A 72,089-nucleotide genomic window follows, 5' to 3' on the forward strand; every position below is an offset into this window, starting at 1 on the left:
AGTGTCTTCGGAAAGTATTCAGACCCCTTGATTTTTTTCCACATTTTGTTAGGTTACAGCCTTATTATAAAATGTATTAAATCGTTTTTTTCACCTCACCAATATACACACACTACCCCATAATGACAAAGCAAAAACAGTTTTTTAGAATATTTGCTAATTTATAAAAAAAATTAAAAATGAAATATCACATTTACATAAGTATTCAGACCCTTTACTCAGTACTTTGTTGAAGCACCTTTGGCAGCGATTACAGCCTCGAGACTTCTTGGGTATGACGCTACAAGCTTGGCACGCCTGTATTTGGGGAGTTTCTCCCATTGTTCTCTGTAGATCATCTCAAGCTCTGTCAGGTTGGCTGCACAGCTATTTTCAGATCTCTCCAGAGATGTTAGATCGGGTTCAAGTCCGGGCTCTGGCTGGGCCACTCAAGGACATTCAGAGACTTGTCCCGAAGCCACTCCTGTGTTGTCTTGGCTGTGTGCTTAGGGTCGTTGTCCTGTTGGAAGATGAACCTTCGCCCCAGTTTGAGGTCCTGAGCACTCTGGAGCAGGTTTTCATCAAGGGTCTCTCTATACTTTGCTCCGTTCATCTTTTCCTCGATCCTGACTAGTCTCCTAGTCCCTGCTGCTGAAAAACATCCCCACAGCATGATGCTGCCACCACCATGCTTCACCGTAGGGATGGTACCAGTTTTTCTCCAGACGTGACGCTTGGCATTCAGGCCAAAGAGTTCAATCTTGGTTTCATCAGATCAGAGAATCTTGTTTCTCATGGTCTGAGAGTCTTTAGGTGCCTTTTGGCAAACTCCAAGTTGGCTGTCATGTGCCTCTTACTGAGGAGTAGCTTCTGTCTGACCCCACTTCTGTCTGACCATAAACGCCTGATTAGTGGAGTGCTCTATTACGATTTCTTCAACAAATCTTATCTTTATCTTATCTTAAACAAAATATATTAACATTTCTTTAACACCTTTTTGGTTACTACATGATTCCATATATGTTATTTCATAGTTTTGATATCTTCACTATTATTCTACAATGTACAAAATAAACTAAAAAAAAAAAAACTTGAATGTGCATCCAAACTTTTGACTGGTACTGTACATTTTCAAAGGATGCCTACAAAAGCTTAGAATGAAACTAACACAGGATACTTACGTTTTTAAGTGCTTATGGTTGCGTGCAAAGAAATGAATAAGACAGGGATCGATTACAACCACCATAGATAGCAATGCTAATGCAGAATCTTTATATTCAAACAACCGTATACACTCTAGGGGTTCCCAAACTGTTTTGGCCTGCAACCTCATTTTGAGGTTGCACTTCCCAAACTGTTTTGACCCCTCCATGTAAAAAAAAAAAAAGGGTGATGTAATCAACGGCCAATGTTTAAAAAAAAAAAATTGGGGCTATGACAATCTGTTACAAATCAGTCTGACAGTACTTCAATATAAAGGAAGTATTGTTAGAAGTGACTGAAATGCATCAGAAATGTATTTGGAAATTCAAAAGATCATTAGTCAATAATTTAATCTTCTGTGTAGAAAAGAACATAGTCACTAATCAGGTTTCCATCCAACCTTTTTAAGCCAGTAAAGTACATGTTGGATAAAAAATGTAATGACAGGCTTGATGGAGAAAAAACTATTTGTTGGTAAACTTTCTATATGTGGACAAAACAAAATACGCTAGACAAGGTGGGATCTTTTTGTCGGTAAAATTAATTGTGCAAGAAATGTCGGTGGCAACTCTTTTATGGGCAAATATTGATTTAATAACCATCATATCGAAGTAAATTTGGAGTCAGGCGATGACATGTTGTGTGGTCCTCCGACAACAACTCGTCAGGAAAGCATGCAGTTTACTAGCCTACAGATTAAATAAATTATCATGAACTTCACAGGGTGGTGAAAGTGCAAGGTGATGAGCTTGATGCTCCTTTCCAAAAAATATTGAGGGTCTTATTCTGGTGACATGCTCATCAATGCTAGGCTGCCGTTATCACTACGTCATCACCCACAACCTTTTATAACAACAAGTCAATTTGATGGAAAAACATCTCTGGTGAGAAAATGCACATAGTTTTCATGCAGATCTTTGAATATTCACATGAAAATCTGTCGCCAATTGGATGGAAACCTAGCTAATGATTGTTATTTTTCTTCCCAGTCTGATTTAGTGCCTGGTCTTGTCCACTCAGTTCTAATGAGTCCTGCGTGGCTTGTGGGTATTACTGAGATTTATCTTTTAGTGAAGGGGTGCAATTGTTGTTGTTGCTTAAACCATTCAAAAGATAAACATTTGTAGGAAGAAAACAGAAACCGCTCAGTTTATTACAACCGCATCTAGCGGCTACCAGAGGTTACTGATGTAACCCCGGTTATATTAACCGAGAGCAAAGTTTTTTAATTTTTATTTGAGTGTTTCTCGTTACCCCATTTTCTAATCAGATGAAAGGTGAAAGCTGGACCATGGTACCTTGATGAAGTTCTCCAAGAGATAGTTGACAGTGACCCAGCCATATGCTCCCTCCTCCTGGCCACTTAAGATGGCTGCCCCCTGGTAGTTAAATGGATAGGACTGGATTTTATGACCCACTTCCTGTAAAACCTGGGCTGACTGGATAGGGCTGGAGATACTGTTGACAAAGTGAAATGTACTACTTCAGATATAGTAGATTCAGGATCAACATGGGGAATGGAATGAAAAACATTACTCAGCATGACAACAATACCCTATCTAGCAGACAAATGCAAAATTTCTCAAGCTTGTTGTGGACTCATTTCCTATTAGATATCTCAGAACCACAACGACTCACATTTTACCCTGATAACACAAAGATGCAGAAATGTCCATATTTGCATGGGTTAGAAACTCTTATTGTGCCATTTGTGTGTATGTTTTTCTTTGACCTAAATTCTGTTAACATTGCATGTGTCTGAAACAGGTGTGAACAAGAGCATGACACATGTCTATGTGTACGTCTGCATGGGTATGGGGGTCTTAGTATAACTTAGTGTGAACATGTGTCTTTAAAACAGATTGTAGGAATATGACCGTGTGTCTGAAACAGGTGTGATCGTGTTTCTAGGAGCTTGGCAGCTCCTGGGGGCCTGTTCTTGCCTGTCTGCCCTGGAGCGGGAAATCCTTACCAGTGGTGGAAAAAGTACCCAATTGTGATACACAAGTAAAAGTATAGATACCTTAATAGAAAGTTATTCAAGTAAAAGTTAGTCACCCAGTAAAATACTACTTGAGTAAAATTATTTGGTTCTAAATATACTTAAGTATCAAAAGTAAATGTAATTTCTAAAATATACATTAGTATCAAAGTATAAATAATTTCAAATTCCTTATATTAAGCAAAGCAGACGGTATAAGGGCACAAGGCAAGAACCAAATGCAGACACAGGAGGCAGATGGTTGAGCTCCTGTCAGGATGGTGTATTGGAGGCAAAGTCAAGTGCAGGAGAGCAGATTATAATGAACAGGCGCACTTTTATTATAGTTCCAAAAAACGAGAGCACTACATGAATCAAACGCGCTCAAAAACCGGAACATAAAAGTAGAGCGCGTAAACTAACACCACCGAACAAGAAAACAATTACACACAAAACATGATGGGAAACAGAGGGTTAAATACAAGTAGCTTAATTGGGGAAATGAAAACCAGGTGTGTATGGAAACAAGACAAGACAAATGGATATACGAAAAATGGAGCGGCGATGGCTAGAAAGCCGGTGACGTCGATCGCCGAACGCCGCCCGAACAAGGAGAGGGGCCGACTTCGGCAGAAGTCGTGACAGCTCCGATATTTATTATGCCAAAAGGGGTAGGCAAAAAGCAGGTCGGGTACAGGCGAGAGTTCATAAACCAGGTCAGAGTCCTAATGGTACAAGACGATAGGCAGGCTCGAGGTCAGGCAGGCTCGAGGTCAGGCAGGCAGGCTCAGTCAGGACAGGCAAGGGTCAAAACCAGGAGGAGCTGAGAAACAAAAACGCTGGTTGACTTGACAAACAAGATGAACTGGCACAGAGAGACAGGAAACACAGGGATAAATAAACCGGGGAAAATAAGCGACACCTGGAGGGGGTGGAGACAAGCGAAACAGATCAGGGTCTGACAGTACCCCCACCCTCTAGGTGCGCCACATGGCGTCCTACCTGGGCGCATACCTGGTTGATCCAGGATGTCTCTAGCGGGAACCCAGCACCTCTCCTCCGGGCCGCAACCTTCCCAGTCAACCAGGTACTGGAAACCCCTGCCCCGTGGTCGAACACCCAGGAGGCGTTTTACCGTGTATGCCGGATGGCCATCAATGACATGGGGAGGAGGGGTGGTGACAAAGTCCAGAGATATATGAGACCATGGACGATGAGGAACCGGTAGTGGCTGCAGGAGGCCAGCCGTGGGGTCTTGTTCTGAGCGGTGACGAAGGCAGAAACGTCAGGAACCATTGTGGGCCACCAGAAACATAGTCGGAGGAAGGCTAGGGTTCGACGGGAACCTGGATGACAGGTCAGCCTGGAGGAATGAGCCCATTCCAGGATTGGACTGAGTTTGGGACAAACAACCGGTCAGCAAGGTCCCCTTCAGGTCAGGCTGGGAACGTTATGCCTTGCGAACCAGGGTTTCAATACCCCAACCCACTAAAGCCGCAAGGCATGGTTTTGGAGACCAAGGGTCTGGCAGAGGAACTGTATAGGCGGGAGAGGGCATCAGGATTCACATTGTTTTGGACCCTGGGCGGTAGGAAATGGTGAAGTTGAATCTTGTAAATAACAAAGCCCACCACCTGCCTGGAGTTAAGGCGCTAGGCTGTATGGAGATATTCCACATTTTTATGGTCGGTCAAAACCAAAAATGGCTGTTCTGCTCCTTCCAGCCTGTGCCTCCACTCTTCCAGCGTCATCTTGACCGCCAGAAGTTCTCGGTTGCCTACGTCATAGTTCCTTTCTGCTGGATTGTAACGATTGGACAGGAAGGCACAGGGATGGTCCTGGGCAGATCGCTGGGACAGGATGGCCCCCACTCCAACATCAGAAGCATCAACCTACCACAAATTTACGAGACGGATCCGGATGGATGAGGATGGGTGCTGTGGTGAACTGATGCTTCAGGTGCACAATGGCTCTGTCAAGAGCTGGAGACCATGTGAACGGTACTTTGGGAGAGGTGAGTGCAGAGAGGGAGGCCGCCAGGGTGCTGTAGCCCCGAATGAAACGGCGGTAGAAGTTAGCGAACCCTAGGAAACGTTGTAACTGCACCCTGGACGTAGATTGAGGTCAATCTACCACTGCTTTCACCTTTTCAGGATCTATTTGGACATTTCCATCAGCGATGACATATCCCAGAAAGGAGAATGTAGAGCGGTGGAACTCACACTTCTTGGCTTTCACAAACAACTGGTTCTCCAGGAGCCTCCGGCTCGATACTCATATTGTCTCCACCCCCTCCAGGTGTCACTTATTTTCCCCAGTGTATTTATCCCTGTGTTTCCTGTCTCTCTGTGCCAGTTCGTCTTGTATGTTTCCAAGTCAACCAGCGGTTTTCCCGTTCTCCTGCTTTTTGCATTCTCCTTTTTCTAGTCCTCCTGGTTTTGACCCTTGCCTGTTTCTGGACTTGCCTGTTTCTGGACCCGCCTGCCTGACCATTCTGCCTGCCTTGACCACGAGCCTTTCTGCCACTTTGTACCTCCTGGACTCTGATCTGGTTCTGACCTTTTAGCCTGTCCACGACCATTCTCTTGTCTACCACTTTGGAATAATAAACATTGTAAGACTCTGCCTCCTGTGTCTGCATCTGGGTCTCACCTTGTGCCTTGATACAGCCACATGCTTGTGCACTCACACTCATTAACACACTATAACTCACTTGAGGAGCCTCATGCCAGCGGTGGCTCCGAGGTAGACAGGTGTGAGGTGGTGCCTGGCTCTGGGGATATCTTGCATGGCCTGGTCCAGACAAATTTGGAGGCTTCTCCCTGCTGCTCCCTGCTGTCCCACGTAGCTAGAGATTCCTCCACCTGCATGGCGGGAACATGATACATTACTGTATGTAATATGTAATATAGTCAGACCACACATTATCACAATTTCACTAATTCCATCCACTTATTTGGTGGTCTAGTCATCTGAGTTTATGAAAATAACTCCTCTCCCTAGACAAACCTGTAGAAGTATATTTGTAACTATATTTCATTTAACATTAACATTGATCAAATCGACTAGTAATAGAAAACGATGGTAGGGAGACATGCACACATGCAGTAGCTACTGTACATAAAAAAAGAGCACTTGGAGATTATTGAGTCTTACTACCTGGAAAGTGTTGTTTACATGAACATCAGGAAAGCTGGTGTATTTGCAAATACTTCACATTAATGAAAGCAGCCAACAACTGTGATCTATATGAACACGCAAGTCATGTATGCAGGACAGGACTGGAAAAGCACACAGCACACTGAGTCACTGCAGAACTACTGACAAATCCACCATTGCTAGGCATCCATGTTTTTCTGCTTCTTTATGTCTAGCCTTGTGTGATGAGTTAGCCGAAAGGCCCGCACACAGCACACAATGGGAACTGTTCTTTGCCAACTGGAGTGCCAAAAAACTTCCACACCATTTAACTAAAACAATGTTTCTTTCCTACTCAGAGTACCCAACAAAAGTAGAATTGAGATTTTAGGGTTTAAGGCTTTGGGTAACACACAATTTTACTATAATTTTGTATCTGCCTGCAATTTACAATTTTTAAAAATGTAAATCTGTACTTTCTGGTGATTACTTCAAATAATTGGTTACTAACAAATGGTAATATTGCTTGTTTTAATAAGTTTAAAGTAATTTATATGTAAACACTAGGTAAATAGCAGACAAACACCTGGAAGAATCCTTCTATTGGGACACTCTTACCCTTTGGATGGCATTCACTGTGCTGAGTGACCACACCCGTGCCGTTCTGCTTGTCTGCTGGCCACTTGTAGATGTACATAGCTGTGTGGGAGGAGCCTGCGTCCAAGACTATCCCATACTGGGGAGAGGGTTGGAGAGAACAGAGGAGAGGGAGGTTAAAGACAGAGGGAAAAATATTGACAAAAATTGCTGATTCAGAATAATCTCAAAGGAAAGACAACCTAATTGGGTCTACTCTACTCCAAACAATAAAAGGCTACAAATGTTCAGGTGTTTGAAATCCATCTACGCAAAGACATTTAATAGGGATAGAGGCACAGGAAGACATTTAACTTGATTGACTATAAACCTCTTCTTTCAAATGGTGGCCTCTGGCTTTCATGACATGTGTATATATTTTGGTAGCAAGAATGTTGGTTGCATGTTTACTTCAAGATGTTACGAACGATGAGGAAAATGGGTGAGGAGTCAGGCGCAGAGAGCAAAGATACGGGGAAAAACCACACTTTAATGTCCAACCAGAAATACAACTGGTAACGTCAAAACATTGGCGTAAAATCCACTCCAATACAGTACACACTGGAAAAATAATCCGGACAGTGGAAAACCCCAAAAAACACGAAAGCACCTCATACAAAAACAGAAGGACAAGCCCGCACAAACAGAAGCGGGCTAAACGAACTTAAATAACACCACCCTAACAACCAAACAATGAACAGGTGAAAACAATTAGACAAAACCAAACGAAAAGGGAAAAAGGGATCGGTGGCAGCTAGTAGACCGGCGACGACGACCGCCGAGCGCCACCCGAACAGGAAAGGGAGCCACCTTCGGTAATGCTCGTTACACAAGATAAGATAGATGGAAAGTTGTGGAGCAAGTGAGAGAGGATGAGAACAACCCATGTTTGCAGATCATGAACTGTTTGTAGTGTGTAAACTCCAATCCTGATTGTGCTATGAATCATCAACTCTAAACATCCACTTTTGGACAACATAATTACATTTGAATTGCTCTCTTTTTCTGACAAGGCTGTTGGAACTTGTTTAATTCGCTGACTGTGTTTGGCAAGTTATTGTTGCCTTTCTCATTTGAACATTTACACACAATTCACCATGTTTAGAGTTGATGATTCATAGCACAATCAGGATTGGAGTTTACACACTCCAAACAGCTCCTTCATGATCTGCAAACATGGGTTGTTCTCAGACCAGACAAACATGGGTTGCTTTCAGACCAGAAGCCTCCTGTTTTTGTGACAGCGTGCACACACACACACACTACCCATATGACTAGAATAATCTAACTTAATCTACATTCTTTCCACTTCAATCCCCCCTTCAATTGACCTTTCCCGTCTCTGTATGTTTTGCCTCATGCTAAATGTGCATGTGTGTTTACATGGTAATATACAGTCATTACCATAATTATTGGCACCCTTGATAAAGCCGAATAAAAAAGACTGTATGAAATAAAACATACAATACTGAGCTACAGTGAGGTCCAAAAGTAGTGACAGATTTGTGTTGTTTTGGCTCTGTACTCCGGCACTTTAATGTGAGGGTATTTTCATCCATATCGGGTGAACGGTTTAGAAATCACAGCACTTGTTGTACATAGTCCCCCCATTTTAGGGAACCAAAAGTATTTGAACATATTCACTTATATGTGTATTAAAGTAGTCAAAACTTTAGTATTTGGTCCCATATTCCTAGCACCCAATGATTACATCAAGCTTGTGACTCCACAAACTTCTTGAATGCATTTGCAGTTTATTTTGGTTGCGTTTCAGATTATTTTGTACCAAATAAAAATGAATGATAAATAATGTAGTGCGTCATTTTAGGGTCACTTTTATTGAAAATAAGAATATAATATTTCTAAACACTATTTTTTCGTCATCCAACAAATGTAAACGCCTGGAGTTTGCTAAACGTCATTGACACTTGGATTGGAACTGTTGCTATGGTCAGATTACATGAAAATAGAGCTCTTTGGCCACACACACCAGTCGTAGGTTTTGCATCAAAAGAAAGATGCATTTGCAGAAAAGAACCCCATACCTACTTTAATAAACATTGGAGACTAAATATAGTTTACATGTTGTCAACAATCTAAACCAACCCTGTCTGTTTTGCTCCATAGTTGCGCACGTGTCGGTTTTGTTGCTATGTGGCTATTTGGTTCTGTTAAGTATCATGAACTTTACCCAGTACCAGGACATTTTAGTCAAAAACCTGGTTGCTTTTGCCATGCGGCTGAAACTTGGCTGCAAATGGATCCCCAAGACAATAACCTCAAGCAGACATCAGCATCCACAAAGAAATTGTTAGTTGACCACAAAATCAACATTTTGCAATGGCCATCTCCGTCTCCAGGCTGTGTTTTAATTAAAGAGGGGGGTCCATAAGCACAGACGAAGGATGTCAAGGATCTGGAAAGACTCTACATGGAGGATTGGTCTAGAAGAATGGTCTAAGATTACTCCCAATGTGTTCTCCAATCACATATATATATATTTTTTTTAAAGGCTCAGTGCCGTTATCCTCGCAAGGTGAGGTATTGAAAGGTAGTGAAAACAGGGGTACCAATAATTTTAAACCCTATCTTTTTGAGAAAAAAGTATTACTTGTTACTCTAAATCTCTTTCTCTGAGAAATTGTATTAGTATAAAATAATATAATTTCCCCATTGTTTTGGTCATACAATATAGCTCAGTATTTTTATTATTTATTTTATAGTCTTTTTTGCACATTTTTATCAAGGGTGCCAATCATTTTGGACCTAACTGTATATGTCTCTCACAGCATGCATGTGTGAAACTGCACACAGGAAATAGGATAATACTACAGAAATGAGTAGCATACGGTGTACAGTAAGTAAGTATCCTGGAACGAGCCTTGTGGAAGCTGGAACAGCTCATAGGAGCTGTATCTCCTGTTTCTGTAGATTGAGGCAGCTTGATGTAAGCTTACAAGTACAGGAGACGAGTCTATTGCATGGCCTTTAACCCCTATCTATCTAAAAAGGTCCAATGCAGTAATTTTTTATCTCTATATCAAATCATTTCTAGGCAACAATTAAGTACCTTACTGTGATTGTTATCAGTGCAGTGAAACACATGCTTTTCCTATGTTTTATATATATTTACACAGTATGAGATTGGAATAATATTGTGAAATTGTGAAAATCCCCTGTTATTGTAAAAGCTGTTTGAAAAGACAGTCTGAAATGTCAGCCTGTTTTTGTGGGATGGAGTTTTGGCCTTCCATGGTGACACCATGCTCTAAATTATTTATTAGACCAAGAAGCTTTATTTATTTATTTTTTGGACCATTTTAATTGAAAACAATCATAGTAAGGTATTTAACTGTTATCAAGAAATTATTTGATATCGAGTTAAAAACGACTGCATTGGACCTTTAAAATGGTAATAAAATAAAATAAAAATAGCTTAATAGCAAAGAGAAATTTCTCAAGCAAGAATTTAGCTAGGACTGTCTTGGAGTGGTATGAGTGGGAAGGGGAAAATAGAAAATTTGCTGTTATTGTCAGAGAAGTTTGGAAGTCTTTTTTATTGGTCTATTAACTAATTTACAGAAGTCACCATGGAAAGGCCAAAACTCCCACCAAAACAGGCTGAAATTTCAGGCGGTGTTTTCAAACAGCTCTTACACTAAAAGTGCATTATCATAATATTCACAATTTCACAATATTATTCCAACCTCATAGTGTCGACATATATATAAAACACAGGAAATCCCAGTTTTGACTGCACTGGGCCTTTTGCTGTGTTCAAAACAACTGGGAACTCTGAAAGATTATGACGGAGGGATCTTCAGGTCAGAGCTCTAGAAAGAGGCCAGTTTTTTTTCTGAGTTCCCAGTTGTTTCAAACGCACAGAAGTCTGAGATTTCCGAGCTCCCAGATGTTTTGAACGCTGAATTTAATACGGAATTCCAAGCATACCCGATCATCGGGTATAACTCTGCTGGGGATTGAATTCCCAACTTCCCAATATCAGGGTGGACACTCTAACCACAAGGCCACTGAGTTTGTCTACACAGCTGACATTAATAACTCAAGTGCGGTGACAATTTATCTGGCATTAAGTATAACTATCTGTATCTACTAAATGGCGAAACAGCTGATTGGCATGGCCTGTATGTTTCACCCGAGGAATACATCTTCCTGTTTCGACCTCCCAATAACCCCCGCAAAAACTCTTCTGCTGAAAACGAGCTCATCCACTGACATGATTGATGGGGCAGAGGGGTGGAAACAGGATGAGACCTTCAAACTTTTTCTAAACAGACTGACTGTTAACAATTTCACCAGCTAACAGGGAGGTGTGGTTGACGGCTTTGGTATGGGAAAATAATAAGAGAGAGGCAATAGGGGCTACACAAAGACGACCTGTAGTAATCCCCAGCTGTGATGATATAGGGGACTTCACATTTTTTTATTCGGTACATGAAAACTTGAGTGAAAAAGTACATTTTGTGTGCACTACGACATCACGCACTGATTTTTATCTGCAACAAGTCCGTATGGTGGAAACACACCACTGGTGGGAAAATGTGCACATTTTCTTTATGCAGATTTTAGAACATTTGCATGAAAATCTTTCACCAATTGGATGGAAACCTAGCTAATGGGAGGTTAGAGGGAGAGTCTTCCAAAAACAGAACAACATGGATATGCACCAAAAAGAAACATAATGGATATACACCACTGACAAAATATGCACTAGTAGTCATTCCCACGGTTCTAGGTTGTTAACGGACAGAACATCTGCAGGCCAGTCCTCCACAAAGAGCTGCTTCCGTTTTTTTTTTTTTTTTAACACAATGTATGGTATTCATACAACTTGAAGGGTATTCATAAGATTTATATGAAAACCAGTAGAGGTTTGATTCATATGCTTTACATAAACAGACTGTCAGTAACACATGTAAGAAGTACTAGTTATCATCTTTTATGGTTCAAGCTGCATTAAACTACTCTTTTCTTTGAGATTTTTGAATTCACCCAAACATACAGGGGGTTGAGCCATTGGCAATGTCTATTCAAGCGAGTGGAGGCTTCTTTCTACATAGCACAAAGACCCAGGCATGCATGAGGGTATGTGACATCACACCAGACTACACCAGAACCAACACACATACACACCAAGTTGCCCACAATTGTGTTGTTAGTTTACATGCCATCCATGTAAAAAGCATTCTGAAGAAGTCCAGGGGGCTGCTCCATGAGCAGTGAAGAGAGCGTGCGCACGCACGCACGCACGCGCGCACACACACACACACACACACACACACACAGAGAGAGACACAGAGACACAGTGAGAGAGACACACACACAGAGAGCAAAAGACAGAAAGAGGTGTGGGGGAAGGGGGGAGTTCCAAGGACCCTGTCTGCAATGTAATGCAGGTGTCAGGAGAAGCCCCTCGCCAACAATGCCTCATGGACTTGATGCTCTCGAACATGGTCATTGTCAGCAGGTTGCTTTGGACACCACAATGTAGTGTCACAGATAGAACAATGAGCCAGACATTTCACAGGATGTACAAATGTAAAGCCTTCAGTTGGCATATCCACTCACTACCAAATATGGTGATGAGAGGATGCCCAGTGGCCCGCAGTGGGAGAAGGTGGATTTTGGCCGACATCCTGCAAATTTTGTCATGATGAAACATTTGATCTCCATACAGTTTTCTGTTTTCAAAACTAGACTTTAGCCGTTGCCAAAGTTTAAAAAATATTGCGTTGTTTAGAAAGAGTGCAAGGGAAAAGTGAGTTATAGCACAAGCGCACTTCAGAGTAGGCATTCCCTAACGTAAATCTGCAAATAAATGCTAGAACGCGCCAATAGGATCTCATTAGCTAGTGCTTGGCTCTGCCCAAATCCTCGCCTGTTCTGCCCACTATGATTAATTTGCTCCCATTGGAAACGACAGGCTCTGGTCTATCTTGCATTAGTTATACAAATCTTTGGTAGTGTCACTAGGTTGTCAGCAGCTCACACCCATGTTGGAACAGTTCTCCGGGTGAATGGTGCTTTCAAGACAGCTGGGAACTAAAAGAAAACGAGGTCAAATCACGACGTCAGTGGTATTCAGGTCAGAAAGTTGGAGCTCTAGAAAGATACCGGAGTTTCCAATTTGGAATTCCGAGTTGGATGACCGTTCAAATGTATTTTTCCCAATCGGAGCTCGTTTTGTGGTTCCGAGTTCACAGTTGTCCTGAATGCACTGAAAACAAAAGTGCGGCAGAAAATAAGGCTATAATGACAATGGGACAGGCACATTTATGGCTAAACAGGTTTTATTACCTTTCAGTGACTGTCCTCTCATAACTGGTGTATTGTTTGATAGAAGCTAAGAAAGGTTGGCCATCAACCTTATTCAAGTGTATGGAAAGAGCATTTTAAGCCTATAAACCTAAGATGGTACTGTAGGCTAACTGAATTGCTACACGTTTCTTGTATTATTTTACGTATCAGGTGTATAGACTTACTCAATTGTTGACTGCTTGTCAACATAATTTTCTTATCAACAGTGTTATAGTGGACTTAAACTATGCAATTTATATTATGAATGCGTAGCAGTGTCGCAAGAGGACCGGACACCGCACTGCACTCTCCATTTCACCGTTGGAAATGGGTTCATCTTACATTTCACGACACCGCATAAAAGCTGTGAACACAGAAATAACCCAACGAATCTTACCATACATTCCGGAGGTTCGGTCAAGTCCTTGGTGGGAATAGTTAGAAGGAAAATGGCTACTATTCCAAACAGTACAAGCGCAACTTGGGCGAAAACATAACGGCGTTGCTTGGCCATGTGTTGAAACTGTAGTTATTCTTCTTGCAGATGAAATCTCCAGTGCGATGCCTGGCTTGGCAGTGAAGGCAAAGGAGAAGAGATAACAGCTTGAGTGAGGTAACTTCACAATGGGTTTGGCTTCATACAACTCACATCATTGCTACATCAATAAATTCATTATATGTAGCCATATCATTTATAAATGCCTCATGAGCTTAGTTCTGTCGTACCCCATCAGAACCCAAAATATAATCTTGTTTTACTCCAATGTTTGTTAACAAAGTAAATTACTGAACAACATTTTTAAACCCACATTTTTTCATAATTATTAAAAAAAGATCTGTCAGAAGTATTTTGCTGAGGGGGCACACTGACTGGACCTGGTAAAGCGTAGCCTATCTACTGAATGCCTGACTGGATCAGGCAACGGTTCTTTCCAAGGTGCATGGAGCAAAGAGATGACTAGCCAGAATATATTTATTTTATTTAACTAGGCAAGTTAGTTAAGAACAAATTCTTATTTACAATGATGGCCTACCCCGGGCTAAACCCTAACCTGGACAATGCTGGGCCAATTGTGCGCTGCCCTATGGGACTCCCAATCACGGCCGGTTGTAATAAAGCCTGGAACCGAACTGAGATGCAGTGCCTTAGACCGCTGTGCCACTCGGGAGCCCAAGGCTAGACACTCTAGTGTGTGCATTATCATCAGTGGAGGAGGAGAGCGAGTGTAGAGTGACAAACACAGCGTTTGATTGGATTTTAGCTGCCAGTGATGGGCAGTAGGAATGTTTATAAATGAATTTGATCAATCTATGTGATGAATAAATAAAACTGACATGTTTTGTTGTTTTTCTGTAATACTAGCCTGTTCTTGCCATAATATGGACTTGGTCTTTTACCAAATAGGGCTATCTTCTGTATACCACCCCTACCTTGTCACAACACAACTGATTGTCATTAAGGAAAGAAATTCCTTAACGCATTAAGGAAAGAAATTCCACAAATTAACTTTGTGGAATTAACAAGGCACACTTGTTAATTGAAATGCATTCCAGGTGACTACCTCATGAAGCTGGTTGAGAGAATGCCAAGAGTGTGCAAAGCACTCAAGTTGAAGGGTGGCTACATTGAAGAATCTCAAATATAAAATATATTTTGATTTGTTTAACACTTTTTTTTGATTACTACATGATAACACTATGTGTTATTTCATAGTGTGATGTCTTCACTATTATTCTACAATGTAGATAATAGTAAAAATTAAGAAAAACATTGGAATGAGTAGGTGTCCAAACTTTTGAATGGTACTGTATATTGTATCTTTTTTTGGTGTACAGTTTTTGTCATTGTTGTTCTGAACCCACTGCCCGCAAGTCATTGTGACGTCTTTTTAAGTAACTATCAGATTTACATCAATCATGAACATCAATGATCAGCTGATATCCCACCCTCTTTTCCTGATGCCAATCATGTCTTTAGGAAGCATTGTAGCTAGCTTGCTTACAATATGTGATGAGTGTGTTGTTGCAGAAATGAATAGGCCTATGCTCAAGAATGTATTTTTTTTCCCGCTACATACAAAGTATTTTATGACTTTTGAGATATACATTTTTTAAGTTGTTTCACCCTTTTTTCATTTCACCTGCCCCCTGAAAGGTCCGTGCACAGCCCTACTAACCAGTCTAAATGGTGACATCTGTTATTGTCAGCTGCCTGTGAGCAAGGTTTCCATTTTATATTTGCATTTCAATGCTGTAAAAACATGACTTGCAGATTGTGCCCTTATTTGACTATACTAGCCTGTACAGAGCAACAACGCGAACATGAAACTAAACCATCTATTTGGGTAAGGTCCCCATGGTGGATTGAGTTATTGTATATTATGGTTGTCATTATAAACTAAGCCTACATGGCAACTTTATTCCACAACAAGTGCAATAATGACAATGTTTTCCTACTACACCAGCTCCGACGCTCATCAGATGTGTCAGGGCTTGCAAACTATTACGGACTACAAAGGTGACACAAGCCCACTAGATGAGCTAAATGACTTCTATGCGCGCTTCGAGGCAAGCAACATTGAAACATGCATGAGAGCACCAGCTGTTCCAGAAGACTGTGTGATCACGCTCGCCATAGCCGATGAGAGTAAGACCTTTAAACAGGTCAACATTCACAAGGCCGCAGGGCCAGACAGATTACCAGGACGTGTACTCCGAGCATGCGCTGACCAACTGGCAAGCGTCTTCACTGACATTTTCAACCTCTCCCTGGCCGTGTCTGTAATACCTACATGTTTCAAGCAGATCTCCCTGTGCCCAAAAACACCAAGGTAACCTGCCAAAATGGCTACCGACCCGTAGCACTCACGTTCTGTAGCCATGAAGTGCTATGAAAGGCTGGTCATGGCTCACATCAACACCTTGATCCCATAAACCCTAGACCCACTCCAATGTAGCATTATAAACTAAGCCTACATGGAAAGTTTATTCCACAACAATTGCGATAATGACCATGTTTTGATTTGCCCTCACCTTGTTGATGGACAATAAGACACCATACAAGACAGTATGATAGTAGTCAAACAATCTTAATGACCTAAACAGGGATTGTCCTGTTTTGCCCATGATTTTAACATGATGTCATCTCTCATAATGTTCTTTACGAGCCGTCTGATGTGTTTACATCCCCTCCATCCCTTGGGCTCATGCCTCCATGGGAACATCAGTGATTAATCCCCTGAAGAATGGCACAAGTACCGGTACTTAACAAGGTTCAGTAAGGTTGCTTCAGTAAGGTTGGTTTCTTAGCCGTGGTTATCAACTGTACCGCAGAAATGGAATGTAAATCACAGAAAATAGATGTTGTGGTGGCAGCTGCAGAGAAGTACTTGGGTGTATGAAAGTAAAGTAAAACTTCTTACCTTACAAACTCCAGAATTCAGGTGATGAGGTTCACCTGCAAACAGGTGTGGACGGTGGAATCTGGTGGTATCACATGTATTCGCTCTAAAATTGTGCCATATGCCTAACTAGAAACACAATTCATGACCCCTGTCTCTTCTGGGAAAAAAACAGGCACAAAACTTAAGCTACACCCACTCAAATATTCTACCTGAGCAGGCACGTCAGCCTTCTTCTGTCCTAGGCCCCAACTGCGGCCACTGAAAATGAGCTTGCCTGATTTAGCTTGCCCGCGCTCCGTTTGGATCGGGTTCACACTAAATTAACAGAACATAACATACTGTATCATGCCTCTACGCTCATCCGACGTGACAAGCGAACTAACCCAAGTGCACCCTTTGAGTGTCGGCAGACAATATAGATTGCAATGTGTGTAGTAGGCTACGCTGCATAAACAAAAGCATCTCTGATTGCATTTGGCAATAGGTACATTTTATTTACAAGTGCATCTATACAAACACGATCATTTAATTGAAAATCTTTTTATATCATCTTCGTAATTGAGGAGGTAAAACTTCAAAATGTATACAGTGTTTGAGTGTGTGTTTGTGTGTGCGTGACATTGTATTGCACTTGTGGTACTAGAATGTCAATCTCCTCATCCTCATCAATAACAAACCAAATTCTATTTACATTGTACTCAAAGTATGCATTTCAGAAAACTAAACATAATCTGTATGGTCAATATCAATAAGCATTCAAGAACCAAAAAACAACACTGATAAAAACACTTAAGCATGCATTGGCCAGAATGAGAAAATGACTAGAAGCAACTATTTAAATGATAAAATTTCACATTCATAAACTAAATGCTGTTTTAGTGCTATACATTTGTTAATATGTTAACTGTTTCTCCTGTGAAGTACTACAATCTATGTGTTTCATCAAAAACTTTGTCACCAAACAAATTCATACAATTATTAATGACTTTTTTTCTGTTTGTATGAGACACTCCCCACTGGGGGCACCACGTCATTTCAACGTGAACATTTGGGTAATATTTGGTTGAGAGCCACTCAAAAAGACAGCCAGAAATGTGTTGAATTCCCAACGTGTTATTACTATGCTTTCAACCATCTAAAAGCCCAACCAAATTTGAATGGAAAAACAATGTCAGATCATCTGTATTTATACAACAATATAATGTGTTATCACTGTGCTTCATGTAATAGCACAACCAAATGACCTGGATTGCAGTTGAGAATACATAAAAAATGGTGGAACTGATCAATGCTGTTCGAGATTCTGCACGTTATTAAAGCAATTGTGAAGATCTCCACAGACCTGCGACCTTTGCATGCTATCATCTTGAACATGCACACTTTCTATGATTACATAAGACATTTAAAGTACAGTAACCTCAAAATGTGACCATTGGTGTGTTACTAATTTTAACATTGAATAAATACTGTTATATTAGTTTGTAAGATTGCGTTAACTTTAGGCTATTTGCTGTATTGCTAAAGGGATATTGAATTGTGTTTGGTCAACACAACCAAATATCAACATTTGAAAAATATGTATCTTTTGTGCCAGTAGTCTGGCTTTAATTCCAGTTTGTCTCCATATAAAACAAAAATTGAATCTAAAGAACGGGACTAAATCAAATCAAACTTTATTTAAAGTTTGATTTGATTTAGTCTTATTCTTTAACTTAGATTTTTGGTTGAGAAGGGGACATGAATCCAACAAATGCTTTTTTTTATTTGTAGGCAAACTGGAATTCAAGCCAAACTATGTCAGTGGCACAGATGGAAATACCAAAGCAGAAGCTACATCTCCTTCAAATGTTGATATTTGGTTGTGTTGACAACTAAACACAATTCAATATCCAGTTTCTCTAGTTTTCCGTTAACACTATCAACGTTTCCTTTTACTGTGGCAATTGTGGTCGAATCAACGCAATATTAGCCACTTTTAATGCAACACCCTGAAACAAAACAAACTATGCAAGAGATTTTGTTGAAGGCAGACCTCATCGGAGTAGGATTCTATTGCACACGACTCAGCCCGTACACTACACAGACCCATGCGGCATAACCAATCAGAGCTGTAGTAGGCCTATATACAAATAGACCATTGCCATATATGGATCTGTGCCGTTTACTTTGAACTGGACTGTGTTTACAGCTGTGGTCTTGAGAAGATGCACTTGTTTTGAGATCAAAGCATTTTGTATCCTTTGCTAGTTAGTGAGTTATTAGCCCAGTTATAGATCATTTGTAGTCAGCAATAGGGGAGTGATTGCTTCCTATAAGACCACAAAACGTGCACATTCCTAGACATCTTTGAAAAGCGAGTCAGGTAAAGAGCTTTTTTTTGTCTTAAAGGGGCAGTTTTGTATATTGAGACAGGCTTAAGTAGCCAATAAGCAGAGGGTAGCATAATTTGTCTGATTCTCTGTAAAAAGGGTATGGAAATAATAATACATTTTCTTTTGTAAAGTGGTTTCTTACGTCAAACAACACAAAAACATTTTCAGTCACCTCCTTTTATGAAAGACAAGAGGATAAACAGGTTAATGTCAAGCCCTGCATGGATGTAGGCCTACATTGACCACCACATATTGGCTGCTACTGTAGGCTGCATGATAGAACAGCTATTTCCATGTTACAATGTTATGGGATGCATTTTCTCCATAGTTTTTTTTATGGTAGTCCTACATTATGACCAAATAGCCACAGTAGCCTACTTGGCCACTGTTAAAACTGTAACTTAAAGCAGTAAACACACGCTGGAAGTTACACAGAATTTTCACAACATTCAAGTTTGCGCTCAGCAGACCTGAAATTTGCTCAGTGCCGGATTTTTTTGGGGGGGAACATTGCTTATATGACCTTTGGAATTACTTTGATAGCAACAGTGAATCTATTTAGCTATTAAGAGATCTCTCAATAATTATTCTCACGATAGCACATTGGTAGTAGTCAGTGGAAAATATCAAAGCTAAGCAGGGCTGGGCTTTGTTAAAACCCTGGACCAACGGGTAGCTGTAGATAGATCAACTCTCCAGTACCAGGTACAGCCCAGCCTGTTGTTTTTTTTCTGACATGGATATAACATTGAAGATCTGATGTTGTTTCAAAGGTACAAATTCAACATATTTTATTCAAGGTTGACTATGTTGAAAATTGATTACAATGATGACATAATTCTGTGGTTGAAATGTCACCCTCAAAATAACAGTTGATAACTTTTTCAAATCCAATGTATTTTCCACATCACAATACATTGACAAATTACGTTGAAACAACGTTGATTTAACCATTTTGTGCTGTGGATCATACTATAACAATTAGACCATGATCTCTCTTGTGAGCTGTTTTCTACTCTTATTCATATACATTTGTATGTACTTGCATACATAATCATATTTCAATCAGCCTTGTTGAAGGGAACAGTATGGGGAAGCCCTCAGGTTAAAGTGCTGTGCATTGCCGTGCCAGAATGGTACTGTAGTCTTTGTTTCAACATGCCACACTTTGTCTTTGTTTCTCAACATCAGAGCCTGGGAAATGGCCCGTTTTGCATTTAACCAAGATAACTGTACCTAACCTCACAGCAGCAAGACTGCAAGTTAAGCCGAGTTATCAATTCACATGGGTTCCTAGATCTCAGTGCAAATTGAAGATAGACTGCCATGCACAGGGAAGAGGTTTTGCATGAAAGACCAAGTGCTGGTTGGGTGAAAAACCTGGCAATTTGATGCAACACCTTGACACTGGCGATGAGAAAGACTGAGGAAAGCGAGAGGGAGAGAGAGGGGGGTTTCCAAACATATGTCAGAAAACAATGACAGAGAATGTTTCTCTTCATCCTGGTCCTGGGGACCCAAAAGGATTCACATTTTTCTTTTGCCCTAGGACTACACACATGATTCCACCAATCAAAGGCTTATGATGAGTTGATTATTTGAATCAGGTGTGTAGTGCTAGGGCAAAAGCAAAAATGTGCACCCTTTTGAGAGTATTTCCTGTAGTTTTGATTAGATTCGTGACTAAAAATCCCTTTCAAATAAGAATAGAGCATTGCCACTTTCCTAATATCAAAGGTGTAAGGACCTCATTGGACCAAATACAGGTAAATGTGAACATTACGTTACAGGCAGAATGTTTTCAAGGGGCACCAAAGGATAATACTGGCTGGATATAATATATACAAGCATGCATTTGGCAGTTATAAAATTATTAAGGGGCAAAGACAAAAATGGAGAACTTTGTTTACATTGTATTATCTCAGAAAACTGTGAGTGATTAGAAAATGGTTTTAAGTGTGTTGTAAAGTGCCACAGAGTATTCCAACAAACAGTAGCAGCAATATTAACACCATGGACATTAGTTACATAAATATTCAGTTGCATCTATGCATTTACAATACATGCATGCTTCCTTCTTTAGAATTGCTGCTTTAAAGGATTACATTGTCACAAAAGTTAATATTCTCACTATTAAAACGTGTCCAATTGAACAAAGACATATCTAAAATGTTTAAACATGGAGTTAAAATAAGAATTTCTTAATAAAATGCTGTAGTTGTTATCCAGCAAAGTGTACCTATTATACTGTTCACATTTTAGTCATTTAGCAGAGGCTCTTATCCAGAGCAACTTACTGGAGCAATTAGGCTTAAGTGCCTTGCTCAAGGACCATCGACAGATTTTTCACCTAGTCAGCTTGAGGATTCAAACCAGCGACCTTTCGGTTACTGGCCTAACTAACCCTTAACCGTTAAACTACCTGCCACCTCCTGTTGTTAAATACTGTGAAATAATAATGTGTGTTATAGTCCCTCCTTATAAGTTAAATGATATGTACAGAACTTAACTTGTTTGTATACTTAAGTAATCTAAATAAACAAGATTTTTAAAACAGTCAAATGTATCATGTAGATATATTAAATAGTAGTAGTATCCAGCATCACTATGTCTGCAGTAAGTAAATTAGACAAAGATTGGACTGTTTTAAGCATAAATTGAGCATGAATAGAGAAAACAGATAAAAACACAGTATGTGTCAGTAAGCTCAGAACCCTAGAGCTAACTAATGCCAGACAGCTGTAACAGGTGCCATGATCAGAGAATATGATCAGGGGAGTCCTTTCTTAGACGTAGGCTCCATCGCTCCACTGCAAAGCCAATGGGACAAAAAGCTTCAGCAGTGATGGATCCAACAATGCAGCGATCTGGGGGAAGGCTCTCTCCGTTCACCCACCCTCTCTCTTTCTCTCCGAGGAGAGAATCTCTCTCTCCTTCTGTCCCTCTCACACCACTGTGCTGACAGATGGGTCGGACAAGTTGAGCTGGCCCGTGATGTCGGTGGGTGGGTACTGCTGCAGAGATGGAGAGAACATGAGAAAAACAGAGCCATAGTCAATCCCCTACAAAATCCCTAAACAAAACTGCTATAGAAAATAACACCTCTGCTCCATTTCAGTCAAAATCATCAAAGCAGAGGTGTTTTATAACCCCCGAAAGGCAGTGTGGTTAGGAAAGGTGGAAACATTTTGGTTCCATTGTTGTGTCCTCAGATTAGTACAGCGCAGCCATGAGTCTACATGTGCTAGTTGCTTGCTCTGCCTGAGGAGGGTTATCATATGACTACAGTGGAGTGGAGGTAAGGCCCAGAGGGTAGAGCACATTTGAATCAGCCAAAGGTAATCTCAACCCTACATGACTGACTTGGCAATCATTTACCCCCTTGGATAAAATAAGACAGCTTGATTTACCCACAGTCATTTGCATGCAGACCGGGTTTTATTTTTAGCAGCTAAGCTGAGAGAAAAATATTCATTATGATTAAACCCCAGTGCAATCTTGGCTGGTTCACATCGCTATCCAGTTGGACTCTTACTTCCAGTCCATATTTCACTGTACTCCTCCTGAGAAGCAGAGTGGTTGGTTTTAATGGCCATCTACAGTGCTGGGTAGCAACATACCCAGCTCCATGCAGGTGCTCAGTTACTATGGCAACTGTGACTTTGGGATTGTGTAACCTAATGTCATTGATTGTGTAATTTGTCATGAGCTTCATGGCAGGTAACATACTTGAAAATGGTAAGGATGGTTCCTTTAGCAATTGACAAAGTAGCAGTATCACTAACCACTGCAATTGCTGTGGATTGTTCCTTATCCATTGCAAATATGGCCATTAACTGATCTTGCAAAATATAGGGATTGTTTTTTGTGAAGTTTGTTGCCTTCCTATAATTCCATACCATACCACTGTGCTGAATCATGCTCTCTACGAGACATGCTGTTTTCACCAGCGTTGTTTCCAGCATGTCAAATCAAAATCCAACTTACTTTGTCATGGATTCTGATTTATAGTATCAAAGTTGGAGAAACCTAATTCACAACACTTTTTCAAACTGTGATAAGACAAATGGCTTAAACATGTTTTTGTACTTTAAGAGGTCTTCCTTTTCAGAACAGAGACACTTCAGTACAAGCCAATCATAATCCACCGAGTACCTCCATCCATCCTCACAAAAATCCCAAATGTAATTTCTGATGCCTGTCAATTTCGCAAATCAGCAAATTCAAACGATTATTTTAGGTGTTGGTGATTGTGTCTCTCATTTGAATCGGTGTTGATGCTTTTCTTCAAGCATTCAAGCATATTGAGCTATATAAGTTGTTATGATGCAACTACCACGCTAAGTCAAGGGTCAACATCATCATAGGGTAATACAAATAAAAATACTGATGATTTTTTACTAATAGTTACAAAGAACTTATCACTTAGATCTAAGAGTTGCATCATCACAAGGCTTACAGGCCCCTGTTAAGATGTCCACATGTGGACCTACTTTGGGGCCTGCTGTTAGTGGTATCATTTAGAGCCTCCCCTACTGGCCGAAGGTGGACCAGCAAAAGCGAGACACTTCAATACATCAATATTATGGCCACTACCACAATGACTTTTGAACTACTACAATTACTACTACTAAAATAATATATCTTACTGCTACTACTACTATTTCTACTGCAACTACTACTTCTACTACTGACAACAACAACATTAATTCACATGCTTGTAGAGGGAGGGAGAGAGGAGCAGTGTGGCATGTGGGTGAGGGACACTGACACTCAAAAGTCCATTAATAACCATTAATATAAAAGAAGAACACTTATATAAAATCAAAATAATAGTCAAAGACTGAGGATGGTACATCTTTGGTTATAATCTTATTATAACCTATGTGGTCTCTCTTTTTCACCATGGATGTGCGTAAGAGCATGATAACTCCCAAACCACCATCCCAACCCTCCCACCATCCCAACCCTCCCACAAACAGCAACAATGGTCATTCCATCTTCTCCATTCCAATAGTTGAGACCAAGTCTATAGAAAAACTCCAAGAGAGAGTAAGTATTGATTTGGATCAAAGAAATAACATCAATATAAATGTCAGAGATACTAGATATAAGACCAAGGGGAAAAGAGAAAGAAATCAAACAGAAACACAGACAAAGAGAGACCTTTTCGACATGTTTGATTGGTCCAGTAAGTAGTCAAGGAAAAACAAAAGGCTTTGATATCTACTGTGGAACTCTAAGCTAAATCCAAATTGACCATAGCTGGTTAACTCAGATTTGGTCATCAGCCAGCTATGTCTGGGTGAACAGCAGGACAGAGAATGTTGCAGGTCACTGGATTGTCAGGCCACTGTGGAGGAGCCTCCTCACCAGCAATGAGCAGGCCCTTCCAATTGGACTGTGGAGGAAATGAGAGAGCATCACACTCTTATTGTGCTGCAGCAAGGCCCCCATAGAAAGAGAGGTAGATAAGGCCTGTGTTCTTTTTACAGTGGGTCTAAGCTGCTTATACAATAAAAGCGTGATGTTTCAAAGAATCTCAACCCGAGAAAGGCGGCAAAGAGAGGAAGACACAATAGAACCACCTGCATTCACCACCTAGAAATAGACCCTAAAAAGCATGCAAAATGGACACCACAAGGACATTGAAATAAATCCTTTCGTCAGACAATATGGTTACAAACATGACAAATCAAAAGTAGACAGACTAGATCTAATAACATGACTCCATGAGGAAAACCCTGAAATAGATGGTCTGTTGGTAAAAATCGACATGTTAGTTTGTTTCCAGAACGGTTGACTGACTTTGGCAAATGGCAGGACGTTGGCGCATGCTTTGAAATCAAAACCAACAACGACTGAAACAAAACAAGAAGAAGTGCGGGATTTAAGTGTATAAAAGATGGATTGAACAGAAGGATCAGGCAATCAAAGGAACAAGAGACAAACACAATTACACACACACACACTACAAAATCACCAAGAGACAAATTGGTCAAAACCACGTCCATATCATTGGCAGGAAGGAAGAGCAGCCCAAACAAGCAAGACAGACTGCTGCGTTGCACCTCCTCCAGTACTACACCCACTAATCCCATGAAGCCAGCCCAGCCTGGCCCTGCATTTGCTCTCCCCACAGCCAGCACACCAGCTCCAACCCCTGACCTGCTCTGCATCCTGCGCTGCTGCCTAGCATCCTGCATCCTGTCTGCCTACAGATGGCGTCTGGTTGGATGGCTGATCGATGGCAGACTGACAGACATGTGGCCATGGCTGCTGCTGAGCCATGTAGGATGGGTGAGAGGAATGGGGTTCTGGCAATTAAGAGATGGGAATGGTGATAGAAAAGACAGGAAAAAAGAGGGAGAGATTGAGAGAGAAGAGGAGACAGATGTAGAGAAAAAGAGAGAAGCGAGGGAAGAGTAAGGGAAGATGATGTTCCCTTCTTCATCTCCTTACCGTGTCTTTGGACGACCTACGTCTCTTGATGCTGGAGGCCAGGGAGGTACTGATGGACCTAAAAGAGGCTTTCTTTTTGGGGTCGGGGGGCTCTGCTCTACCACTTTTCCTATCCTAAAATAAATATATGTAGAACAGTTATTCATATTCTTGGGGTGGAGTGATACCTTGGTCTCAGTCTCACCCATCCACCCACTCACCCTCTCTCCACACCCTCCCTCCCTCCCCCTTCCCTTTCACTGTCTGAAGCAATATGAGGGTGAGTGTCCTGGCCCAAAGTAGTCTATTGGACATTGGAGGCAACAGGAGATTGGCGCCGCTTTCAAGGGTGGGACTGGGACTGTAGTCTGTCTAATCATGTAAGAATGCCTCTATACTGTCGGCTAGGCCATTTCACCATAGTGGGACTGGACATGATGGAAAATCCTTAGCCAAGCACTGACACATCCAAATACCCCCATGTCTTTAGAAATGCATTGGAATGGTTTGAGGAGCATGTGTTGACGATACCTGTGCTATGCTGCTTTGACCATCCACTACATCCTACTCACACACTCACTCCAACTTGCACACACCCGCACATCAAATAGTCACCTCCACCCCCTTCACCCAAGACACACACCCTTTCAAAGAGAAAATATACATTAGCCAGGTCTGAGGAACAACAAAATAGCCAGTATACCATGTCTATGATATGTCATAGTCAGCAGAATCAACTGTATTCATTGGATGTTCAAACCCCTGTCCAAGGTCTAGAAAAGCTTGTTATTCCCTCCCACGTATTCCCAAACCCATTTTAACCATATCCTTACATGATAGTCACACATCAGTTGTGTTACGTCCCTCCCTCATCCCATCAAAGTGCCCCACAGCTACTCTCAGTCCTCTATAGGTACATGGCAGAGAGAGTGTTTGTGTGCAAAAGCTCATATTAAGGTATTCTTACATCCTGAGTCTCTAGAGAGGAAGAGGGCTGCGTAGGGGGGAGAAAAGAAAAAATAAATAAACATCCGTCGTCTTGCTATTAGATCGTTATTACTTTAAGATCCATAAGCAAAGCCAAGGGAACCAAACGAGCGAGAAGAAAAGCTGGCAAAGGAAACAACCACATTGAAAGCCATGCAGTAAAAATAAAAGGTGCTCTACAAGGCAGGGGAGCCGCTAAAATGCATACCAACATAAGATAAACAACAGATAGGTAATATATCATTTAAGCCCCTTGAGTCATTATACCGGTGGTCGGGTATAATGGAAATTCCCCCCACACCCTAGGGAGTGAAATAAATGGTTTAAAGAGTGGGGTAGTGGTATATGGAATAGTATATGTACTATATACAGTACATTAGTAAATGGAGTTAGAGCGGGGATTGGGCCTGGAATGGAGAAGTACGAGAGATTTTGGTGAGGTAGGTAGGTAGTATGTGAGGTTTTGGCTATGTCGTTGTGAGGTCTGGATGGGGATGGTTAGCTAGGTGAATGGGTAAGAGATGTAGAGAGTAGGATGCATTAGTTGTAGGGGTTAAGGAGGCCCTAGGCCTAGATGAATGGGTATGAGATGTAGAGAGTAGGATACATTAGTCATAGGGGTTAGGGAGGCCCTAGGCCTAGATGAATGGGTATGATATGTAGAGAGTAGGATACATTAGTCATAGGGAGGCCCTAGGCCTAGATGAATGGGTATGAGATGTAGAGTAAGGTGAATTAGTGGTAGGGTATTGGGAGGACCTTAGGGCAGGGCTGTGTGAATTTCAGCTGAGAGCATGCAGAAAGGGGCATGGGAGGATGGGAAGAGCTTGGCAGGGTTGGTAAGGGAAAGAGATAGAAGAGGAGACAAATAACATAAAGCATGACATTCAACCCAGGCCAGCACTGGACCAACACAGAACATCCCCTGTCATCAGGTTACATGACTGGGTCTCTGTTTGAGCCATCCCCAGTCTCTTAATGCCACAGCATTAAGAGGTGCTGTTCTATTGGGTGGTGTGGAAGATTGATGGAGCTGACTGGCTGAGGAGTGATGGACAGGTCACCACTCCGCTCTGAGTGAGAAAAAAGTCAAATAAAATGGATTTCCTGTTGGAAGATGACATCTAGACGTTAGTCAATGGTCAAAGTCACCTCATGTTAAAACTCCATCAATGAGGTAATGATGAGGCATAGAGACATTTAGATATAAACAAGACAATGCTCATTGCCCAGGCATCTCAAAGCATTGATTTTTTCTAGTCTTTAGTATTTTTAATATTTTTGTCAAAATTGTTTCTTCTTCTTGTACTTTTCAGAGTAGACTATCCAGGTCTCACATGACATCAAGCGATACTGACCGCTGGTGAAGTGCTGCGTTTGCACAGTCCCGGTCATGCAAAGCATGCTGGTCCAACGGAGAAAGAGTCCCACTGGACGCATGTGCAGCGGCTGCCTGTCTCCAATAGGAAACAACAGCCACTGGAGTGCATTAGTTCTTGTTGACATTTCGTTGATCTCACTCCTAATATCTCCACTTTTAGGCAGTGCACTCCTGAATAAGACCTGCTACAACAGAAAAAGCTAACGGCTACAGTAGATACTGCAGCTGCTTTTAAACTAGGGATGAGGACAGATTCAGTTCATGGTGCTTTTTCAGTAGATACAAGCAAACAAAGGTGGTGAGGTTTTGGGTAAATTCCAATTCAATTCAATCAATTCAGGAAGTGACTTGAAATTCCTAATGGAATTTAGCCCAACCCTGGAATGGTTGGTTAGTTGTTGGAGATGAGACTAAGGCGTAATCAATTCAGAGCAGAAACAGTGTGAAGGATATGACAGACTCAAACAGGTTATTCAGAAGTGCACACTCTGGAGGTACCTGTGTTGGAAAGCGGGCATATACAAACACTTTGCATATGCACAGAAGAATAAAAACACACAAATATAAACATACAAACCAACAAAACACACAAGCAGTCAAAATAACATCTGGACACCTAGTTGGAGATACCTACAGAGAAAGGAAAGTACACATAAATTGTCACCCAACCCTGCTATTATGCTAGTGTGTACTGAATAGTGTGAAATATGTATTTTACTGTACTTCCTCTGTTGAAGCTCAGTAAGTCATCACATTGATGGCCTCCAGAGACATGAGGACAAGATGAATAATGTTCATAACATACTGTATTAGCTTCAATGATTTGCTTGCATCTACTACGCCAAGCATGACCTCACCTCTACTACGCCAAGCATGACCTCACCTCTACTACGCCAAGCATGACCTCACCTCTACTACGCCAAGCATGACCTCACCTCTACTACGCCAAGCATGACCTCACCTCTACTACGCCAAGCATGACCTCACCTCTACTACGCCAAGCATGACCTCACCTCTACTACGCCAAGCATGACCTCACCTCTACTACGCCAAGCATGACCTCACCTCTACTACGCCAAGCATGACCTCACCTCTACTACGCCAAGCATGACCTCACCTCTACTACGCCAAGCATGACCTCACCTCTACTACGCCAAGCATGACCTCACCTCTACTACGCCAAGCATGACCTCACCTCTACTACGCCAAGCATGACCTCACCTCTACTACGCCAAGCATGACCTCACCTCTACTACGCCAAGCATGACCTCACCTCTACTACGCCAAGCATGACCTCACCTCTGCTACGCCAAGCATGACCTCACCTCTGCTACTCCAAGCATGACCTCACCTCTGCTACTCCAAGCATGACCTCACTTCTACTACTCCAACCATGACTTTACCTCTACTACTCCAAGCATGACCTTACCTCTACTACTCCAAGCATGACCTCACCTCTACTACTCCAAGCATGACCTCACCTCTACTACTCCAAGCATGACCTCACCTCTACTACTCCAAGCATGACCTCACCTCTACTACTCCAAGCATGACCTCACCTCTACTACTCCAAGCATGACCTCACCTCTACTACTCCAAGCATGACCTCACCTCTACTACTCCAAGCATGACCTCACCTCTACTACTCCAAGCATGACCTCACCTCTACTACTCCAAGCATGACCTCACCTCTACTACTCCAAGCATGACCTCACCTCTACTACTCCAAGCATGACCTCACCTCTACTACTCCAAGCATGACCTCACCTCTACTACTCCAAGCATGACCTCACCTCTACTACTCCAAGCATGACTTTACCTCTACTACTCCAAGCATGACCTCACCTCTACTGCTCCAAGCATGACCTCACTTCTACTAATCTAAGCATGATCTCACGTATAGTACTCCAAGCATGACCTCATTTCCACTACTCCAAGCACAATCTAATTTCTACTACTTCAAGCATAATGCCCCATTTGAGGAATAAGAGCAGAAAACTGTCATTTGTGAACCCCACATTAGCTCCAGGCCCTATTGAGAAGGATGCTGTGTATGATTTACATGGATGTAGCCATCTTTGTTCACCAGTGCAAAAATTATTCATAAACTGTATCAATAAAACCTTGTCTAAAACGCAGATGTTATGCAGACCAACAGTTTGTGTGTCCTTTTCCTTTCTCAGCGGGCGCCTGCATGCATTTGTCTGCTGTATGTGCCTATACATGTACACAGACATGAAGACAACAGTTACATCCAGTAGTAAGATAGATGACAGACAGTCTCGGAAGGACATTGATTTGCTGACACACACTGGAGACTGATCTTACCGTACCTTCTTCCAGCCCTGCTGTCAATACAACAGGTGTACCACTGACCTTTTGTGAGTGCTTAACAAAGAGCCAGCATGGGGAGGCTGGCTGCCAGAGCCACATCACAGGCTCACAGTGTCCACTGCCGCCTGGTCTGCTCCCGTCAACCCCCTCCCCTGTACCCCCACGCTGCGCTCCTCCTGCTGCTGGAAAGCCAGCGCAGTGAGGGTGGGGGCGGGGGGGGGGGGGGGGGGACAGGATGATACGAAGTAAGGGCGAAAGAGGAAGTTGGAAGGCCACCAATGCTTCACAGTGGAAGATATTGGAGTTAAGGGCAAATCATGTTCTTCAGCAACGAGACGGACTGAGGAGCGAGCGCATAACTCAACTGTAGCTGGAATGGTTTTTGCCTGATTAGCTTTAGACAGCCACTGTTTTGAAACGAGTGACTGACCCGCAGGCTTTTCCTGAGAGGACTCTCATGTTCTGTGTCCATAAACAGTGTAGGGGAGCGGGGGTTCTGGGGGATGGAGTGATGTAAATACTGGAGAAGTATAAACATCAAGCGTAGGAGAGTCGGGGTCAGAAATGATAGCACACTGTTACAGCTATCAAAAAGCATGAGATTTATCTCATAGTTATGTGAGAATCTCTTTATTACCTTATTCCCCTCCTCATCATCTGACCTTACAAAGCTTAAAAGTGTTATAGCAGCAGTGCATAAAGCCTAATTTATACCCTACACAGGCATGCAATGCAACAACGCAATTAGTTACGCAAAATGGCCGTTCTGCGTAGTTGCGTTGCATTATACATTTTGGGCTGCACACTTTTCCATATTTTTGCAACGCAAGTACGCAGAAGGGCCATTTTGCGTAGCTAATTGCGTTCTTGCGTTCCATACGTGCTAAGGTAAGTGTAAGGCTTAACTGGCTCATGCCATGAACGTGGAATGCATATTTTTGTTTCAGATTTTCTCATGTTAAAGCTACTTTTGATTTTAGCTGAACTTTTATTCTAAAAGCGAAAAGGTGACGTGGGGTGGAGATGGCTCTTGTCTATGTTACGTACTAACGATGGAGTCATCGATGCGCCCACAGCTTGGCTCCCAGAGGCCTCCTTACTGTCCTGCAGCACAGAGAGGAGACATGGGGGCCGTTGGTCTAAGGGACTGGAAGACGGACCCACGGTGGCCCATGGTAATGCCTTAGGAACAGCTTCATCACTGAATGTGACACAGCAATCCATGAGTGACTATCACCAGTAGGCAACATGGTCAGACAGGATGCTAACAGTGACGGAAAAAAATGATTGGTCGTACACCTGTATTGGAGGAACCTGCAGGAAGGGCTATACTGGGCGTGTCTCAGCCCATCTCTGCCCTTCCCCCCCCGGGTGCCAGTGCTTACGGGGGGAAAGAGATGCCATACCTGCAGGTTCTTCCTCCAGACGTTGACGGCCGCAAAGGCCAGCTGCATCTGCTTCCTGCGGGCGTCTTTGTGCCGCTTGTAGGCGATCTCAATAAAGATGAGGAAGATCCCTGCTGCTATGCCTCCAGCCACCAGCATGAACACTCCTGTCAGACAGAGACAGACAGACACAGGGATGGGTGGTGAGTCGCCACTCTGACACTCAGCCGCAACCCACTGACCATGACTGTGTCTGTGTGAATCTAGTCTATACGTCAACGGTTGCCCGTCTTTTCCTCAACCTGCTTCCACTTCACGCCGTCCGCTGCAAACCTTGCAAGTTTATATTAGGATCACAGCTATAACAACGAAACTGAGTGTACAAAACATTAGGAACACCTTCCTAATATTGAGTTGCACCCCCCCAACTCTTCTGCCCTCGGAACAGCCTCAATTCGCCGGGGCATTAACTCTACAAGGTGTCGAAAGCCTTCCACAGTGATGCAGGTCCATGTTGACTCCAATGCTTCCCACAGTTGTGTCAAGTTGGCTGGATATCCTTTGGGTGGTGGACCATTCTTGATACACACAGGAAACTGTTGAGCATAAAAAACCCAGCAGAGTTGCAGTTCTTGACACAAACTGGTGCGCCTGGCACCTACTACCATACCCTGTTCAAAGGCACTTAAATCTTTTGTCTTGCCAATTCACCCTCTGAATGGCACACATACACAATCCATGCCTCAATTGTCTCAAGGCTTAAAAATCCTTCTTTAACCTGTCTCCTCCCCTTCATCTACACTGATTGAAGTGGATTTAACAAGTGACATCAATAAGGGATAATAGCGCATACCTGGATTCACCTGGTCAGTCTATGTCATGGAAAGAGCAGGTGTCCTTAATGTTTTGTACACTCAGTGTATAACAACAGTAAACCACAACAAACAACTTTAACACACTTCACGTAACAAAACAAATACAGGAAAAAAAGGTATTGGACAAGAAAAGGCTACAGTACCTTCCCACTGCAGTTTCTGTCCAATCACTTTTAGGTTTCTCAAAACCCAAAAGGGAAACCCTACCTGCCATGTTCTCAAAGGTGAGTGTGGCTGGGGCATTGCTCCGTGAGTCACACTCCTGGTATCTCACCCAGGTTTTATCTAGATCTTCCATGAAGCCATTCTCATGGGAACTGCAGGGGTGGGGGGAGTGGGCAAAGAGGTAAGACAGTTAACAAAAAGCCAAGCCATACACTCCAGAAGAGAAATCCCAGAATGCTAGTAACACAGAAGACACAAACAGACTGACTGATAGACTAACAGACAGACAAAGGGCAGGAATGGGGAGATACAGAGAGAGAAGAGAGCTGACACAGCGGTGTCGGATGGTCAAAAAAGGAAAATAAAAAGAGAGAAAAAAAAGAACAACATAAAAACAATGCTGCTTGGGCTGGGACAGACCTGAGAATGGCCAGGGACACATTCTGTTTCCAGGGGCTGTCCTTGCGCATGCCTATGCCAAAGCCCGAACGGAAAAACAGCTCTCCCGTGGTCACCAGGTCGCACTTCTGCGAGGCTTCAAACTCCAGCACCGCAGAGTCCCAGATGAAAGCATGCAGCTTGCTGTTGGGGGGAGGGAGGCAGGGGGGAGGAGGGGTTACGGTGCAACAGTACAGTGATTGTCACAACACACATTTACGGCTCCCCTTTGGCCACACAAAGCGTGTGAGTCAGCATTACCATCCATGTCTACCGCCGCTTGAAAAATGAAATCCAATGCCGGACGGACGACGGCGCGTCCCCCATTGGATTCCCCACCTCAAAGACGCTCGTCTTGGATAAAGCCTGAAAAAAGGTGCTCCTCAGCTCAACATTAGCTCAACTTTAGAACGCTATTGACACAGTGCATGCGGCCCTGCTCTGAGTCTGAGCCTGGTTCTGTCTTGGCTGGATGATGGGCCTGGACCAGAGGGAACGCTGCAGTAAGACCCTCTGTGTCTCGCTGATCCAGAGGTCCAGAACCCCCAGGTCTGACTGACTGGCCCTATCTCTTTCTCTCTGACCTGACTGACTATCTGACCAGTTCCGGCCGACACGCCCAGGCCAGGCCGGCCCGGCCAGGACTCACTTGTCGCGCACGGCCTGGATAGCCTCAGCGGCACTCTCGTAGTTGTGCTTCTCCATGTGGCGGTACATGGTGCTAAGCTCCACCTGCCGCCGGAAGTAGATGTCCACAGAGCTCTGCTTCACAGTGGCGTAGATGAACTTGTCTGATGGGTTCCTCAGCTGTTGAAGGATAGGGAGGGTTGGAAGGAACATTACATTCAACACTCACATACACTTTACCAATTCTGTAAGTATGGAAAAATTCAACATTTGACACTGCACAACCACTTACTTTACAGTATTTTCACCCCCAATAACTTGCGCACCTCGCTAAACTTCCACACATTTTACAGTATGCCACCTAATATCCACAAGTTATGGAGGTGGAGATGTACTGAAAGAGTATCTATATGTATTTAAAGCAGGACTACTTGTTGATGCCCACCCTCGGGTCGTTGATGCCGGTGATGCGCTCCTCAGGCCGGTCCAACACCAGGAAGGCAGCCAGGTTGGCAGTATACGATGCCACTATGATCATGGCAAAGCCGGCCCACACCATGCCCAAGATTCTCGCTGAGAAGCTGCGCGGCGCGCCTGGATAAGCAAAGCCCATAAAAAGTTAACACTTTCACTCTATGAGACAATATATTGAATGTACAGTACAGGTCAAAAGTTTGGACACACCTACTCATTCAAGGTATTTTTTATTTATTTTGACTATTTTCTACATTGTAGAATAATAGTGAAGACATCAAAGCTATGAAATAACACATACGTAACTATGTAGTAACCAAAAAAGTGTTAAACAATTCAAAATACAGTTAAAAAATATTTACTTTTTTTAATTTCACCTTTATTTAACCAGGTAGGCCAGTTGAGAACAAGTTCTCAATTACAACTGCGAAAAATCTGTACACAGTGTGCGCAAATGAAGTAAGGAGGTAAGGCAATAAATAGGCCAATAGTGGCAAGGTAATTACAATTTAGCAATTTACAATGGAGTGATATGTGCAGATGAGGATGTGCAAGTAGACACACTGGTGTGCAAAATAGCAGAAAAACAAAAACAAATATGGGGATGAGGTAGGTAGTTGGTTGGATGGGATATTTACAGATGGGCTGTGTACAGCTGCAGCGATCGGTAAGCTGCTCTGACAGCTGACGCTTAATGTTAGTGTAACGGAAGTCTTCGTCCTCCTCTGACGAGGAGTAAGAAATGTCGGACCAAGATGCAGCGTGGTGAGTATCCATTTTAATAGGAATACTTGAAACAAACAAAATAACGAATAAACGAATGAAGACGAAACAGTCCCGTAAAGTGACAACACAAAACACAGGAACACAGTAACAGGAACAATCACCCACAATACAAAACAGGCTACCTAAATATGGCTCCCAATCAGAGACAATGACAAACACCTGCCTCTGATTGAGAACCATATCAGGTCAAACACATAGAAATAGACAAACTAGACAAACAACATAGAATGCCCACTCAGATCACACCCTGACCAAACAAAACATAGAAACATACACAGCAAACTATGGTCAGGGCGTGACAGTTAGTGAAGGAAATATACAGTTAAAGTCAGAAGTTTACACACACCTTAGGCAAATACATTTAAACTCAGTTTTTCACAATTCCTGACATTTAATCCTAGTAAACATTCCCTGTTTTAGGTCAGTTAGGATCACCACTTTCTTTTAAGAATGTGAAATGTCAGAATAATAGTAGAGATAATTATTTCTTTCAGCTTTAATTTCTTTCATCACATTCCCAGTGGGTCAAAAGTTTACATACACTCAATTAGTATTTGGTAGCATTGCCTTTAAATTGTTTAACGTGGGTCAAACGTTACAGGTAGCCTTCAACAAGCTTCCCACAATAAATTGGGTGAATTGTGGCCCATTCCTCCGGACAGAGCTGGTGTAACTGAGTCAGGTTTGTAGGCCTCCATGCCAGCACACGCGTTTTAAGTTCTGCCAACAAACTTTCTATAGGATTGAGGTCAGGGTTTTGTGATGGCCACTCCAATACCTTGACTTTGTTGTCCTTAAGCCATTTTGCCAAAACTTTGGAAGTATGCTTAGGGTCATTGTCCATTTGGAAGACCCATTTGCGATCAAGATTTAACATCCTGACTGATGTCTTGAGATGTTGCTTCAATATATCCACATCATTTTCCTACCTCATGATGCCATCTATTTTGTGTAGTGCACCAGTCCCTCCTGCAGCAAAGCACCCCAACAACATGATGCTGCCACCCCCGTGCTTCACGGTTGGGATGATGTTCTTCGGCTTGCAAGCTTCGCCCTTTTTCCTTCAAACATAACGATGGTCATTATAGCTAAACAGTTATTTTTTTGTTCCATCAGACCAGAGGACATTTCTCCAAAAAGTACGATCTTTGTCCCATGTGCAGTTGCAAACCGTAGTCTGGCTTTTTTATGGCGGTTTTGGAGCAGTGGCTTCTTCCTTGCTGAGCGGCCTTTCAGGTTATGTCGATATAGCACTCGTTTTACTGTGGATATAGATACCTTTGTACCTCTTTCCTCCAGCATCTTCACACGGTCCTTTGCTGTTGTTCTGGGATTGATTTGCACTTTTCGCACCAAAGTACGTTCATCTCTAGGAGACAGAACGCGTCTCCTTCCTGAGCGGTATGACGGCTGTGTAGTCCCATGGTGTTTATACTTGTGTACTATTGTTTGTACAATTGTGGGATTGTGATACAGTGAAAACAATTGTTGGGAAAATTACTTGTGTCATTTACAAAGTAGATGTCCTAACCGACTTGCCAAAACTATAGTTTGTTAACAAGACATTTGTGGAGGGGTTGAAAAAATTGTTTTAATGACTCCAACCTAAGTGTTTGTAAACTTCCGACTTCAACTGTAAGTCTCCAACTTCAGTGATTTTTGCAATTCGTTCCAGTCATTGGCAGCAGAGACCTGGAAGGAAAGGCGGCCAAAAGAGGTGTTGGCTTCTGGGATGACCAGTGAAATATACCTGCTGGAGCGTGTGCTACGGGTGGATGTTGCTATGGTGATCAGTGAGCTGAGAAGGCGGAGCTATACCTAGCAAAGACTTATAGATGACCTGGAGCCAGTGGGTTTGGCGATGAATATGTAGCGAGGACCAGCCAACGAGAGCATACAGGTCACAGTGGTGGGTAGTATATGGGGCTTTGGTGACAAAACGGATGGCACTGTGATCGACTGCATCCAATTTGCTGAGTAGAGTGTTGGAGGCTATTTTGCAAGTGACATCGCGGAAGTCAAGGATCAGTAGGATAGTCAGTTTTACGAGGGTAAGTTTGGCAGCATGAGTGAAGGAGGCTTTGTTGTGAAATAGGAAATTAACTTTGGATTGGAGATGCTTAATATGAGTCTGGAAGCAGAGTTTACAGTCTAGCCAGACATCTAGGTATTTGTAGTTGTCCACATATTCTAAGTCAGAACCGTCCAGAGTAGTGATGCTAGTCGGGCAGGCGGGTGCGGGCAGCGATCGGTTGAAGAGCATGCATTTCGTTTTACTAGCATTTAAGAGCAGTTGGAGGCCACAGAAGAAGTGTTGTATGGTGTTGAAGCTCGTTTGGAGGGTTGTTAACACAGTGTCTAAAGAAGGGCCAGATGTATACAGAATGGTTTCATCTGCGTAGAGGTTGATCAAAGAATCACCCGCAGCAAGAGTGACATCATTGATATATACAGAGAAAAGAGTCGGCCCGAGAATTGAACCCTGTGGCACCCTCAGACACTGCCAGAGGCCCGGACAACAGGACCTCTGAACACTGGTCAGACACACTGAACTCTGTCTGAGAAGTAGTTAGTGAACCAGGCGAGGCAGTCACTTGAGAAACCAAGGCTGTTGAGTCTGCCGATAAGAATACAGTGATTGACAGAGTCGAAAGCCTTGGCCAGGTCGATGAAGACGGCTGCACAGTACAGTCTTTTATCAATGGCAGTTATGATATCGTTTAGGACCTTGAGCGTGGCTGAGGTGTACCCGTGACAAGCTCGGAAACCAGATTGCATAGCGGACCTGGCCTCCACAATCACCCAACCTCAACCCAACTGAGATGGTTTGGGATGAGTTGGACCGCAGAGTAAAGGAAAAGCAGCCAACAAGTGCTCAGCATATGTGGGAACTCCTTCAAGACTGTTGGTAAAGCATTCCAGGTGAAGCTGGTTGAGAGAATGCCAAGAGTGTGCAAAGCTGTCATCAAGGCAAAGGGTGGCTACTTTGAAGCATCTCAAATATAAAATGTATTTTGATTTGTTTAACACTTTTTTTGGTTACTACATGATTCCATATGTGTTATTTCATAGCTTTGGTGTCTTCACTATTATTCTACAATGTAGAAAATAGTCAAAATAAAGAATGGGTAGATGTATCCAAACTTTTGACTGGTACTGTATGGCGGAGGGTCTCTCAAATATTACATTATTTATCGATGTGCAACACTAATATTTTTACTGTTAATAACCACTGGGCACAGACGTCAGTTCAACGTCTAGTTTTGTTGTACATTTGGTTGAGTTGTCAACTAACGTAAATTCAATGTGCAATCAACAAGACATTTCACCATGTCATTGGATTTAGGTATGAAATGTCCTTACGTTGATGACTTTTTGCAAATCCAATTCGATTTCCACATTGATTCAACGTCATCACTTTGGGTAGAAATGATGTGGGAACAACATTGACTCAACCAGTTTATGCCCAGTGAGTATCAATATCACAAACTGATCTGTATAGTATTTGTAGAAATAGTACACTAAGTAGCTAGATAAGTAACTATTGTATTAGTAAATCTGCCCTTTAGTGATAGTATTCTCCTACCTTCCCCAATACCGGAGTTAAGCAAAACTCCCCAGGAGAACCACATGGCTGACGACAAGGTGAGGGCGTCTTCTTCTTCTTCTTCACTGTTTACTTTAAACCTCCCAAACGGGCTAGAGAGAGAGCAGGATATGAAGTGAGACATTCACAAGCAGACAGAGGCGAAAACCCTGGCAACCCCAGACAGGGAGGGAGTCTGTGAGTGGCAAAGCAAGAGCAAGATAGAGCACAGAAAGAGAAGGCCAGATGAACAGAGCAGTGGAATGACTGGAGCCAGTCTTCACCTCTGTCCCCTCGTCCCCAGTGAGAGAAGATCTGGAGAGGTCTGGAGCATAAGCAGAGGTAGAGTATGTCACACACACACACACACACACACACACACACACACAGACACACACGGACACACACGGACACACACGGACACACACGGACACACACACATGGATCCCCTTGTACCTGAACCGGTCTAGTAGGTAAAGCATCACCGCCACCACATGCACCGAAAGACCCACCAGCAGCCACAGTGTGCTCTGAAATGGCTGCATGAACGAGTCCAGTGTACTGCGAGGGATTTCCTGTAACACACAGCACAGACAGTCATTCACTAACCACTTGCAGTCTACTACCACCCAATCTGCAATGAGGACTATATCAGGTGTAGTCTGGATGAACTTTCAATTCACACTCTTCATACATTTTGAGGGGAATTTGGGGACATACCTTTTTAACGAGGATGGTTAGGCCTTGGTACTTAAAAGGTTTGGAGAATTCGATGTACTGGGCTCGTTCGTTGTTTATCGTCAGCGGGGCAACGATCATATCTGCCAGACCCCCCAGGAGCTCTCCCATCATGCCATTCCACTCTTTCTTGTTGCTGTTGTTCACCTGTGGTAAGTGGACGTAAAGGGTTAACAACCAACCCAACATGACAATGAATTTCAGAATGAAGTGTCAGTATCAGAAACAGAAACAACAAGTGAGCCCTCTCTTAAAACCCTTTGTGCCTTTAACCTAAATTAATATCAGCAGAAATGATCTGAATGGTATTTTCTGGCTCAGAGACGTGGTAACTGAGCTTGGCTCTCCAGAGAAGCTCCATTCAGCTCATCTTGCTTGTTCGGTAGATCCTGACAGGTCAGCGTGGGTCTCACTCTCACCACCTACTTGTCCCTCTAACACGGAGCTAAAGTCCCCAATGTAGTCGGACTCTAGGTTTCCATGGCTCTCTCGGACTGCTTTTAGTTAGTGATTTAGGGAAAGTTAGTGATTATGTCAAACAACAATTTTTGTGAGTGCAGTAACATACTGTAAGATGATTTTGTGTCATTTTCTAAACGTTACAAATGCATGAACTTAATTCAAAAAGCACATCTTCGAGATAGGAGATATGATTTGCTTCATAACTTAACATAATAAAATCTAATATAAATGTATGTAAATAGACAATCGTTGGTCAATACATTTTGGGCCAGTGAGGTTTCTATCTAGAGTGAACTCTGAGTATCTATAGGAACTGACCCGCTCCTGTGTTCCAAATTTCCCATCAGCCACCAGGTGCACCTCATAGGTAAAGTTCATGGTTCCGGCCAACTTGATAAGTAGATCGATACAGAATCCATAACAACATTGAGGTACAATTGGACGTCCTGTAACCAACCAGCAGAGGGTTGCAAGTTACAATCAATCTGGAGGAAATCCCTCTCTTTCTTTTTTAATATTTTTTAATAACACCAGACATGCCCAAACAGTACACACACACACACACTGTTCAACCAAAATCACACATACAATAATATAGCTACACACATGTTCACTGCAAACAGACTTCACACACTAAACACAGGCTGGCACATGCCCACACTGTTTGCAAACATTAAAGCAAACACTCAAGCATATTCACGGTACATACTCACACCCGCGAGCGTGCGCACACACACACACACACACACACACACACCAATATGCCAACAATCACACAAAGGCACACTCAGCTACATGCATACATATATAGATACCTACTGTATATATATGTATGCATTTCCAGTTGGTACTTAGCGGGCGTAGTAAAAGCACAGTGATATCTTAAACGTCCCTGTTGTGTTACCTGGGATGGTCTCATTTGGTCCAGTGCAGATCACCTTTTTTATATCTGCCACTCCATTTAATGTTTTTTCCTCCTTGCAGGTTCCATCCTGCTCAGTGGGCTTCACATACACAAAGGGCTCCTGGTGTATGGTCACTATCTATAACAGACGGGAGAGCACACTGTTTATCACACAGTGGGCGTTTAGCTCACACTGACCCTGAGGGACCTTTTAAATCACCAACCCTCCGGACAACAACCCCTCCTCAAGGAACACACAAAACACACACACACCCATGGTAGAAATGATGGCGAGAGAGAAAATGAGATAGAAGGATAGAGAAAGAATCCTGCGCAGACCCATTACATTGAAGATTCTGTAAGATATAAAGCATTGCTTTACTTTATATATACAGTGCATTCGGAAAGTATTCAGACCCCTTGACTTTTTCCACATATCCTTATTCTAAAATTATTATAAAAAAAAAAATCCTCATCAATCTACACACAATACCCTATAATGACAAAGCAAAAACACATTTTGCAAATGTATAAAAACAAAAAACTGAAATACCTTATTTGCATAAGTATTCAGACCCTTTTATGAGACTCAAAATTGAGCTCAGGTGAATCCTGTTCCCATTGATCATCCTTGAGATGTTTCTACAACTTGATTGCAGTCCACCTGGGGTAAATTCAATTGATTGGACATGATTTGGAGAGGCACACACTTGTCTATATTAGGTCCCCCAGTTTACAGTGCATGTCTGAGCAAAATACATGAGGTCGGAGGAATTGTCCGTAGAGCTCCGAGACAGGATTGTGTTGAGGTACAGATCTGGGGAAAGGTACCAAAAAAATTCTGCTGCATTGAAGGTCCCCAAGAACACAGTGGCCTCCATCATTCTTAAATGGAAGAAGTTTGGAACCACCAAGACTCTTCCTAGAGCTAGCCGCCCGGCCAAACTGAGCAATCGGGGGAGAAGGGCGTTGGTCAGAGAGGTGACCAAGAACCCGATGGTCACTCTGACAGAGCTCGAGAATTCCTCTGTGGAGATGGGAGAACCTTCCAGAAGGACAACCATCTCTGCAGTACTCCACCAATCAGGACCTCAGACTGGGGCGACGGTTCACCTTCCAACAGGACAACGACCCTAAGCACACAGCCAAGACAATGCAGGAGTGGCTTCGGGACAAGCCTCTGAATGTCCTTGGGTGGCCCAGCCAGAGCCCGGACTTGAACCTGATCTGGCATGCGAGAAACTCCCCAAATACAGGTGTGCCATGCTTGTAGCGTCATACCCAAGAGGACTCAAGGCTGTAACCACTGCCAAAGGTGCTTCAACAAAGTACTGAGTAAAGGGTCTGAATACTTATGTAAATGTGATACTTTAGACATTTTCAAACATTTCTAAAAACCTATTTTTGCTTTGTCATTTGTCATTGTGTATAGATTGATTTGGGGAAAAAAACTATTGAATCAATTTTTGAATAAGGCTGTAACGTAACAAAATGTGGAAAAAGTCAAGGGGTCTGAATAGTTTCCGAATGCACTGTATATCGGGAACATCATTGTTTAAGGAGGGTGAAATGCGGTACCTTTAGTCTTGTGGACATCTGAAAGCCCCGCGGTTTCTCTGTCTCTCCCCCCGGCCAGATGATCTTCCTCTGATTATTCATCACCACCTACAGGGTCATGACACCACGATTAGAGGAGTGTTGACATAATGTGTGGAGCTGATGAGGGCCAAACACAAGGGAGTCCAATACGAAAGAGTCAGCTGCTTTAACTACAGCTTAGCATTTAGCTAATAAAACCACTGCTTTCTAATTACCATACGTACTGCTTAATAGAGAGCTGTAATAGCAATAGATAGGAAGATCACAGTAGAAACAGCGAGAATGACTTTTGCAATAAAGTTACCTGTGTTCCATTGTAAATCCCGACTTGAATGAGTCGACTCTTCTGGTAGTTGAGAATGCTGTAGTGAGCGTACTTCCTGTCGCCATCGTCATTGAACTCCACACGTCCAGTGAGGCCCTCTGGGTACTTTGATGACATCAGAACCCTGAGACAGAGAAATTAAAGTAGATGTGAGTGTGAGAGTGTAGGGAAATAGACAGAGTGAGAACGTGTGTGTGTGTGTATGTGTATGTCTTCCTGAATTACAATATATCATGACTTTATAAATGTACCTTTTGAAGAGGGGCCCGGTCTTCCAGATGTTGGTGTTTCCCACACAGCCTCTCGGCGGCTCCGTGATGTTCTCCTTCTCAAAGAGCTCCTGGATGGACTGAGCCACCACTGCCACTGCGTCGTTGATGTGGGCCGACTCGTTCTTGCCGTTGATGAGCTGGAGGCCGATGAGACCTGCTCACATCACGCCAACAGCAGCACAAAGCCAATCAATGACCTGCTCGACTACCAACCATCAGGATCCTTTTGCAATACACACAATAAAAACTTATAGGAACCTCTTGTTCAGCCATCCTGAGAAAAGGTCCAACCGCAAGTTTTGATCCAGCACCATGCTCTCTGTTGCTCTATTTGTAAAAGCAATTTTAATCATCCAGTACTGGAACAAACAAGCACTGGATGTCTTTGAACCATGACCTTCATCGTGATCAAAATAGATTTTAGCTGATTTTCTTTTTATTCCTTTCTGAGAAGAGGCAACATCAGAGAGGAATGGATTCATATTTTGAGGTTGTTATTGAACTTTTCCCAGCATGAAAAAAAGAGTCCCTTGAAGTTGGATTGATTCAATTCTATCACCCATTTTATAGGGGTTAGGTTGGAAAATACCACAAGCAGAAAGCTATAGTGTATGTGTGGGACCAAACAAACTTACCTCAACTATATTAGAGAATTGATATAAACAAATCACATTAACAATCCAACTTCAGCTAAGTTTTTTCATTGCAATTGGTCCGGTAGCCTTGCAGACTCTTGAAAGAAGCCACAGAGGTGAGTTTAAGACAGCAACAGGTGCTGGAGACATGGACACGACTAGGGTTGCAATGGGGGTGGGGTGGGGGGGGGGGGGGGGGTATATTACTGGTATATTACTAGTTCACCAGTAAACTACCAGAATTGCAGTATCTTTCAAGGATTTTATGTAATCTATCAGAAAACATCTAGTGGCCCTCTTGGTTACTTCCGATTACCTAAATCGTCTGTAATTATCTCTGGCCCTCTCTCTCTGGCCTTATCACATGTAAAATACACTATATGACCAAAAGTATATGGACACCTGCGCGTCAAACATTTCATTCCAAAATCATGGGTATTAATATGGAGTTGGTCCCCCCCTTTGCTACTATAACAGCATCCACTCTTCTTGGGTTGCTTTCCACTAGATGTTGGAACATTGCTGCGGGGACTTGCTTTTATTCAGCCACAAGAGCATTAGTGAGGTCGGGCACTGATGTTGGGCGATTAGGCCTTGCTCGCAGTCGGAGTTCCAATTCATTCCAATGGTGTTCGATGGGGTTGAGGTCAGGGCTCTGTGCAGGCCAGTCAAGTTCTTTCACGCCGAGCTCAACAAACTATTTCTGTATGGACCTCGCTTTGTGCACAGGGGCATTGTCATGCTGAAACAGGAAAGGGCCTTCCTCAAACTGTTGCTGCAAACCATTATTCCTCCTCCACCAAGCTTTACAGTTGGCACTCTGCATTGGGGCAGGTAGCATTCTCCTGGTATTCGCCACACCCAGATTCGTCCGTCGAACGGCTAGATGGTGAAGCGTGATTCATCACTCCAGAGAACGCATTTCTACTGCTCCAGAGTCCAATGGCAGCGAGCTTTACATCACTCCAGCTGGCACTTGGCTTTGTGCATAGTGATCTTAGGCCTGTGTGCGGCATCTCGGCCATGGAAACTAATTTTGTGAAGCTCCCAACGAACAGGTCTTGTGCTGACATTGCTCCCAGATGCAGTTTGGAACTCGGTAGTGAGTGTTGCATCCGAGGAAAGACGATTTTTACGCGGTACTTGCTTCAGGACTCGGCGGTGCAGTTCTGTCAGCTTGTGTGGCTTAACATTTCGAGGTTGAGCCATTGTTGTTCCTAGACATTTCCACTTCACATTAACAACGTTTACAGTTGACCGGGCAGCTCTATCAGGGCAGAAATTTGACGAACTGACTTGTTGGAAAGGTGGCATCCTATGATGAAGCTCTTCAGTAAGGCCATTCTACTGCCAATGTTTCCCTATGGAGATTGCATGGATGTGTGCTCGATTTTATACACCTGTCAGCAACAGGTGTGGCTGAAATAACCGAATCCACTCATTTGAAGGGGTGACCACATACTTTTGTATATATACTGTTTATGAAATAATTAAAATTGATGATAAAAAAAAAAATAGAATGACAAAGCTGTAAAGCATCTTAAATATAAACCATCAACTTAGTGAATACCATTGGTGTATAATATGAAGGTTTCAGCATGAAATATTCTTTATACACTTATTTTACTATGTCAATATGTATTTATTGTCAATGTTTTGGCGTCAAACTGGTGGCAGTCAATAGTTGGAAGAGTTGCACAGATAATTAATGCCATTGTTGATTAGATGCTTTTTTTGTTATTTAGGCTATTTTCTCTTGAACCATATGGTCTATCTAATAGAAAGTAATGGAGAAATTACCAAAGTTATGATATATTGCCATAGATTTTCTGTTAATTACAAAAATTACTGAAGATTCCTGTAACTTTGGTAAATTACGGGTAGCTTTGCAACCCTAGACATTACTGGCGAAGAATTTTCTGCAGAGGTCTGAGCATTGTCTTACGTCAGATAGCGCTACTTACTGCATCTCTGCACAGCGTGACGAGCGTTATGTAGGAGTGATACCACATAACGTAAGACAATGGGGGTAGGGGGTGTTGGAGTGCCTGGGGTTGACGCTTACGTTTGTGACCACAAAGTGACATATTACGTGAGACTTGTGCAGACTCCGGGACATAAGGAAGACCGTTGTAGCTTACCATTCAATTTCAGTTACACTTCAATGTGGAGGTTGCAAAACTCCCTTTATAAACTCATGAGAACCAAGCTATTAATATGTCAGGATAGTACAATAAAGGCAGCGCGGGAAGCGTTGGATAACCCAACATATATTTTTAAGAAACACACTGTATGTGCGGGTTAACCTATCAATAGTTATGACTATAGATAAAGAAATAGGTTCAGAGATACAGGTCCTAAAAATGTATCTTAAGAGCTTATAGTGTAAACTACTGTGACTCATTTAAAACCTTTAAACATATCAAATGCTTAAACGTTTAAATGCTTAACGCTCAACAAATGATCACACATGATACATTGTTAAACAATGAATCCTTCATCTATGGTTGTCTCCCTAATCATAGAGGTTAAATTAAAGGTGACTCCAGAAAAAAGCCAGCGTTAAGTGTTTTCCGAGTGGCTGTTGGGTAGCAGCGTATGGTACGTACCATCTGGTGCCTCACTCAGGGCTTTACCCGACATCTCCCGCTCTCCCACCAGCCACACGTAACCCGAGCCCGTCATGTTGAGGAAACGGGCAGCCTTGTAAACTGCAGCAGCGTCCTCTTCACTGAAAACAGAGATGTTAAGTGACACAGGCATGGTTACTTATCTTTAAACTAAACGCAAATCATTGCAGTAAATCACTACGGTGTGATATCATGCCAGCATTTAGCAGTAAAAGTATGTAAAAAGTGTAAAATATAAGTCATTGTAAATCCAGTTGCAGTCTAATTAGGAGCCGGAAAAATTACTTATGATAATTTTAGGTTAAGGATCGTGATCAGAATGAACTAGATTCAGTAGTAGAGGCAGGTCAGCTATGATGGGAGGGGACTGATGGGACAAATGGGAGCTGCTGCAGTCTCACCTGGCGGAGAGGATGATGACACGAGCCTCCAGCTCTTTGGCCTCCAGAAGCAGAGCAGTTAAGTTAGTCTCCTGGCTGAACTGGAGGACTTTCTCTGCCTGTGATCGGGGCACAAAATAAGTCAAGCCAGCTACTTACCCCCACCTCAGAAACCATGCTGTCTCTTTACCTGTTTTGTTCGGTTTTGTTGATTTTTGTTGAAAAAGAGAGAGAGGAAAAAAAGGAAAGCGATCCATGGAAATCGGCTCAACTAAAAAAAAGCTTGGAGGGGAAAAAACGTTTGCATTTTTCGCATGCAAACTGAGGGTTATCAAGGCTCCAAAGAAGGACGTGCATGTTAGATAGGGGGGATAAGAAGGTCAATGCAACCAGTAACTAAAAACAGGTGAAGGGGAGTGAGGGGAACCTTTCCCCCAACCAAAAACGGTTGAAACTAGAGGTGCTACAAAACAGGAGGGAGTAGTAATCTGGGAAAGTGTTTTGTCCCACACTACCGGATCTCCACAAAGGAATAAACTTGCAATCCTTTTTTTGTTTAGAACATGCATTCCTTTAGTTGAAGGAAAAAAGGTAATATGATAGAAGCGGAGCGCTGTTCATTTGTTTATTTTTTTACGGAAAATTATAGTCTTTCCATTAACAAAACCATTCTTCTGTGAAATCATAGGAATAATGTCTCAAAGTAAAAAGAAACACGTGCTTCCAAGATAGGGGCATTTCTGGGTCGGCTGGTGACTGGTTGGGCTGGTTTCTAGTTGCTACGTTTGAAAAGTTGGTGGGCGGCGTGCATTGACCATGCAAATATACCTTAGGTCCTCGCTTGTTGTCATAGGACAGTTGGTCGAGGTTTTCATAGTTCCTTTTTTTATTCTGATGAGTAATGTGCACAGAGAAAATATGCAGACACAGAAGAATATTATAAACAGTTGAAAATGGATCGCAGTAAAGCATTCCAACAAATCTCCAACTTTTCTGCTTCAAATTGGGATCCCTTGGGCTTGCAAAAAACATCAATGACAGCCACTGACCACTAGCAATCCTATTTACTGCTATGTCATATGCCCTTATTCACCACCTTTCAAATACAACTCAAGACCCTTAAACCATCGTCCAGCATTGGTCCAGAAACAGTCATACTCTATGTACAACAATTAGGTTGAGATATGTTCCAGATCAAAGCAATCCCAACACGTAAAAAGTCTGATTCTGCAAACTAATTCCCCTAAGGTTCTTTCCATTTTGAATTCCACTCTGCTCCTGTATATTGTGAAAGGAGTCGCAAGGCAGTCTCTTTGCCTTAGGGAGCCATTTTGCAGTGAAACATAGCATCTTCTGCTTGATAGACCTGCCTCCCCTGATGCCTGAACTCTCAGCTCAGACCGTTGGGAGGCAGAGCGCTCTGGGTCTACGTTCTCCGCTACCCAAATGCTACAGTGACTCTGACGCATTGGTTCATTAATCTGCCTGACAAGCAAATCTGAAGTAAATCCCATTTTCCTCCATTGTATTCACACTTCTTTGAAAGGAATAAAGAACCGTTCTGCCTCAAATGTAATCTGAGGTTGTTGTGGTCAGCGCTGCTCTGTAAAACACTGCTCCCCTTTCCAAATGTTGCATGATAATGTCTTGAAGTGTGTCAAGGTCGGTGCACACTCATGAATCATGACATTGCAAAACAAGCATTAATCAAACTGGGACTACGGTCCTTATTTGGAATATAAATCAACTCATCTTGTAGGTAGCCTAGCGGTTAAGAGTGTTGGCCAGTAACCAAAGGGTTGCTGGTTTGAATCCCTGAGCCGACTAGGTGAAAACTCTGTCTGTGCCCTTGAGCAAGGCACTTATGCCTAATTGATCAGGTAAGTGGCTTTGGATAAGCGTGTCTGCTAAATTACTTAAACTTCTTGTCAATAGGGGGGCGCTGTTTTCACTTTTGAAAAAATCGTGCCCAAATTAAACTGCCTCGTACTCTATTCTAGATCGTACAATATGCATATTATTATTACTATTGGATAGAAAACACTCAAGTTTCTAAAACTGTTTGAATTACATCTGTGAGTAAAACAGAACTCATTTTGCAGCAAACTTCCATAAAGGAAGTGAAAAATCTGAAAACGATGCTCTGTTCCAGGGCCTGCCTATTCAATTGCCTAATATTTATCGATATGCATGCACTTCATACGCCTTCCACTAGATGTCAACGGGCAGTGGAAGGTGGAATGGGGTGTCTAGCTTGATCTGAGGCCGAACAAGAGCTTTTGGAGTGACAGGTCTGGAAATTTCTTTGTCTTCTCTGGCGCGCGAAGTACGTCGACATTGGCTTCTGAAAAGCGTTCGGTATACACGGCGGATATCTCCGGGTCTGATTTTATTTGATACATGTGATAATAACATCATAAAGTAGTTTTTTTCAACCGAGTTGTATCAGTTTATTCAACGTTTATTGGGACTTTTGGAATTTTCCAAAGAGCCCATCTTCAAGAGAAGGTGGGCATGTTCGCGCCACATGGCTAGCTAAGGTTGCTAATTCGACAGGAGAAAAGGACATTCTAAAACCAAACAACGATTTATTCTGGACCTAGGACTCCTTGTACAAGATTCTGATGGAAGCTCAGCAAAAGTAAGAACAAGTTATGATGTTATTTCGTATTTCTGTGGAAAATGTTGATTCCTATTCTCTGCCGTTTTGGCGAGCGCTGTCTCGCAATAACGCAAGCTGTTTGTTATGGTAAAGTTATTTTTAAAAAATTTAACACGGCGGTTGCATTAAGAACCAGTGTATCTTTCATTTGCCATACAACAAGTATTTTTATGTAAAGTTTATGATGAGTTCTTTGGTCAGATTAGGTGAGTGTCCAAAATAGCTCCGGACATTCTGGTGAATCGATGCTACATATTCACAATGTATAACCACGGTTTGCAGCTCTAAATATGCACATTTTCGAACAAAACATAAGTGTATTGTATAACCTGATGTTATAAGACTGTCATCTGATGAAGTTGGTCAAGGTTAGTGATTAATTTTATATCTTTTGCTGGCTTTTGCGAATGCTATCTATGCGGTGAATAAATGCGGTTGTGTGTTTGGCTATTATGGTAAGCTAATATAATGCTATATTGTGTTCTCGCTGTAAAACACTTTTAAAAAAATCGGAAATATTGGCTGGATTCACAAGATGTTTATCTTTCATTTGCTGTACACCATGTATTTTTCATAAATGTTTTATGATGAGTATTTAGGTATTTCACGTTGCTCTCTGTAATTATTCTGGCTGCTTTGGTGATATTTTTGATGGTAGCTGCAATGTAAAACTATGATTTATACCTCAAATATGCACATTTTCGAACAAAACATAAATTTATTGTATAACATGTTATAAGACTGTCATCTGATGAAGTTGTTTCTTGGTTAGTGACTAATTATATCTCTATTTGGTCGGTTTTGTGATAGCTACCTATGCGGTAGAAACATGGTGAAAATATGCGGTTGAGTCTTTGGCTATTGTGGTTAGCTAATAGAAATACATAGTGTTTTCGCTGTAAAACATTTTAAAAATCGGAAATGATGGCTGGATTCACAAGATGTTTATCTTTCATTTGCTGTATTGGACTTGTGATTTCATGATATTTATATACTATTATTTACTTGTGGCGCTATGCTAGGCTATGCTAGTCAGCTTTTACTGATGAGGATGCTCCCGGATCCGGGATGGGTGTTAAGTAAAGGTTAAATGTTAAACCCAAATAGATTTTTCTCTAGCCCTCCACCATCTTGCAACTATCTCTGTGTGGCATTATAATGCCTTGGCAAAAAAAGAACTGTCTAGATGACTGCCATTGTTTTCACCAAGGAGTTCCTCTCTGACTGCCCTATTTTTGCTTATTCAGTCTAGTATGATATTGTATGTTGTGTCACTAATGTTAGTATTCTAACTGAATCCATTACAGCTAGAAGAGTCTCTCTACCGGCTGTGCTAGAGAACCCCATCAAATTGTCCCTGTGGCTTGTCACAGCAGCACAGCATATAAATCTGCAAATACAGTGTGAATAATCTGCACGATACAGAATATTAAATGTGAATAACTAGAATATTTCTCATTAAGGAGGAAATGACACAAACTCCCCAAATGTGACAAACATTCTGCCAACCTGGCTAGCTGAGTAATTTCTTACAACCACTGATAAAATCACAGTCCAAGCTTTTAACTGTGGGAACACAGATACTTCCTTACATCGTCATATCGTAGTGTCTACCATATCAAGGTTTCTGTGACATTGATAGATTCCTTCAATCTGGTAACTGTAAATCTATCCAATCTCTGTTTATGGCAGTATATAAGAGAGAGAGAGATAGTCAAGGGCGGACAAGATGGATTCCAGGAAGGAAGGAACAAGTAGCTATCAGTTAACCAACTATTCTTTCATCTACAGTAATGTAGGTCTTTACCATAGACAATACCACTCCACGGGTAAAGTCATACATACGATCCAATTAAGTCATAATCCTTAATAACAAGATGATTTATCGACATAAACTATACTTAGTAACTCCTAATCAATCTTGATCATGTGTGAGTAACTGATTAACCACAATGTGTTTAAAATGTCCCATCTCCCTTCGGTGTGGATTATCATGAGCATGTGTCAAATGAACCATTTCATCAGCCTCTGATTAAATTACTCTTCAAATCAGGACTCATTTCACTCCGTCACACAATTACAAGAAAGAGTCCCTGAAGAGAACAAGCATTACAAAAAGCCTTAACTACATCTTGAGGTGAAACATACTAAATGTATGTTCAACGATGTGTTAATTGTTCCTTCTCTTTTCCTTTAGGGAACATGATCACCGGTCTGTTTTAGGCTTTAGGTGGATCAGCACATTTATTAATGAGCTAGCTACATTCCAAGTAACACAGCCTTGTGTGAAAAATGATGCTCATGGTTACAACATTTATATGTGTCATTTCACTTGCATGGTCTCACAGTCCATTATCTGACAAGGACAAGGACCTTGCCGGCCGGCAAAACTAATGGTTGCTGGTTTGAATCCCTGAGCCGACTAGGTGAAAAATATGTTGATGTGCCCTTGAGCAGTTAACCTTAGTTGCTCCTGTACGTTGCTCCTATACATTTCCCCTGTAAGTGTCTGCTAAAGCATGTACATGTAGTAAAACCAAAGATATGTCTTTCAGACAGTGTCTCAGGACAATCTGATATACTGCATGTCAACCATCCATCACTTTACAAGCCTCCAAGTGAGCATAACACTGGGTAGATTAGCTCCTTTCCTTACACACGTAATATCACAACACAAATATACATGAAGGATCTGTGGACCATCATTATGTTTGGGGGTCATTGATGTTTTGCAAAGCCCCAGGTTAAAGTGTGCTATTTGGCTCCCGTTGTGGATTGACACAGGAAAATTTGACTATGGTGAAAAGCAACATGAGATGAGTAAAAGATGTACTCAGATCAGACCACATTAGACGCTGTAGATGTCTCTAGCATATTGATGTTAGCCAATGTTTACACAATGGTCAGTGAGAGATGTGTTCACACAAAATAAAGGAAAACAGTTACATATAGTACATAGAAGACCTTTGAGAGTTAAACAAAGACTACACACACACACGCACGGTCACACACACTAGGGGTCCTGCGAGCCCGAGCATCTCACCTTTGTTTCCCTCTCCTCCAGTAGGGTCTCCAGTCTCTTCTGCGCGGCCCGCCCCTCGTGGTCATCGCTGACAATCAGGATGATGTGGTTCCATCGAAACTCTCGCATCATGTCGAACCACACGTGAGCCTGGTGGGAGTACGGGGGGACAGTCCGCAGAAAGGACAAGTGGATACTCTGAAGAGAAAGAAAATGAAGAAGAATGAGTGAGAGGAAGTTACTTGCTAGTCATCCACGGTTTTGGTGACATTTCTAACATATTCATAAGGCCTTACATTAGCTATTTTGGCAGCTAGCCAAGTAGTGGAGTAGAATTTGTCTCTTATCAGTTTCAATTCCCAGGGACCTCTCCATAATTTCCTCCTCCCACTTCTCTCTCTCTCTCTCTCTCTCTTTCTCCCCTTATCACTCTCTCTGTCTATCCCATCTCTCTCTTCTTCCCCTCTCTCTTCTCACTCCCTACCTCTTTTTAATTTCTCACCTTGTCGGAGTAGATGGACATGCGTGTGGTGAGGCCCACCACAGGGATGCGGTAGAAGCCTGCGGTGTAGGACACAGGCGTGGGGGTGAGGTGGTCATTGGACTGGGGAGGATGACTCACCAGGATGGCATACACCTGCAGACACAAGCATGGGAATGAAAGATAACCACACTTCCTGTACAGAGAGTTGAAAGGATAAAAAAGTGTATGGAATATTGATTCATCACTGCGACATGGAAATGTCACATCAGCTTTCTCCTCTTAAACCATCCTCATTTAGCAATATGACTGCTTAGTAGATAGATATTTATTTGGCTCAAAGCTGAATGGCACTCTACTAACAGCTTTTTACTGCGCAACTGTATATCAATTCTTAGATGAATAGGATTCTTGAGAAATGGAACATTGATCCAACTGAAGCGGGAAAAAAACATGCAGGCATGATGGTTTAGTGCGTGCAGCCCGTATGGTTGGGCCTCAAATGAGGTCTTCCATCCAGAGAGCGCTTCCAGGCATCTACCACCTGTCATAGACCCTCTCATTGAGTCTCTCACATGGTTAGATCTCCATCTATGCAGTTACCAGACACTGTTACCTGCATTTGACATGTAGAATACTGACAGCTTCCTTATCCCTGCAGCCCTCTGTGATGAATGGAACTCAGATGTCGTGGAACGAAGGGATATATGTTTGTAACGTAACCATTTCTATCAATTACAATCATTACAATGAAGAGGACCAGGGACACGGTCTGCGTGTGTGTGTGTCTGTGTGTCTGTGTGTGAAAGCGAGTGTGAGAATTTGAAAAAGGGATGGGGGAGGGGTGTTTCACACCTCAGCTCTCTTCACTACATGATATTGCTGCTTTCCAAAGCAACGTAACGCATAATGTGTTTCAGTGTTGGAACAACTCTCAAAGGGATAACATCACAATACATAATTTATGAATGTTGTTTTCATTGTTAGGATTAAATTGCAATAGTTGTATTCACATGTCCTGGGCAATAGCTATAATGACCTAAAGAAGAATCGCACTCGAAGTGAAAAAGCCAGTTATTCTTTCCAGTCTAGAGGCAAAAACAATTGCATACCATACACTCGTGTGTCTAACCAATACAACATCAGTCTGCATTAGTTATTGATCTAGCAATGAACATGAACAAACCGTTAAAACTACAAATGATCAAATCATAATTTGACATAATACAAACTAAACGCTAACCCCCTAATAAGACCGGTGACATAACGTCAGACCAGCGAGACATGCACCACAACTGCTACCCCCCAAATGCTTTGATGCAGTGGGCCGTTACGCATGCGGCAATGTCAGCAGTGAATATAAAAACAGTTTTAAAAAAATGTCATTGTTAAAGGGATACTTGCAAGATTCTGGCATTTAATCCCTTGTTGTCAGATGAACTCGTGAATACATTTTTTTTTTTAAATTAGCTGTAGTTTAACCTAGCATTAGCTCGTGAAAGTACTGCTAATTTCCTTCATACTGCACACAGATAAATAAAAATGGTATCCACGAGTCCATCTGACTCTGGGTAAATTGAACAAGGGCCTAAATGCCAGAATCTCGCAGTATACCTTTAATGATGAGTCACTGATTTCACTCTTGGTTAGTTAGTTCATTTCAGTGGATTTGCAGCTGTGCACACTGAAGTGGAGTTGGCCTCTCATCCCCCACAAATCTGTGTTTTTGGCCCTTAGCTTTTAGCTAAAAGCTAAGTAGATTTTCCATTTCTAACTGATATCATAAAATAATAACTTTTGGATGAGATTTAGACCTGGATTCAATCACATCAAGCGTTAATCGGCAATAGCAGACACCCCCATAGCTGTCAAAATGGTGAACAGCTGCTCTTGCAATCATTGTCTGAAGCCACACCCGCCCCACTCATGTTAGAAGTTCAGAATGAGAAAGTGTAGGCAATATAGAAATAATTACGCTCAAATTTAAAAATCATTAAACTAAATTTGGAGAACTTCTATCATCCTAATCAGTGTAATCCAGTGTTCGAACATGTAAACAAGACTGCATGGGATTTCTGTTAATGCAACTTCGTGCAGCCAATGGCAATGTCTGCTTTAGGTGTAATTATACCCTGATGAAGACAGCTTGGCTGTCGAAACGTTGGATATTACATTTTTGCATCTGAGCTCCTAGTGTGCGGCTCTCCTTTATTTTTAAGTTTTCTACTCCGCTAGCCAGCACCTCGCCTAAATGGGTGTGCGTTTCTTTTTCTTCTAGATTGCTTTAGGTGTAATGCCAGGAGCTGCTTGTGGATTTGACAATGCAATTCCACCTCTTAACACCGCCAAAACAACTGCTATGCTGATGTCATTAAAGCGTATCTGATTGAATAGGTTATATTAACCCTTGAATACATTGCTTTGTCTGACTAATAAGATACAGATATGGGGATAGAGATTTGGCCACTTCCAACAGACCATTTTCAGGCCATTTACTTTTCATGTTAGGCCACAAGTTCAGGTTTGGTAGTTACTCATTACATAGTCTACTGTTTATGTAACAACGTCATATGCATATCTGACATATAATTTCATTTCAGCTTCCATTTTCTTTCGGAAGCTCGATGGTATTACCAGAGGTGACGGATCTCTGAAAAGGACGCAGTTTCATAGTATTGTTATCATAGCCTAAAGGGCTAGGCTCTAAGAGATATTGTGAGAGTAACGACATTGCTGTATTGATTATAAAAATTGTGTAACAAATTACACGTTTTTTGTTGTTGCAAATAAACAGTTTCGTTTAGGAAAATATATTAAATGCAGTCAGCTCAATCTGCTTGAAATATGCAATAGAAGCAGGTGGCACTGGCACAGTGTTTCACAGGCAGGCATTGAGGTTACAGTCTAGGCAGATGGCATTGTCTGTATATTGCAAATGAAGTGGTCACTGATCACAATATATCGACCTCATCTGCCCTATTACTCACGTCAGCCAGTTCACTTGAAACAGACACAGGATGATGCAGCATCACACTAAATAGGACGATTAATTTCCCTCCCAATAGTGGGCATAGGCCTCATACTAATTTGCACAGCTTAAATATAGTAGGCTTCATAATCATTTTAGCCTTATAAATGGTTCTGATTGATATGATGGACATTTTGCACCAATGAATAGATGGCTAAATGTCCTGGCTAAATGACTCATCTAATTAGGCAATTAATCATTTAACACCCATGCAGGGACATGCAGGGACAACGGATCCCTCCTGAGATACCTGGTTAGAGATGAGGTCCTCGCAGACGGAGAGAGCCATCTGGATAGCGTTGGGTTTGTGCGTTACGGAGATGGCGGTCAACTTGAATTTATCTCTCCCGTAGATCTGATTCGCCTGGGTCACCGCATCCTTAAAGACTTGCTCGTACCTCTTCTGACTCAGGACTGCTCCGATGTTCACTATCTTCGGCTCGCAGCCGCCTCGCGCACAGGAGCACGAGAGGAACACCGCCAGCAGAAACAGACGCATCGTGTGAACGATCAAACCGCACAGAGGACCCCGGTTGCGTCTCTCCCTCGTGTTGGCGGGTCGGCTTGCCCGGCTTCTGGACTGCACGGTTCACCCGGTTAAAAAGACTGGAACCACCGTCCCCCTGGACAGTGGGGAAAATCTGGACAGCTGATTTATGGGAAATGCGGAGGAATGTTCATGGTCAGGACCTCAACCGCTGTTGGATTATCTTCGTAATTGTCAGCAGCCTTTCTTCAAACATTTTGATTTTCTTTGTCAATTTCCACCATTTTCTTTTTTCCAATGTCGATAGAAACGAGTCAGAGCATATTTTGCGGTGTATGCGTTTTCCTTTAAGTGCTGTGTATCGCTCTCCCGGTCCTCCGTGGGCTCTGTGCGGGGCTTTGCTGTGAAGTGATTATTAGACTGATGCGACGCTTGGGGCTGCGGCTGTCCTTGGTGCTGACAGCTGTGCCCGCGCAGTGGTGCGCGCTTCCGCAGTCTACCTTTTGATTTTGCGTTGACCTTATGCTGCTAGAATGAAAAGTAAATAAAATAAATTAAGGTAATCACAGAACATAAATGTATGTTTTCAACATCTCATCAATTATGTTATTCATTATAGGACACGCATCTTAGATTATGAATAGGGGATCAATGACAATCAAGAAAACATTTGTGTGTCAGAACAAAAATAATTGAGGTATCAATGAAAATTGACACCTCAATAATCCAGTGATCCAGACGATTCCAATGTGTGATTTTTTTCTCCAACGGCATTGCTACAGCGCACGGAGCAGATGGACCCGAGCCTGCATGCTCATTACGCTGAAATGGGTCGCCGGTCTCAGTTGAACTGGCTCACACTGTAAATCAACATAATTCCACATACCCAGGTGGACCAGAACCACCCATTTTAGGTTACACCTCCACCTCTTTACATCCAAACATCCAATCAATTATGTAGCCATGTTATCCATATTTCAACCTCGTAAATCTTGCAAACCTCCAACGCTCCAACATAACCACAGTACTTTTATGACGCTTGTCTACTGCAAGCCCCTGACATGGGGATATATATAGATAAAAATGCCAGAATAATTTCTTGAGTTGTATCTAAAATTTGTGTCTAATAAACTATTTTATTTAGACTAATTCCCAAAGTGTGACATGAATGTGTCGTTTTATCTCATTTGTATTGACAGATGTGTATACTTGCTAGATGTTTTGTCCGATTGTGGGGTCGGGTAATGTCATTTGAAATGTCTGAATGGAGAGAGGGAACCAAGTGTCCAAGTAACCATGTGAGGCACAAGAATATCCGTCTTGGTAAGCACATTTTCAACCATCCTGGTAACCTAGGAAACAAGCCTCTCTCTGCACAGTGTTACATTTCAGAAAATTCATATTACCTAACACATTTATTGAACATAAAAGACATTATGGCACAGCTATTACTTTTATGCACATCACACTGGAAAACTGATAAAGCATAGCAGCCTAGCCTAGGTTCATTTAGACAAAATGCCATTGCAATTGGAATGTAGGCCTGCCAATAGCCTATCCTATTTCTGCCCACATTAAACCCCACATGTTTCTCAGTCAAATCTGATGTTTCTGGGTTAACTAGCCTATAAGGTCAACCAGGGTTGTAAAAGGGATGGGCTGTTTATAAACCAGATGATTAGTGGTTAAATCTAATTTGTTTTATCTCCTTTAATAAATAGTCAATTCATTTTCATTTAGCAGGAAATAATCTGTGAGCCCTGTTGTGTGTTTAGCAAATGTAAATGGCATGTGCACATATATTTGAAAGAGATGAAAGAGACATTTTGTAAATGAGGTCACAATTGATCTGTCTACTGAATTATACATTACGAACGCAGAGATGGCCCTCTATGAGAGGCACACAAATAGGCTAGAGATGATATACAGTGCCTTCGGAAAGTATTCAAACTCCTTGACTTTTTCCACATTTTGTTAGGTCACAGCCTTATTCTATTAAATTGTTTTTTCCCTCATCAATCTACACACAATACCCCATAATAACAACTTTTTTTTTTTTTTTTTTTTGCTAATTTATAAAAAAAAAAAACGTAAATATCACATTAACATAAGTATTCAGACCCTTTACTCAGTACTTTGTTGAAGCACCTTTGGCAGCGATTACTGCCTCGAGTCTTCTTGGGTATGATGCTACAAGCATGCCACACCTGTATTTGGGGAGTTTCTCTCATTCTTCTCTGCAGATCCTCTCAAGCTCTGTCAGGATGGATGGGGAGCTTTGCTGCACAGCTATTTTCAGGTCTATCCAGAGATGTTCGATGGCGTTTAAGTCCGGGCTCTTACTGGGCCACTCAAGGACATTCAGAGACGAAGCCACTCCTGCGTTGTCTTGGCTGTGTGTTTAGGGTTGTTGTCCTGTTGGAAGGATACTCTTTGCCACAGTCTGAGGTCCTGAGGGCTAGGGAGCAGATTTTCATCAAAGATGTCTCTGTACTTTGCTCCGTTCATCTTTCCCTCGATCATGACTAGTCTCCCAGTAACTGTCGCTGAAAAAAATTCCCACAGCATGATGCTGCCACCACCATGCTTCACCGTAGGGATGGTGCTAGGTTTCCTACAGACATGACACTTGGCATTCAGGCCAAAGAGTTCAATCTTGATTTCATCAGACCAGAGAATTTTGTTTCTCATTGTCTGAGAGTCTTTAGGTGCCTTTTGGCAAACTCCAAGTGGATTATCATGTGCCTTTTACTGAGGAGTGGCTTCCGTCTGGCCACTCTACCATAAAGGCCTGATTGGCGGAGTGCTGCAGAGATGGTTGTCCTTCTGGAAGGTTCTCCCATCTCCGCAGAGGAACTCTGGAGCTCTTTCAGAGTGACCATCGGGTTCTTGGTCACCTCCCTGACCAAGGCCCTTCTCCCCTGATTGCTCAGTTTGGCCGGGTGGCCAGCTCTAGGAAGAGTATTGGTGATTCCAAACTTCTTCCATTTCAGAATGATGGAGGCCACTGTGTTCTTGGGGACCTTCAATGCTGCAGAAATGTTTTGGTACCCTTCCCCAGATCTGTGCCTCAAAAAAATCCTGTTTCCGAGCTCTTTACGGACAATTCCTTCGACCTCATGGCTTTGTTTTTGCTCTGACATGCACTATCAACTGTGTGACCTTAAATAGGCAGGTGTGTGCCTTTCCAGATCATGTCCAATCAATTGACTTTACCACAGGTGGACTCGAATCAAGTTGAAGAAACATCTCAAGGATGATCAACGGAAACAGGTTTCACCTGAGCTCAACTTCGAGTCTCATAGCAAAGGGTCTGAATACCTATGTAAATAAGGTATTTCTGTTTTTTATTTTTACTGTTTTTACTGTTTTTTTTATTACTGTTTTCGCTTTGCCATTATGGGGTATTTTGTGTAGATTCATGAGGAAAATTTTTCATTTAATACATTTTAGAATAAGGATGTAAAGTAACAAAATGTGGAAAAAGTCAGTGGGCCTGAATACTTTCCGAATGCACTGTATCATAATTAGGCATAGGAAACACATCGCCCTCTTATGAAGTGTGTGGTTTCCGCAGGAATGGAAACAAAACTATTAGTATAGATGTATTCAATAGATTTATTAATTATGAAATTGTATTTAGAGCAATGACAACATCTTAAAGGGGGAGGGACATTACCCCTGCCTCAGGCTTCTCGATTGGTTTAAATAACTACATCACTGTCAACTACATCAACTGTCAACTACATCACTGTCATATCACCGTCATATAAATTAACCTTTCATAACACGGGTGTCAAGAATAGAACAATTTAACAGCCCGACTGGTTTTCAGATAGCTCAGAGCCATATAGATATACAGTATGACTATCCATGGCTGTGGCTCTGGGATAGCTGTTAGACTGTGGCACTGTGGGTGTGTGTTAAACGCTGCCTAATGAGAGCCACTCAGAGGGAAGGCCAACAGCAACAAGGACTCTTGTTTGCTGGATTCCTGTAGTAGCCCTTAGTGTCTCCCCTCCCTCCCTCCCTCCACCCACCCACCACTCACACATCAATACAGCAGGGCCAGCCTGCAATGCAGCCGTTATATAACGATGTGCACTGGCGGAGAACAGACGTATACAAGCAAATAGACTCAAGAGTCTCATTCCACTCCAATGAGACACACACACACACACTCTCTCTAGAGTTCTCACATGCACACACACGATCATCCACCCACACAGAGACAAGTACATACATACACATACCACCTACACAGTGGAAGGTCTCTCTCTCTCTCTCACACACATACTTCCCTCCTACACACTAACACATAGCCTGGCAGCACTCTATTTGTATGCCAGCCATAACCTTTAGTTACATGTTGCAATGTGAATCAGTAGTAGCAAAACACAGGTACTCCTTTCAGGTGGGGAACCAATAATGAACAGTATACCTTTAAGAGAGCATTCTGAAAAGTATTGCACCAGCGTCCCTTTGCATTGCTAAGTTCATCTACATGTGTGTGTGTTCATCAAGTTCTGTGACCGTTTAGCCACATTAGTTGATTGAGAGGTGGGAGTAAAGCATTCTTCTGCTGTCAATATGTTAGCATAAATAGAGTACTGTAATTCATAAAAGCGGGTTGCCTAAGCGTGCCTTCTGAAGATGCATGTCTGATGTGTTTCCTGCATAAATTACTGATGAGCAGCTCTCCGTTGTTTTCTTTGGCCCTGCCCCAATGGCCAGCGGCAGTATTCCTGTTCTGTTTGTCAGAGAACATTAATTTAGTAGATGTATACTTTAATGGAAAAGAGGTGGCTTACTTACTGATTGTTTGGTGCGGGGTTGAACTAAAAAAATCAAAAATCAAAAGGTGACATGTAGTGTAATTGAGGCAATTTACATGTCAGAACAATCAAGCATCTAAAACCAGGATTTCTTACTAACTCAGTCTTATTGAAAACGTACTAGTACATATCATGAAAATACAACAAGCTGCACTACAGTGGCTAGGAATAAACAGGAGGAACACACAGTAGAAGATATCCAAACTGCTAAAGTAGGCCAGAGGGAAAACAGAAGGCCCAGACACTGCAAGAGATGCACTGAAATATTTCAGGCTATTTTTAAGCCACTCTGACCTTGTTCATCCTTAGATGGAGGCAGTTTCACCATGTTTCCAAGAAGTGTGTACCACAGTTCATTTGTATCCTTTATGTAAAATCACTCAATCCCAATATTATGCCAAGGTCCATGGAGGATTCCTCCTTTATTGAGAAATTTGAGAGAAACACATGGTTCATTGATGATTGTAAAACTAAAGGCCCATTGGTAAGACAGACAACACTGTTATAAATAATGAAATACAATGGATGTTAAAGGAGATTAATGTGTATAGATTAACCAACTATCTACTTCACTAGAGTGAATAACAACACTAGCACAATAACAGGAAGGAAGACAACCAGCAGACAGCTCATCTCCATCAGGAAGAGAAGCACCAGGAATATCAGGTAGCAGCATCGACAGTGTTGTTGCATCTGCCTCATCATCTGCATCAGACAAGGAGGGTACAGGCAGCATCCACACAGCAATATCGACTCCATGCGAGTCTGCAGCCTCTGTTCCATGGCGAAGCAGAGTCGTGGGGCTGGAATGGTCTCAGGCAGAGTGTCTGTGATGATAAGTACACGTTCAGAGCTACTGACCTGGTGGTACATCATATCCTCCTGCATCCTCTGGATCTCCCAGTGAAGGAGAGGAGTTTTCTGTCGACATAAGGGGCACTGCACCCGGCTAGGATCTGCTGCACGCTTAAGGATGGTAGCCAGACAGCAATGGCACAACGTGTGGTCACAGTTCAACAATGCCATCCGATGGTCTCCCTGAGAGTCGTACAGTTCACTGCAGATGGGGCACTCATTGTCCCCTAGGTTGTCACTATTTCTTTGACTCCCGACACTTGTCCCTTTCCTTTGAGGCTGCTCTGTGTTGTCAGAATGGAGCTCTTGTTGAACAGATGTATTTTGGTCAGCCCCATCCGCTGGCCCTGTTTGGGTGACTGGTCTGTGAATTTGCTTGACCTCTTCCAGGACATGCGGTTGTAGAAGAAGGGGCTTTTTCACTGAGCCATCCTCTCCCTGGTCCCTCTCCTTCTCTACCTCCTTGGTTTCCTCAACAATACTTAACACTGCAGGACACCTTGCTCCAACAACAGAACAAATAATTTCCTCATGTGTCACGTCGTTCCCTGCTTGCCCCGTTTCAAGGTCACCCGCTATTCCATCCATATTTTGTTAGATAAAACTAAACAGTATTCTGTGTCAAGTTTCAGATTAGGCTGAGCAGAATTCCAGTGGCATGTACAACCCAGATCATTTAGCTAAGAAAGTTCCGTCACAAAACTCTACCTGGACAAAGCTTGACTCAATGTGAAAGTAGGCAGTAGTGTTGACGTAATGCTAGCCTCTCCGTCAGTGAAACCAACCTCGATAAGCACTTTCACAGTGATAAGCCCAAGTGTCCAGAAGTGCTAGTGGCCAAGCAGTACACTGAGCATTCCACTCAGTTCAACACATTAAAGCTTGCTTTGGAAGAGTTTGTCTACAACTGCAATAATGCAAGAGCAAACAATGATTTGAGTATGTTTATTCTGCTGATTTACATAAATGCTGCATTTCTAGACAATGCATTTACAAAAATAATATTTCCAATCTGCTGTGTCATATGAAGAAAGGTGGGTTAAACACATATTATTGTGCTATTCTACCTTTGCTAATCATTTTTCTAAACCAACCTCCCCACTTTGGGGTAACTGTGAGTATTGGCCATAAAGGGCCAACTGGGATCAGTTAGAACAGTCACACTAACCCTGACCCCTGACCCAGAACTTCAATGCAGTCACAAAGCACATTCAGCTTTATCAGTACACTTATTCACGGGTCATTATGCTCACACTTCCATCAGAGCAGACAGACATGTACAGTATTTGGTACAACCTAACGGCATCATTGTTGTCACAGAGTGCAGACAGAATCTGGCTCTTTGGAGCAATCTCAGAGTACAGCCAGTAACACAGCATCATATAATGCAAGTACATACCAATGGTCTGTATAGACCTGCACAGTCACAAAGCACTAATATGGTAATAATGTACTGTATCATTAGCACAGTAACACCATGTTAGCACTCTCACAGCTTTTCTCATTAGGGAGCATGTTTTAAGTCTGGCGCGAAGCAACTCAATCAAACAATTTTGCCACATGATATTTGCTACATTTGAGTGCATATATAGTGCACAACTGCGGTATGAAGCCATGAAACTCCTTGGATAACCCCGCCTTTCCTCATCACAAACGGGACTCACAGCTATGTAATAGAGAAAGAACAAGCTACAAACAACAACACTGAGTTTCTTATAGGACATCTCTGCTAAATACTTTGTCAAAATGGCTTTGTCAATAAGCGATCCACATGTAAATATATTCTGCATACTGTCTTGAGTAATGACCTTTGACTATAATTGTTATCCTCATGTCTACACAGTGTGCGGTAGTACTTCATTTGACTGTTTCCACCTGGTTTTGATACTTTCTAATACTTATTTCAAACTATTCAAATTCAGCATATTGGTAACTACCTGATACCAACATTCCAATACTGTCATCATACTGGTGCATAGTACAAAGGAACTGCATAATCTATTCAGGGGTAATGTGAGGGAACCACTATCAGTTGGCAGGGTCAATCAGCAACTGAGCTTTAAGATATTCACCAGGGGACACAAACACTCCTGAAAGGGCCTGAAGCTGGGGCTGGGTGCCAGCTTTCATTAAACATTAATGCTTTAAGCACTCATTTTGGAACACAGTGATGTCCTCACAAGTCTTGATTGCCTGATTTGGAATTTCCTTGAGAGCTTAGGCTGAAAAGAAATGTCATCTTTTAAGTTATAGCGAGTTATGTTTTTTACACTGACCTATTTTGTATGGTAGTCACAGGTCTATAATGCCAGGAGGTACAGAGATCAAACTGAAGCCTGCTGGAATCATGTAACAATGTACAGACAGCACACCGATTTCCAATACATTCCTGTTCATTCACACAGTATAGACTCTTACTATCAGCTACAATAAAGGCTAGGCAATTCTGGCATATCTATTCATATTGGTTGGTTCTGGTGGGTCTTCACAGGAATATGGGCTGAATCCAGTACGATTGAGATGTGGATAAACTGGATTGTGAAAAGGGAGCAGTCCTCAGGTCCCATCAATCCTATAGGATCACAGAGTAGCTATAGCTAGGCACTTAAACGAGGCCAGAGCGAATCTCACCAAGTTCCCACAGGAGTGTTCATTTGGCCAAAGATAGTCTGGTCTCTATTTACACCTGTACAACTCTGATGGGAGATGTGAGGGCATTCAGTTTCTTTGCTTTGAATCCTCCCACCAGCATTTTTTCTTGCTATGGAAGTCCAATTCAGTGAAAATGTGCAGCACGACTTCGGGGCTTTGGTAGAATAAGAGTCCCTTTGGGCACTTGGTTGCAGCTCAGTTATCAAAACAATAACAAATACTGCTTTTACTACAGCTGGTTTGCATCACAAGACCCCACAATCCATTAACCATGAAAGAGCTGACTGCATTGACACTATGGCTGCTACAAAAGACTAACAATTTTCTGGTGTTAAATTTATCCCCATTCAGAGTCCAAGGGTGTCCTCTTCTCTTTTATATTTGAATACCTTTTGGACATTGAACGTGTTTTTGGACCAGTACCTCCTTTTGGCTTTCCTGTGCTTCTTTCAGTGTGTGAGAGGTCAGAAGTCCAGCGTGTTGTGCTGGTAGCGCAGGCGAGGGCTGTTATCACTGTAAAACTGACTGAACCACCGCCTGTGTTTCTGGATGGCAGAGTCCTCCTTCACCAGCAGGGGCTTAGAGATATACTTCTTATTGTTCCAGATCATCACGTCCCGCTCAAACTGGGACACAAACAGTCAGAACAACAAGGGGTCAGTTATATCAAAACCTGAAATAAATCAATCTGACAAGAATGTTCACATAAAAAGAAAAAAACTGCTAATTAGTGACTTTTTAAAAGTCAAATTTCAAAGTCTACCATGTATTCTACCATACTGTATATTCACCAGATTATGATGAATTGAATATTATTAAGGATACAAATAATCTGTATGAATTGACATGCATGATATTCATGGTTTGGAATATGATGTACCACATTGAGAACAGTTTGATCATTGGCTGTACAGTACAGTTCCTGTGTGTTAAAACGTGTGTACGAGTCTGAGGGCAGGAGTAAGATGGGCAACATGGTGGGGATACATGGTACCTGGATGCACTCTGCCCTCAGGATGAACTTGGGCACCAGTGGGGGGATGTTGCTCTGGTAGAAGATGGTGTGGGACACACACTGCAATAGAGGCTCCACGGGCGTCACACAGTGCATGATCACACCCCGACCCAGGAAACTGTGGTCGAACAGCAGGAACACCACCCCTGGACCAACCTGGAACACACAGACATATATTACTGACACATACACATCATGTCCATGTACTAAACATAGTGTAGACACAATTCTGGACAGAGCTAAATGGACCATTCATAAAAAACGTAGTTGATTTATGGTGCTGGACACATCAGACTGAAACACTGTTATTGATACAATACTAAGGTGAATGTTAATTGCTTTCTATGATGAGAGTTTTGATACTATTCTATGTTCTGCCTCTACAGCAGCCAGGCACCACACAGTCCAACAGCAGTTGACCTAAGACAGAGTTATAGGTCGTCTCCACACAGCCAAAGGTCTTGTTCAACATCACCATAGTGACTGAGGCAGCTCGTTTGGAAGCAGCCATGTATACACAAATCCAAAAGCACAGTGAAGCGAAAACAAGAGGTGACAAAGCTGTCTGAATGGTCAGTTTATTCCTTTGAGATGGTGATATATATCTAAGCTGACGGAGAGGCTAAAACCAAGAGCAGTCTTGGCACTGGGTGGTCTTGGCCGACACACTTGTTGACAATGATGACTTCAACTGTGTTTTATGACTGAATTCAGCACCTCAGGGTCACAATTTTCTAAACACTATCTAGTCTGTCTGTGATTATCTGTACCTGTCGAGCCACTACATCCATGTCCAGCAGAGGCCAGTGGCGACCAAACACAGTCAGGGCATGTTTCACCAGCATCTGGGAGCAGTGTTTAGTGGGCTCAGACTCAGCTTCCCATTGCACCTGGAAAACACACACACACACACACACACACACACACACACACACACACACACACACACACACACACACACACACACACACACACACACACACACACACACACACACACACACACACAATCAAGTATTTGTAGGGACACACCATTGAGGCACCATTTAAAGAAGTTCTAAACGTATATATAAGTAGGGCCCAGAGTGGTAAGGTCACATGGCCAGGAAGCCCTTACCTTCCAGTCGTGCCTCACAAACTCCCAGGTCTTGCTGTTGGTGTAGCGCAGGTCAACCCCACTCACAATGCCTGGTGTGTGCAAGTGGGCCAGGTGGGCAATATCTGCTGCATTCTCAGGGATCTCCTACAGGTGGCAGTCACAGAGAGGAAAAGGCACAGTTGACTTTCTCTTTATAAAACAAAGTCTTCAGGATTTACTAAAGAACACATTGACCTAAAGTTATCATATGGTAAAAAAAAATATATACCAGTATAAAAGTAAGACTTTTTCTTATCACACACACACACCTACAACAGACAACAGACCTCTATGTGTGCGTTGATGAAGTGCTCTGTGCGGCCCCGGTAGACCCATTCCCCTCGTGTGATCTCCCCCTGCTCTGGTACTGTCCAGCCAGGTTCCTCTCCGTCACAGTGGAACCACACCAGAACCTGACCATTGGTCTCCATACTGCGCCAGCAGCGCACCTTAGCAAACTCTGGCACTAACGATCCACAGAGGGAAAATAAACAAAATCATTATATTGCTCTAAATGACAAATCAATCTGTTTTTAAAATGTAAAACATTACACTGTTTACAATCTCGGCACCCAGAATCAAATCAGCTACTAATTTTCAGGCTGTCACGAAAGACTGCAGTTGACAGAAGTAAAATCCCACATTATTTTAGCTGGATACATTATAAACATGGTTAAATTACATTACATTGAGTTGGTCGTGGCTTCTCACCTTTCTCTGCATAGGGGATCCTCACACACTTTCCGTCTTCCCCCCGGAACTGCCAGCCGTGGAATGGGCACTCTATGCTCTGCCCCACCACACGCCCCCCCACTGCCAGGTTGGCCCCCAGGTGTGGGCAGTAGGCATCCACCACGTAGGCTTTGCCCTCTGTGCCCCGGAACACTGCCACCTGCTCACCTGGGAGGAAAACAGATTTGGGAAAGGAGGTCAAAAGTAACCTGTGAGGAGCTGGGTCTTAAAATTAGATGACTACTATAATAAAATACTTGAAATATCTACTTAAAGTCAATTAAGACACACAAATGTGAAAACACCTAATTTATTGAATGAGCATTTTACTCTTTGAAGGACATCTAAAGAAATCTCTGAAAAGACTGCATTTCTCTTTAAATCCACAGGGTGTCCCCAGTAAACAATGTATTCAGGGCAACAACAACCGTATCCATAGGGTTGCCAACCCACCTGGCTTGGCCTGAACTCTTCTGTAACCAACCTGTACCTCCTGGCAAGCACTGAAACTATTCTAGGAGATTAAATAAATAGCTACCTAAATACCTATAAACAATTGGAAACAGCTGCGTTTGGTACACTTTCTTTCAATTGTAAACAATGTTGAAGGCCCTATTTCATTTCCTGGAATGAGCTCGGTCTGAGTTGGCAAGCTTAACAGTACAGTAAATTAAAAGAATGGACTGGGTGTGAGTCAGTGCCATTTATGTCATATTCTCACAATCATATTTTCAACAAAGTCAGTGTTAAATGCTCATCTGAGGTATGACCCCTGTCTCCTGAACTGTGTCACTGCATCAGAGAAGGGCGGGTGTGTTGTATGTGCGACCTACAGTATATATAGTTAAGTTGGACAGGACCGATCAGGAAGCTACAGGCACGTATACCACAAGCACGTATACCACACTAAGCCACGGCCCACTGCATAGTGAGCCATCAGATTGAGACAGTGTGGGATTGGATATAGGACCAGAGGCCAAGCAGCAAACTAGCTGGTTTAGCTCCTGACTGTGACCCCACGGAGCTAAAATTACCTTCAGATTAAAGCCGCCCAACTGTCACTAAGGATAGGATTCAGCGGCCCTGGCAACGCTAGGCAATGAGTAGGCCCTCCCGGTTAAACCCTTGGAAACCGGGATAACGCCCTGCCGCCCAAATGACAGCAGATAAGTAGAGCAGGCCGTGACTGCAACCACACTGTCTGCAGGCCGGGACAGAATTAGAGAGTGTGCAAATGTTGACTGAGATATCTTGAGAAGAGTGTCCTAGACTGACTGTGTACTGCATAAAATAGTGAAACTGACTGGACTGACAGATTTCAGGAACAGGTGTGGCTATTTACAAAAAAAAAAAAGAAATGAACAGACCGGAGCTGACAAATGTTCATTTTAGTCAGCAGAATCTGGGACAGGCTCTTACTGGTGGCTGGAAAACTGGCACAGAGAAAGGGGAAGAGAAAAAGAGAGGAGGATCTCGGTAAATCCATGTGGGGAAGTAGAGAAACTAGAGAGGCTCCAAAAGAAAGGATAGCATCAATCCAATAGGCCTTATGTGTTTGACTAATGATATGCTTACTGAGTCTAGTAAAGGCCATGTTTCACTTAAAAAAACAACAACAATAATGAGTAGTGTATGAATCTGATGTGTCACTTATTTTTTTCTCCATCCAACATTGTAAATTGGAGATATAAATTGGAGATATAAACTGGGTGGGTCGAGCCCTGAATGCTGATTGGCTGACAGCTGTGGTATATCAGACCGTATACCACAGGTATGACAAAACATTTATTTTTACTGCTCTAATTACATTGGTAACCAGTTTATAATAGCAATAAGGAACCTTGGGGGTTTGTGGTATATGGCCAATAGGGCTGTATCCAGGCACTCTGCGTTGTGTCGTGGTTAAGAACAGCCCATTGCTGTGGTATATAGGCCATATACCACACCCCCTCGTACCTTATTGCTTAAATATACTTCTGGGCTGCACGCACACCATAACAATATGAAATAGAATGTTGTCCAGGCTTGACGTAGATTCAGGTGAATACTTTTGGAACATTGAGCCATTGACTGCCTGGCTGCACCAGAACGCAGTATGCGAGTGGTTTATTTTGATAATGAAGCACCGGACTACAGCCACAGAGCTTATTTGATATTGTTTTGAACCTAGTAGGAGACCTATAGACGGGAGTAGGCAAGAAGGAGTAGGCCGAGATTGGCTAAAGTAATGTCCAGTTGGTCAGAAAAGTATTGTAAGTTACTGACTGAGTGTCTTTGATAACTGCCTAGTTGGTTAGCTAGCTAACATACTACACTGAACCAAAAATATAAACGCAACATGTAACGTGTTGGTCCCATGTTTCATGAGCGGAAATAAAAGATCCCAGAAATGTTCCATATGCACAAAAACATTATTTGTCTCAAATTCAAATCAAATCAAATTAGTCACATGTGCCGTATACAACAGGTGTAGACCTTTTGGGCACAAATTTGTTTACATCCCTGTTAGTGAGCATTTCTCCTTTGCCAAGATAATCCATCCACCTGACAGGTGTGGCATATCAAGAAGCTGATTAAACAGCATGATCATTACACAGCTGCATCTTGTGCTGGGGACAGTAAAAGGCCACTCTAAAATGTTCAGTTTTGTCACATAGCCATAGATGTCTCAAGTTTTTATAGAGCTTGCTATTGGCATGCTGACTGCAGGAATGTTTACCAAAGCTGTTGCCAGAGAATTTAATGTGGAATAAGCCGCCTCCAACATCGTTTTGGAGAATTTGGCAGTATGTCCACCCGCCTTACAACCGCAGACCACGTGAATGGCGTTGTGTGAGCAAGCGGTTTTCTGACGTCAACGTTGTGAACAGAGTGCCCAATGGTGGCGGTGGGGTTATGGTATAGGCAGGCATATGCTATGGAAAACAAACACAATTGCATTTCATCAATGGCAATTCGAATGCACAGAAATACCGTGATGAGATCCTGAGGCCCATTTTTTTTAAAGGTATCTGACAGATGTATATCTGTATTCCCAGTCATGTGAAATCCATAGATTAGGACCTAATGAATTTATTTAATTTGACTGTTGCGTTTATATTTTTGTTCTGCAGTCAGCAACAGGATATAAGATAAACAGATTAGCAGCAGCTTGTATGTGAGTGGGTGTGCGTAGAGTCAGTGTAAACCATCATTATCTAGCTACAGTAGCTAGATATCTGTCAGATGTAAAGTAAGCAGAATCGTGGCATGTCATAAACAATGCATGTTGGCTAGCTAGCTCATGCTAGCTAGTTAGCGAGCAAATGCCTATAGATGTAACGCGGAGGTGAAGTCTACTTTCTGAATTAAGCAATAGAGTCGTTACTTCTAGAATTAATAGTGTTGTCATTTAGCTAGCTAGCTACCTAGGCTAATCACCCTATTTGAAGCAGTTTGGCTGCAACATTTGCCCGGACTCAACAATCATAGGCTGCATCTGTCTAAGATTCCAGCTAACTACAGTCAAATAAGGAGCATGTTCACGTCATGATGGAATAAGTCGAGGTAGCGTGAAATGATACGTGATGCCATAATACACTGCTCAAAAAAATAAAGGGAACACTTAAACAACACAATGTAACTCCAAGTCAATCACACTTCTGTGAAATCAAACTGTCCACTTAGGAAGCAACACTGATTGACAATACATTTCACATGCTGTTGTGCAAATGGAATAGACAAAAGGTGGAAATTAAAGGCAATTAGCAAGACACCCTCAATAAAGGAGTGATTCTGCAGGTGGTGACGACAGACCACTTCTCAGTTCCTATGCTTCCTGGCTGATGTTTTGGTCACTTTTGAATGCTGGCGGTGCTCTCACTCTAGTGTTAGCATGAGACGGAGTCTACAACCCACACAAGTGGCTCAGGTAGTGCAGCTCATCCAGGATGGCACATCAATGCGAGCTGTGGCAAGAAGGTTTGCTGTGTCTGTCAGCGTAGTGTCCAGAGCATGGAGGCGCTACCAGAAGACATGCCAGTACATCAGGAGACGTGGAGGAGGCCGTAGGAGGGCAACAACCCAGCAGCAGGACCGCTACCTCCGCCTTTGAGCAGGAGGAGCACTGCCAGAGCCTTGCAAAATGACCTCCAGCAGGCCACAAATGTGCATGTGTCTGCTCAAACGGTCAGAAACAGACTCCATGAGGGTGGTATGAGGGCCCGACGTCCACAGGTGGGGGTTGTGCTTACAGCCCAACACCGTGCAGGACGTTTGGCATTTGCCAGAGAACACCACGATTGGCAAATTCGCCACTGGCGCCCTGTGCTCTTCACAGATGAAAGCAGGTTCACACTGAGCACATGAGCACATGTGACAGACGTGACAGAGTCTGGAGACGCCGTGGAGAACGTTCTGCTGCCTGCAACATCCTCCAGCATGACCGGTTTGGCGGTGGGTCAGTCATGGTGTGGGGTGGCATTTCTTTGTGGGGCCGCACAGCCCTCCATGTGCTCGCCAGAGGTAGCCTGACTGCCATTAGGTACCGAGATGAGATCCTCAGAGCCCTTGTGAGACCATATGCTGACACATGCACATTTGTGGCCTGCTGGAGGTCATTTTGCAGGGCTCTGGCAGTGCTCCTCCTGCTCAAAAGCGGAGGTAGCGGTCCTGCTGCTGGGTTGTTGCCCTCCTACGGCCTCCTCCACGTCTCCTGATGTACTGGCCTGTCTCCTGGTAGCGCCTCCA

At 42.6% G+C, this 72,089-nt stretch overlaps 3 protein-coding genes across 5 annotated transcripts in view; all 3 read right to left on the reverse strand.

The window, feature by feature from the left end:
- The window catches only part of LOC120025430 (ectonucleoside triphosphate diphosphohydrolase 2-like), a 17,216-nt gene extending 3,447 nt beyond the window's left edge, over positions 1-13,769 (reverse strand). Inside the window, exons 1-4 of the mRNA XM_038969948.1 lie at positions 13,653-13,769; positions 6,920-7,037; positions 5,877-6,027; positions 2,481-2,640 (exon numbers count right to left, since the gene is read on the reverse strand). Of these exons, the coding sequence (XP_038825876.1) occupies positions 2,481-2,640; positions 5,877-6,027; positions 6,920-7,037; positions 13,653-13,769 (546 nt within the window). The remainder of the gene's footprint in view (positions 1-2,480; positions 2,641-5,876; positions 6,028-6,919; positions 7,038-13,652) is intronic.
- A 7,596-nt stretch (positions 13,770-21,365) lies between these two features.
- LOC120026501 (glutamate receptor ionotropic, NMDA 1-like) lies at positions 21,366-56,150 on the reverse strand. 3 transcript variants are annotated; one of them, XM_038971381.1, is made up of 21 exons: positions 55,899-56,150; positions 52,642-52,776; positions 52,161-52,337; positions 47,284-47,346; positions 46,477-46,574; positions 46,055-46,176; positions 42,790-42,964; positions 42,518-42,662; positions 42,193-42,279; positions 40,615-40,753; positions 40,029-40,156; positions 39,231-39,395; positions 38,967-39,085; positions 38,511-38,623; positions 34,110-34,258; positions 33,687-33,844; positions 33,020-33,181; positions 32,642-32,751; positions 31,581-31,726; positions 25,494-25,607; positions 21,366-22,045 (listed from the first exon to the last, which is right to left on the reverse strand). In XM_038971381.1, exons 1-21 carry the CDS (start codon positions 56,145-56,147, stop codon positions 21,977-21,979), a joined length of 2,823 nt encoding a protein of 940 aa, XP_038827309.1. In that variant the 5' UTR covers positions 56,148-56,150; the 3' UTR covers positions 21,366-21,976. The 3 variants fall into 3 exon arrangements, with proteins under 3 accessions (XP_038827309.1, XP_038827310.1, XP_038827311.1); XM_038971382.1 differs by lacking the exon at positions 25,494-25,607; XM_038971383.1 differs by lacking the exons at positions 25,494-25,607; positions 47,284-47,346.
- An 8,791-nt stretch (positions 56,151-64,941) lies between these two features.
- zgc:92275 (uncharacterized protein LOC436885 homolog) overlaps positions 64,942-72,089 on the reverse strand; it is a 13,425-nt gene continuing 6,277 nt past the window's right edge. The window contains exons 2-7 of the mRNA XM_038970105.1: positions 67,341-67,529; positions 66,917-67,095; positions 66,609-66,734; positions 66,263-66,382; positions 65,472-65,648; positions 64,942-65,103 (exon numbers count right to left, since the gene is read on the reverse strand). Of these exons, the coding sequence (XP_038826033.1) occupies positions 64,942-65,103; positions 65,472-65,648; positions 66,263-66,382; positions 66,609-66,734; positions 66,917-67,095; positions 67,341-67,529 (953 nt within the window). The remainder of the gene's footprint in view (positions 65,104-65,471; positions 65,649-66,262; positions 66,383-66,608; positions 66,735-66,916; positions 67,096-67,340; positions 67,530-72,089) is intronic.

The sequence above is a fragment of the Salvelinus namaycush genome, chromosome 31 (genome assembly GCF_016432855.1).
Source record: "Salvelinus namaycush isolate Seneca chromosome 31, SaNama_1.0, whole genome shotgun sequence".
Classification (NCBI taxonomy): Eukaryota; Metazoa; Chordata; class Actinopteri; order Salmoniformes; family Salmonidae; genus Salvelinus; species Salvelinus namaycush.

Coding starts and splice junctions, on each gene's coding strand:
- LOC120026501 (XM_038971381.1), bottom strand. CDS start 56,147: ATGCGTCTGTTTCTGCTGGCGGTGTTCCTCTCGTGCTCCTGTGCGCGA. Junction 47,347..52,160: donor TGGAGGAGAGGGAAACAAAG/GTGAGATGCTCG, acceptor ATTACTCATCAG/AATAAAAAAAGGAACTATGA. Junction 42,965..46,054: donor CCTGAGTGAGGCACCAGATG/GTACGTACCATA, acceptor TGATGTGAGCAG/GTCTCATCGGCCTCCAGCTC.